Genomic DNA, 54,589 nt, shown 5'->3' with positions numbered 1-54,589 from the left:
TACTGGAAAAAATGGTAGAAACGGGTAAACCCAATCATGAAAATTACACTGCATCGGGGTAAACACATTTTGTAGAACCTGATACTGATGATCTTGACCTGCAGATTTCTACTTCCAGCCATTGTGTTCCTTCCGAAAGGGGACTCTGTGTTTGAAATAGACTTAACCAAGGGCCTATACGTTGGGCTTCAGTCTATGCTTGCTTGTGGTGTTCACAGAAAACATTCTCCACATTGCTAAGGGACCAACCTCAAGTCTACATATTCTCAAAAACTACAGGCAAGTGTCGGTCTTTTCACTTATTTTGCCAATTAATTTTAGCCACTCTAATAGCTGTATACTACTTCATCGTGGGTTTGATTTACACTTCCCTAGTGACTTAATGGACTGGGAAACAGACTGTTGGAGGGCACAAACAGAACCTTGTGCGCTCCAGGACCCAGGAGAAAGGAGCAGTGACCCCACAAGAGACTGACCCAGACTTGCCCGTGAGTGTCCAGGAGTCTCAGGTGGAGGCGTGGGTCGGCAGTGGCCTGATGCAGGGTTGGGGGCACAGAGTGTAGCAGTGCGTGCATGGAACCTTTGAATGAGGTTGCCATTATCCTCACTACCTCCACCATAGTTTGAAAAGTGAAAGTGAAGTCGCTCAATCGTGTCTGACTCTTTGCGATCCCATGGACTGTAGTCTACCAGGCTTCTCTGTCCATTGGATTTTCCAGGCAAGAGTACTGGAGTGGGTTGCCATTTCCTTCTCCAGGGGATCTTCCTGACCCAGGGATCAAACCCAGGTCTCCTGCATTGCTGCTGCTGCTGCTGCTGCTGCTGCTGCTGCTGCTGCTAAGTCACTTCAGTCGTGTCCAACTCTGTGCGACCCAATAGACGGCAGCCCACCAGGCTCCCCCGTCCCTGGGATTCTTTTTTTTTTTTTCCCTGGGATTCTCCAGGCAAGAACACTGGAGTAGGTTGCCATTTCCTTCTCCAATGCATGAAAGTGAAAACTGAAAGTGAAGTCACTCAGTCGTGTCTGACTCCTAGCGACCCCATGGACTGCAGCCCACCAGGCTCCTCCGTCCATGGGAGTTTCCAGGCAAGACTACTGGAGTGGGGTGCCATTGCCCTCTCCAGCTCCTGCATTCCAGGCACATGCTTTACCTCATAGTATGGCCCCAGGTAAATAACACAGAAGGAACACAGCCCCACCATCAACAGAAAATGGGATTAAAGATTTACTGAGCATGGCCTTGCCCATCAGAACAAGACCCAGTTTCCCCCTCAGTCTCTCCCATCAGGAAGCTTCCATATGCCTCTTATCCTTCTCCACCAGAGGGCAGATAGAGTGAAAACCACAATCACAGAAAACCAACCAAACTGATCACATGAACCACAGCCTTGTCTAATTCAATGAAACTATGAGCCATACTGTGTGGGGCCACCCAAGGCAGAGTTCTGACAAAATGTGGTCTACTAGAGAAGGGAATGGCAAACCACTTCAGCATCCTTGCCTTGAGAACCCCATGAACAATATGAAAAGGCAAAAAGATAGGACACTGAAAGATGAACTCCCCAGATCGGTAGGTGCCCAATATGCTACTGTGGAGAAATAACTCCAGAAACAATGAAGAGACAGAGCCAAAGCAAAAACAACACCCAGTTGTGGATGTGACTGTGATGGAAGTTGAGTCCGATGCTGTAAAGAGCAATATTGTGTAGGAACCTGGAATGTTACATCCATAAATCAAGGTAAATTGGAAGTGGTCAGATAGGAGATGGCAAGAGTGAACATCAACATTTTAGGAATCAGTGAACTAAAATGGACTGGGATGGGTGAATTTAACTCAGATGACCATTATATCTACTACTGTGGGCAAGAATCCCTTAGAAGAAATGGAGTAGCGATCATAATCAACAAAAGAGTCCAAAATATAGTACTTGGATGCAATCTCAAAAACGACAGAATGATCTCTGTTCATTTCCAAGGCAAACCATTCAGTATCACAGTAATCCAAGTCTATGCCCTGAGCAGTAATGCTGAAAAAGCTGAAGTTGAATGGTTCTATGAAGAACTACAAGTCCTTCTAGAACTAACACCCAAAAAAGATGTCCTTTTCATTATAAGGGACTGGAATGCAAAAGTAGGAAGTCAAGAAATACCTGGAATAACAGGCAAATTTGGCCTTGGAGTACAAAATGAAGCAGGGCAAAGGCTAATAGAGTTTTGCCAAGAGAACGCACTGGTCATAGCAAACACCCTCTTCCAACAACACAAGAGAAGACTCTACACATGGACATCACCAGATGGTCAACACTGAAATCAGATTGATTATATTCTTTGCAGCCAAAGATGGAGAAACTCTATACAGACAGCAAAAACAAGACCAGGAGCTGACTGTGGCTCAGATCATGAACTCCTTATTGCCAAATTCAGACTTAAATGGAAGAAAGTAGGGGAAACCACTAGACCATTCAAGTGTGATCTAAATCAAATCCCTTATGATTATACAGTGGAAATGACAAATAGATTCAAGGGATTAGATCTCATAGACAGAGTGCCTGAAGAACTTTGGACAGAGGTTTGTGACATTGTACAGGAGGCAGAGATCAAGACCATCCCCAAGAAAAAGCAATGCAAAGGGGCAAAATGGTTGTCTGAAGAGGCCTTAGAAATAGCTGAGAAAAGAAGAGAAGTGAAAGGCAAAGGAGAAAAGGAAAGATATACCCATTTTAATGCAGAGTTCCAAAGAATAGCAAGGAGAGATGAGAAAGCCTTCTTCAGTGATCAATGCAAAGAAATAGAGGAAAACAACAGAATGGGAAAGACTAGAGATCTCTTCAAGAAAATTAGAGACACTAAGGGAACATTTCATGCAAAGATGGGCTCAATAAAGGAGAGAAATGGAATGAACCTAACAGAAGCAGAAGATATTAAGAAGAGATGGCAAGAATATACAGAAGAACTATATGAAAAATATCTTCGTGACCCAGATAATCATGATGGTGTGATCACTCACCTAGAGCCAGACATCCTGGATTGCGAAGTCAAGTGGGCCTTATGAAGCATCACTAGAAACAAAGCTAGTGGAGGTGATGGAATTCCAGTTGAGCTATTTCAAATCCTAAAATATGATGCTATGAAAGTGCTGCACTCAATATGCCAGCAAATTTGGAAAACTTAGCAGTGGCCACAAGACTGGAAAAGGTCAGTTTTCATTCCAATTCCAAAGAAAGGCAATGCCAAAGAATGCTCAAACTACCACACAATTGCACTCATTTCACACGCTAGCAAAGTAATGCTCAAAATTCTCCAAACCAGGCTTCAGTAGTATGTGAACCATGAACTTCCAGATGTTCAAGCTGGTTTTAGAAAAGCCAGAGGAACAAGAAATCAAATTGCCAACATCCATTGGATCATTGAAAAAGCAAAAGAGTTCCAGAAAAACATCTATTTCTGCTTTATTGACTATGCCAAAGCTTTTGACTGTGGATCACAACAGACTGTAGAAAATTCTTAAAGTGATGGGAATACCAGACCACCTGACCTACCTCTTGAGAAATCTGTATGCAGGTCAAGAAGCAACAGTTAGAACTGGACATGGAACAACAGACTGGTTCCAAATCAGGGAAGGACTACGTCAAGGCTGTATATTGTCACCCTGCTTATTTAACTTACCTGCAGAGTACATCATGAGAAACGCTGGGCTGGATGAAGCACAAGATGGAATCAGGATTGCCAGGAGAAATATCAATAACCTCAAATATGCAGATGACACCACCCTTATGGCAGAAAGCAAAGAAGAACTAAAGAGCCTCTTGAGGAAAGTGAAAGAGGAGAGTGAAAAAGTTGGCTTAAACCTCAACATTCAGAACACTAAGATCATGACATCTGGTCCCATCACTTCAGGGCAAATAGATGGGGAAACAGTGGAAAAGACTTATTTTTTTAAGCTCCAAAATCACTATGGATGGTGAATGCAGCCATGAAATTAAAAGATGCTTGCTCCTTGGAAGAAAAGTTATGACCATATTAAAAAGCAGAGACATTACTGTGCCAACAAAGGTCCGTCTAGTCAAAGCTATGGTTTTCCAGTGGTCATGTATGGATGTGAGAGTTGGACTGTGAGGAAAGCTGAATGCCGAAGATTTGATGCTTTTGAACTGTGGTGTTGGAGAAGACTCTTGAGAGCCCCTTGGAATGCAAAGAGATCCAACCAGTCCATCCTAAAGGAAATCAGTCCTGAATATTCATTGGAAGCTGAAACTGAAGCTGAAGCTGAAACTCCAATACTTTGGCACCTGATGCAAAGAACTGACTCATTGGAAAAGACCCTGATGCTGGGAAAGAGTGAAGACAGGAGGAAAAGGGGACGACAGAGGATGAGATGGCTCGATGGCATCACCGACTCAATGGACATAAGTTTGAGTTAACTCTGGGGTTGGTGATGGACAGGGAGGCCTGGCGTGCTGCAGTCCATGGGGTCGCAAAGAGTTGTACACAACTGAGCAACTGAACTCACTGACTGAGTGACTTAATAATGGAGCTACTACTTATAGCATGTAGAAGACTAAACCTGCTCAGGAGACTCAAAGGAGTAAATAGAGATATAGAAAGAAAACCAGGAAAACGCATCACTTATGGAAGCCAAGTGGAAAAATGACTCAAACAGAGAGTGGTCAATAGGATCAAATGATGCCGTATGAGGTCTGAATATTCTCCTCTGGATTTAGTGCCTCTGGGTGACTTTACCAAAAGATCTTCCAGTGGAAATTGGTTCCAGCTTCCAGTCTCTTTCCACATTTCTAGAGTGAGTCCCACTGTGCTGCCTGCTTGGCAGTGCCCTTTCCCTAGGTGTCTGGGTCCCAGCTCCAGGGGGCCCCTCCTCAGAGCTCCTGAAGTCAAAGCACCAGCTGGTACCAATTTGCAGTCATTCTAAGTTCCTAGGGCATGTCCCAGGCTCTGTTCCCTGGGAAGCCAACTCCGAGATGGAGATTAGAGTGCTGAAGCTTCACTGGGGAGTGATCTGAGGACCATCAACCTCTGGAAGAGAAGGGAAAGCATCAGAACAAGATGAGGGAGAATTGGGCTGTGATGCAGGCTCCACCAAGGCTCAGCCACCCCCACGGGCAGCTGTGAAAGGGCCTGGCCCTTCACTGTTGTCTGCTCGAGCCCTAAATGGAGGCATCATTGGATGCAGCCCACTCCTGGGAGAGGGGTGTGATCCCGCGAGAGGGATGTGATCCCATGTGAGGGGACTCCTCCCAGGTAAAGGCAATTCCCATTCATAGCTGAGGGCTGTCCGCCAGCACCACCCTGCAGCTTATTACCTTCAGTCTTGAGTGGGGATCTAGGTGGCACAATCAGAATTCACTGCAAGGGTTTCTCCTCCAAGCCTCTACATTCAATCACCCCAACCTCTTCCCTTGGCGTCTCACCTAGGTGTTAACATCTCTCGATTACCTCCTGCCTGCTTTCTGCATTCTCCACCACCTGTCTCAGCAATTCCTCATGCTAGAGCCTCCTTGCGCTGTTCCTGTTTGCTGATGGATGCACTTCTTCCACCAAAATGACACCTACACCGTCAGGAAGGAACAGGCAGGGTGAGAAACCCACACTTTTGGACTGAATTTTCGCCCTTTCGACCAGGTTGCATATAACCCTGAAAGGTCAAGTTGGGAAACATCAGGATGATGTTTCACTTTCAGCTCATTGGTACTCCCAGAAGCATCTACTGGTACAGAAATCTGGAGTGAAATAACCAGTGACTGTCCTGCGCCCTCTGAGGGTGTGCCCCGCAGGTAGGAACGTGTCTGAACCCTCGGAGCCCCTTCCAGTGTAACCCAGTAACTGCATTTCCAACCTACTAGTGCACTAAATGGCTCCCTCCTGATCTGAAAACATTAGCACAGTCGCAACCTGAGCAGAAGCCTAACTTCACGTAGAAAGGACTCAGGCCTGGGGCTCAGTGACTGAAGCATGGTCTAAATGGGTCCTAAAGGGATAGGAGTGAATCGAAGATTTCTTCTTTCCATTTCAGGCTGCACCAAATCTGGTTTTCAGCAGAACTAAAATACAAGAGACCCAGACCAGCATATCCTAAACAAACAGCCCCGGTCAGTTCATCAAGGGTCCGTCAGCACATTTACGTGTAGACACGGGTTTCAGGAGACATGTCTGAACTATAATTCGCTGGTTTTCATCACCAGCATTAAGAAGCAGTCAGAATACAGTTCGCTTCAGTTATCCATTATTTTATTAACGAGGAAGGACTATGATTCAGATGATTAATTTCACAGGGGGATTTTAAACCCTGGTAAGCACCACTCCTGTAATATGTACTAGGAACTTGATTACAAGGAAGAAGCAAAACACAAATCATTAATACCAAAACATCCCTCACTGAGAATAAGTCTCCCCACCCCACCTCCCACGACGTATTAAAGACTTCAAATCTAAAAACCTAAACATATGTTACAAGATTTAACATTAAGACTCAAGTTTATCTTGTTAAACACGCTTTAAAATACACTGAGTGTCTTCTCGCCTTCCCTTGATTCTCCAGTTATGTGAAGAAGCCTTTTTCATCATTTTTCTCCTCCGTGTCTGTCATCTTCTCTGTCCCCAAGCAGGACAAAGGAGGACTGAGTAGATGCCGAGGTTGCGACTACGACGTCTGCTCTGCAGCCCATGTGTGCTAGCTCCGGAAGTGGTCCTCGCTGCTGGGGGGCACCTCCTTTTGTAGGTTTGCCCTGCTGGTCTTTCCGGCAGCTTCAAGCCAGGGATGCTGAAGGACCTGGTGAGCTGTGTAGCGCTTTTTGGGGTTTACCACCAGCAACCGGCTCACCAGATCTTTGGCAGCTGTTGGAATGATAGAAGGATGGAAAAATGAGATGGATGCAGATGGTTCAGAGTTTTCCTTTTCCATACAGGAAATAAGGACACAAACATCTGTGTTAGCAACAAGTGCTGGACCAGAACACCACTGGCCCTCAGAACTGTCTGCCATGATGGAAGCTTTCCACATCTGCGCTACCCGCTTGGGACTGATGAGCATTTGAAATTCATCTGGTGCAACTGACAAGCTGAATTCTTCTTGCATTTCCTTTTAATTCATTGACACTTAAATTCAAATAGCCCCATGCAGCTGCAGGGCTACCGTGTTAGACGTGGAATCGTGAGGTCAGGCCCACCACTACCACCCATAGCGCCATCCAGCCCAAGAGGACACACAGAGGGCATGAACCATACCTATACATATTTTAAATGTGTAAATCAAGGGAAAGATTTCACCTGAAAGGGCCAAAAGGGAGGAGGACCACACAAGCTTCTGCTCCACTACAAGTATCTCTGACTTTCACCCTCTGACCTTCCAGAGCCTCTGTGCCCCAAGGATGCCCCTAGAGACCTGACTATTCACAAGTGAAATAAGCATCTCTAGTCTGTCCGATTCTGTATGTGAGATGGCTTTGATCTTTCCAAATGAGGATTCCATGTTTCTGATATTTTTCCAGTGGTTCTTCAACTGGCTTCAAGAAAAGTATCTGGTGACTCCAACTGGTGGTAAGACTTACATATCAAAGCAAGTCATGTGTTTGGGACGCTATGGAGATCTACACAAAGCTAGCAGGAAATAAAGGAAAGCAGAGGATGCAGACGGCCCAGGTACTGTAGCAAGTTCTCTGGGTGTCGTTTCACACATCTGACCTAAAAACAGGCTCTGCAGTCAGATCCCAGAAGGGGCCCAGTTCCCCACCCCCAAACCCCCTCCTGCCTGGGAAGCCCAAAGTCTCACCATCAGAGATATTGTCCCAGTAAGGAGCCAGGAATTCAAAGCGGCCAAGCTGGATGATGTTAAAGAGCTCCTCCTGGTCCCTCTCTGGGCTGCGGAACGGGGGGAAGCCGCACAGGAGGATGTAGAGGATCACGCCTGCGGCCCACATGTCCACCTCCAGCCCGTAACCTGTGCAGTGGAGGCAGAAACACATCATCTCTTGGCTGCCATCTTGGTACGGAGGGGGTCTCAAAACCACACATTCAGCCAAACAGACAACTCTGTGTGTATCCACTCCTGATGTCTCTATAGACTCAGTGAGTTCAAAATTTAACTCACCCTGTTCCCATCTGCCAAAGAGCTTTCTTTTCCAACACCCTGTGTTAGCTGGCGTGAGCCCTACTGTCCTGGCTTCCCAGAGTTCACGTAGTCTTTCTTTTTTTTTTTTTCAAATATTTATTTACTTATATATTTACCTGGCTGTGCCAGGTCTTAGCTCCAGCATATGGGATTTTTAGTCTTCACTGTGGCATGGGAACCCTCTGTTGCAGCATGCAGGATCTAGTTCCCCGACCAGGGATCGAACCTAAGTCCCCTGCATGGAGAGTCCACCAGGGAAGTCCGCAGCTTATTTGCTTTCTTTCCTCTCTGACCCAAGAGAGTAATGCCTCCATTAAAATGTCTGTAGTCACTCACTACTCTCCTGTCACACTGTCACATTACCACGGCAACTCTGCTGGCCACACTGAGTCCAGACTCATTCGTGGGGAATCCAGGCTAACCCTCCCCGTCCAACTGCACTTCCCTCTGCTCTACTGAGGCTGGTTTTTCAAAGTCTCTGCCACCCAACTTCCATGCATAGGCTAATCTCTGCATCTTGGCTTCCCTGATGCATTTGCTGCTGGGATAAAACTCTCCCTTCTCCCTACCCCCAAGCTTATAACCCATCTAGAGCTTTCCCATCTTGAGCCATCATAGGTAGTTTAACTGATTTCTCCTGGAGTACAAGGATGGCTAAATAATTATTCACATACTTGGAGCCATATAATGATGATGAAGATGATTTCCTCGTATATCCTTTACAGAGTCTATCACTAAACTAGCCCATTGGACCCTTATACAATATGCAATATACATATATTATTCATGAGGTTTGAATTGGGACCTCGTTTTCCTTTAATTGCGAGGTTAAAAAGGAGTTTTAAAGCCAATTACCATAAGAACTGCTCCATATCTGTCCCTTAGAGGCAGCTTTGGGTGAGTGGCTAAATGACCTTGCTTGCTTGAGTTTCCCATTCAATTCTCCACCGTCTTTCATCTCACTGTCCCACCAACACACACACACTCACAATCTCCTCTCTGTAATAAGAGCAGCCCTTATGAGGAACAAGTTCTTATGCTTTGGTCAAGGAGACCTACTTCAAATAGTTAATATACAAGTGCAAATGCAGAACCAATCTCTGAGATTTTTTAACTGCTTCATGTTGAAAAATGTGAAATTTAAATATGAAAAAGTAAACACTGGTTAGTAAGCGAGCTAGAGTCCCACAGAACCACGTGTAACTGTTACCTTTCTCAGAGAGGATTTCAGGAGCTACATAAGTTGGAGTCCCACACACAGTAAATATAGGCCTCACCACATGCTTTGCAAGACCAAAATCAGCCAGTTTCAAGGTGGTAGATTTGTCCTCATTTCGCTGAACCTGCAAGAAGCCAAAATCCCCAAATCACCAAAATTGTGATGAGAACAAAGACGAAATAGAACAATGAACATAAAAATTCAGGACAAGCAAACAATAAAACACAGGCGCTTATAAATTAACCTGACACTGACAAATTCAACTTGACCTCAGTGACACTTGCTTACTAAAAAGCCAATGAGTTAGATTTTCTCTGCTGTCCAATGTGGTAGTACCATATTGTCACAGATGGCTATTTATTTTAAATTAAATTCATTTAACTCGAGTTAAATTAAAAATTCAGTTTCTCAGATGCACTAGCCACGTTTCAAGTGTTCAAATGCCATCTGTGGCTGAGGGCTACCATATTGGACCAGGAAAATCTACATTACCATCATGACAGAAAGCTCCATTGAGCAGCACTGAGTTAGAACAAGGATCAGTGATCAGCGATGTTTCTGAGCAAGTGTGTGCGTGCCTGCTAAGCTGCTTCAGTCGTGTCCAACTCTGTGACCCCATGGACTGTAGCCGGCCAGGCTCCTCTGTCCATGGGATTCTCCACGCAAGAATACTGGAGAGGGTTGCCATGCCCTCCTCCAGGGGATCTTCCCAACCAAGGGATTGAACCCAAAAACTGCAGGTAGATTCTTTACCAACTGAGCCACCTGGGAACCCCATTTTTTGAACACAGACTAGCTTTAACGAGAGCTAAAAAATGCTGTGGGTAACGCAAAATCTGACCAGAGGGAAAAAAAAGAAGGAAGAGAAGTAGGAGCTGGAATGAAAGAGTAGACAAATAAGCAGTGGAGGCTAAAATTGTATGGTTTACCTAATAAGCCACCTCTGTCACACTTCTTCGGGGCCAGGCATTGTGTATAACATATTACAGAATACTAATTCATGTAATCCTCACTGTAGTCTTGTGAGGCCGCTCACATCCCCATTTTACAGATGAGCATATGGAGGCACAGTGACACAGTAAATGGTGAGCTGCAGTTTGAACCCCGAACACTTGGGCTTTACAGTCTGTGCTTATAACTAGTGTATGACCCCAAATCTTCCAGCAAAGGGTTATTTCTGTTGCAGGAGGCAGCACCTGGGGGGGCTGGAGGGCATTAGGCAGGGCTCTGGTTCTCCCTGAGCCCCATCAGTCCCACGGCACAGCGACACCCAAAAATGCAGGGCGGGCAGCCCCGCCCTACCCCCCTACCCCCACCCCCGATCTCCCCAGACAAGGGTAAGTGCTCCAAATATGCTTTGGTTCCTGCCAGAGAGCTTACATCTCTGTAAGCAGACTGTGTCTTAATCACTGAGCCTGAGCCACCGTTGCACAGGCTAATCGATGTCTTCATAATTAACCTGACCTAATGGAATCAAGATTGCCAGGAGAAATATCAATAACCTCAGATAGGCAGATGACACCACCCTTATGGCAGAAAGTGAAGAGGAACTAAAAAGCCTCTTGATGACAGTGAAAGAAGAGAGCGAAGAAAATGAAGATCATGGCATCTGGTCCCATCCTTTCATGGGAAATAGATGGGGAAACAGTGGAAACTGTCAGACTTTATTTTTTTGGGCTCTAAAATCACTGCAGATGGTGACTGCAGCCATGAAATTAAAAGACGCTTACTCCTTGGAAGGAAAGTTATGACAAACCTAGATAGCATATTCAAAAGCAGAGACATTACTTTGCCAACAATGGTCCGTCTAGTCAAGGCTATAAACGGTTTTTCCAGTGATCATGTATGGATGTGAGAGTTGGACCGTGAAGAAAGCTGAGTGCCGAAGAATTGATGCTTTTGAACTGTGGTATTGGAGAAGACTCTTGAGAGTCCTTTGGACTGCAAGGAGATCCAACCAGTCCATTCTGAAGGAGATCAGCCCTGGGTGTTCTTTGGAAGGAATGATGCTAAAGCTGAAACTCCAGTACTTTGGCCACCTCATGCAAAGAGTTGACTCATTGGAAAAGACCCTGATGCGGGGAGGGATTGGGGGCAGGAGGAGAAGGGGACGATAGAGGATGAGATGGCTGGATGGCATCACCGACTCGATGGACGTGAGTCTGAGTGAATTGTGGGAGTTGGTGATGGACAGGGAGGCCTGGCGTGCTGCGATTCATGGGGTCGCAAGGAGTCAGACACGACTGAGCGACTGAACTGAACTGAACTGAATGGAATCACAGATGTAGAGCCAAACACTCTTCTGCTTCGGTCTGTGTGTGGAGACAGACAACAGCCCTAAAGGGGACTGGGGAGGTAACTCTGAGAATAATCTACACTAGAAAATCTAGTTTGGAAGGGAGGGACAAAAAACCATGTGCTGACTTAAGTTTCCAGACGGGCCATCTTCATGAATCCCATTTGCTGGGTGACTAATGAAAAAAATCTGTGCCTTGCAAACATATGGAAATATTCCCAACCAAATGATCAGCAGTAAAAGCGTGTGGCTGATTGAATACACCCAAACAAACCATGTACATCTTTGCAATATAACAAAGACACCCTTCCCTTCCTCAAAGAAACCCCCTGATTCTAAAACCTGGCTGCATAACAGGGGGAGCAGATGAAACAGGAAGGAGACTCAGTCGTTCATTTTGAAATTTTTCATGAGATTTATTCTGAAAATGCATTATGTTAAATGTCCATGGGCTGATAGACATATTTTTCAAATACCAATCTGTTTTCTTTTTTTTTTCAATCTGTTTTCTTAAAGAAAATATTTTATGGCTTTTCTAAAATAATATATTGCTTCTTATCTCCATTGCTTTTCTCTTCAAGCCTCCAAATGATGAGACCCACAGCAGAAGCTGAGGGGTGGTTAAGATCTGCAGGGCTGTTTGCTCCTTCCAGAAAGTGAGATGCATCGTGTTTTTAATTCTTCTGTCTCCAGCCTCTGCTGTCATGAATTATGTAACATTTCTCAGAGCTGACAGTGTGACTTTAGACTTCTTGTTTACTTCACCTACAAGACCAGCCTAACTACATTTACGCTCACACACTGACAGTGTGAATTTTGTTTTGGGTTTTTTGTTTTCCAACAGGCACTTCACAATCTTGCCCTTGGAACAGTTCTTATCTTAATCCTTAAATTCAAATGAGTGACATCCTTCTGGAATAACTCTTCCTCCTAGAATTTGTGGAACTTTTTTTTTTTTAATTGAAAAGTGAAGTCACTCAGTCGTGTCTGACTCTTTGTGACCCCGTGGACTATAGCCCACCAGGCTCCTCAGTCCATGGGATTCTCCAGACAAGAATACTGGAGTGGGTTGCTATTTCCTTCTCCAGGGGATCTTCCCAACCCAGGGATCGAACCCAGGTCTCCCACATTGCAGGCAGACGCTTTAACCTCTGAGCTACCAAGGAAGCCCTTTCAATTTTTTAATTGAAGTATAGTTGATTAACTGCCCTGACTGGCTCAGCAGAAGAATCTGCCTGCCAATGCAGGAGACAGAGATTCGATCCTTGGGTCAGGCAGATCCCCTAGAGGAGGAAATGGCAGCCCACTCCAGTATTTTTGCCTAAAAGCAAAAATCCTGTGGACAGAGTCCAAAGGGTCGCAGAGTCGGACATGACTGAGCACACACACATAGTTGACTGACAATGTTGTGTTAGATTCTGGTATACAGCAAACTGATTCAGTTATGTATCTATATTTTTTTTCATATTCTTTTCCAATATAGTTACTGACAAGATACTGAACACAGTCCCTTGTGCTATACAGTAGGACCTTCTTGGTTAGCTATTTTATACATAACAGTGTGTACCTGCTAATCTCAAACTCCTAGTTTATCCCTCCTCTACCCTTTCCCCTTTGGTGACCATGTTTGTTTTCTATGTCTGAGTGTGTTTCTGTTTTGTAAATAAATCCATTTGCATCATATTTCCAACTCCACGTATAAGTGATATTGTATTTGTCTTCCTTTGACTTCCTTCATTTAGTATGATAATCTCTAGATGCATCTTTTAGAAAAAGTATTTTTAATTTTTTAATTAAGAGTATAATTGCTTTATAATGTTGTGTTAGTCTCTGCTGCACAACAACGTGCATCAGCTGTATGTATACATATATCCCCTCCTTGAACCTCCCTGTCATCTCCACCATTCCACCCCTCTAGGTCATCCCAGCGCCCAGCCAAGCTTCCTGTGCTACACAGCAACTTTCTTCTAGCTATCTATATTACGCGTGATAGAGTATCTATGTCCATGCTGCTCTCTCATTCATCCCACTCTTTCCTTCTCCCTTCTTCTGTGTCCACAAGTTCACTCTCTATGTCTGAGTCTCTCTTCCTGCCCTGCAAACAGGTTCATTAGTACCATTTTTCTAGATCCATACATATGGGTTAATATACCATATTTATTTTCCCCTTTTTGACTCACTTCATTCTGCATGACAGACTCTAGGTTCATCCACATCTCGATAAATGACCCAATTTCGTTCCTTTTTATGGCTGAGTAATATTCCATTGTGTATACATCGTACCACACCTTATTTATCCATTCCTCTGTCTGTGGACATTTAGGCAGCTTCTTGTCTATTGTAAACAGTGTCGCTATGAACATTGGGGTGCATGCATCTTTTCATATTAGAGCTTTCGCCTTTCCCAGATCCTTTGTGCATGAATGGGATTGCTGGATCATAGGTAACTCTATTCTTAATTTTTAAGGAACCTTTATACTATTTTCCATGGTGGCCGCAGACAATTTACATTGTGCAGAACTTCTGAAACCATCAAATTCTCCACCCAAACGGGCAACTCATCTAAAACATCCTCCCACCAGACTATCATTCACTTTGACTGAAATCTCAAGATGAAAAGATCCCACAGCTTCACGTGGCAGACCATACTGATTATAATCAGCTTAACATGTGAGGAGGTTCACCCCATACTGATTCAGAATTTCATCCCCACCCCATTTTCTAAAACCTGCCCGCCCTCCCCCCAGGTCACCTCTGGCTTCTCTAACAGGCTCCCAGGCAGTACCTTCCTGGGCCATGCTTGGCTGAGGGCCCGCCCACAGCCCCTGTGCCCACATCTGACCTTGTCCTCAGCCCAAATCTCCATTTCTCTGCCTACAGGTCTATCTAAACTCACTTCTCTAGGTCACATTCCTTCCGGGGCTTGTTTTCAGTTGCCCTCTAAGATAGAGTGTTAGAGATTATTTTATATGTTACTTCAACGACTGTTGATCCATCTAGGTCCAACATCCCTTTTCCCAGCCACACCAAAGTCCCCTTCTTTGAATGCAGGCAATCTATATTAGTTACATTAGCAGCCCAGTCACATCTAGACTGTCTCAAAGATTCAAGAGGAATCATTCTTTTTCTGAGCCATTAACAACTTCCTCTCCTTCAAGGCACAGCAGTCTGTTTTTTTAAAGTTAATTTTTGGCTGTGAAGGCACAATTTAAATATGATCTTGCAATGATTATCGCTGAACAGCAGGTGGCAGCACAGTACAGACCACACAGCAAGTGGCTGCCCTAAGAAAAGGGATAAAAAGCTTATTTATCTTCAACTTCTTACTTGATCCTTCATGCTTCCTCTGGCCTTCTCCCTCCAAGTTTCCATTTCTAACTGGCCATGAGGACTGGAATGACCTTAAAAACCAATTCACATGGAAACGCCAGTGTCTAAAATCAACTTACATGTCAACAGCAAAAAAAAAAGAATGAAACAATCAATGGGGATGAAATTTTCCCTGGGACCTGTCACATGACCAGCCTATGACACGCCTTTGGTGCCTACACATCATCACTTCTCCGGCTCCTGTTTGCTTCTCCCAGGGCTCAGTCAACCCCACACAGCGCATTCCAACCCCACCAAGGGAACACAGGCTGACAGAAGCAGCAATTAACACTGATATTTCTGCGAGCTGGAACTTCTCATAATTAAAACTTCTTTTGCAGCTCTCAGGAGTCTAAATAGCCCTAAAGGAAGAAGGAAATTAGCATCTTATCAGGAAATATGATCACTAGAAATAAAGTATGTTCAGTAACACAGGCCTAAAATTTTACTCTAGGGCCCAATTACCAGATATAAATATTTCTGCTGGTGAAAACAACATGATAAGCTTGTTGGATCCATTAAGAGTTCTTGGCACATTCTGGAAGTCTCTAAAGGCAGCCACAATCAGCCATGTAATCAAAAGTTAGTTCTGACATCATCACTCTCCCATTTGGCAGAGACAGGTATTGATACAGACAGTAGCCATCTATTAAAGGAAGAAACAATCACTTTGATAACACAAAGCAGAATACAAAATTAAAGATGACCCAAGAGCATTAATTGATGGACAGCAGTCACCATGGTGATATTTACTAATATTAACTCTCAAAAGACCAGCCAAATTTGCGACATAATTATATCAGGAAATTTAGAGATGACACCTTTCTAAACCCAGATAATGAGCTTATTGTCAAATCCACCACTCCCCAGATCTCTTTCTGAAAAACCACAATGCACCGATGCTAAGTAGCGTTGAAATTCTGACATAGTATGAACTTCGAGTGCATGTATGCTTAGTCATGTCTGACTGTTTGCAACCCCATGACTATAGCCACCAGGCTCCTCTGTCCATGGGATTCTCCAGGCAAAAATACTGGAGTTGGTGGCCATGCCCTCCTCCTTCCTGACTCAGAGATCGAACCCATGTCTCCTGCATCTCCCACATTGGCAAGCAGTTTCTTTACCACTGAGCCACCTGGGAAGCTCATGTTGAACTTTACTCACCCAGGAAAGGATAAACACAGTTTAGAAATGTGATAGGCCCATTCATTCAGAAAAATGCCAGCTGACAGATTATCCACAGGATACAAGAGATATTCCCCTATGCCACTAAATTTGGCTCAGATCTGTGGCTTTGTACAACTTTTGAAGGGGCCACATCACCATGAAAAAAACCTTTTTATTTAAAAACAAAAAAAGTGGGCTTTCTTAAAAATCAGAAATAGGGTCTAAATATTAAATTAATAGCAGTTAAAAGACGCTTACTCCTTGGAAGGAAAGTTATGACAAACCTAGATAGCATATTCAAAAGCTGAGACATTACTTTGCCAACAAAGGTCCGTCTAGTCAAGGCTATGGTTTTTCCAGTAGTCATGTATGGATGTGAGAGTTGGACTGTGAAGAAGGCAGAGCACCAAAAAATTGATGCTTTTGAACTGTGGTGTTGGGGAAGACTCTTGAGAGTCCGTTGGACTGCAAGGAGATCCAACCAGTCCATTCTGAAGGAGATCAGTCCTGGGATTTCTTTGGAAGGAATGATGCTAAAGCTGAAACTCCAGTACTTTGGCCACCTCATGTGAAGAGTTGACTCATTGGAAAAGACTTTGATGCTGGGAGGGATTGGGGGCAGGAGGAGAAGGGGATGACCGAGGATGAGATGGCTGGATGGCATCACCGACTCAGTGGGTGTGAGTCTGAGTGAACTCCCGGAGTTGGTGATGGACAGGGAGGCCCGGCGTGCTGCGATTCATGGGTTCGCAAAGAGTTGGACACGACTGAGCGACTGAATTGAACTGAACTGAACTGAACAACTCATGTACTAGATTGAAAACATAGCTATGCTGCAGTTTTCATCTCTCTCTCTCTCTCAAGATACACACAGACACACACACACACACACTTCACTGCCTTTAAGGGCACTAAAACATGTATGAACTGAGATATAAATCCATGAAGAGTTGCTGAATGACTTCTTTCAGGCAGTTAGCTTGTCCACACTCAATGTACTCCCTGCAGCTTTTCTATTTCCTGAAGCAAACCTCTTCATGCCATCTGCAACTGCTGACTGTCTTCATTTCAAAGATTGTTGACAAGTCAGTCCCTTAACACAAATGAGAGTCTCTCCTGCCCAAGAGATGAACCAGCTTGACAACCTGGTTCCGGGACCTTGCAGAGAAAATGCAAGCTCAGATGACTGTCCCCTAAAGAAAACGATCCTACAGGGTAAACAATCTTACTCCACATCCTCAAGAACATGTATCACCGTTGTAGTGATTTTTTAAGCACAGGCCCAAAGTGTCCCACACCCAGGCCTCTAATCTGAATCCTTCCTGCTTACACAACTCAGTGAAAACAACAGAGGAGCTATACAGAACACTGCTCTATCATGATTCCAAAGTGGCCACTTAAACAGAGTGCCACACTTCACACACAGGGAAGAACTGGGCTCAGACCTCAAACTGAAAAATGGTTGAGGACACTCAACTCATGCAAACACGGAATTCTTCAAGATTTCCTTGGTGGTTCACTGGTTAGGACTTGGTGCTTTCACTGCTTGGGGCCCAGGTTTGATCCCTGGTCGGGGAACTAAGATCCTGCAAGCCTCTTAGTGTGGTCAAAAAAAAAAGCAAAAATGAAATTTTTCAAAGGGAGATTTACTCACAATGCTAATTCCGATCACTCAGGCAGTCAGTCAGTGTTCTGCAATTCTATGAATTTGGGCCAAAACAAAGTTGTTTGATTGAAGGGTCAACTAGACCTCACTTCACCAGATAATTAGCTTGACTCACTCAGAGTTTCATTCTGCTTGTGGGAGCAATTTAGGCAGATGAATGTACCGGGATGATGTTTCCAGGCTGGCTCTACAACCATGAAATGAAAGGAAACAGGCTAACTCCCTGCCCCCTCCTCCAAAAAAAAAGTATGGTTTACAGAGACCACTGCGTCCATCTTCTCCAGCTTCATATGCAGCAATCTGGCTTTGGAGTCTTCCTCAGGATGTCCACCTTATCATCAGACATGTTCTTAACATCATAATAATGACATCAGCTGCTGCTGATGGAAGGCTTGCTGTTCACCAGGCAGCATGCTGGGGTCTATACTCATCCACTCATCCAACTGATATTTATTGGCTATCCACTATGTGACAGAACTAGTCCAGGTTCCACGGTACAGTCTGAATAAAACAACGTTCCTGCTGTCCTAGGACTTTCCAAGAGGAGCAAAGAGAGAACAGACAAATAAATATGAAACAGATCAGGTGGTGATCGAGGTTACAAATAAGAAAGTGGAATAAAGGGCCAGAGAGTGACCATGTGAAGCTTGCTGTTCTAATGAAGCCCACTAGGAACACAGCTGAAGCTCAGAAACATGTTCAGTTGATTGCCTCATTGCAACAAGCGAGAAGGTGCACCTTGGGGATCCAAGCACCTTGGGGATCTAAGCAAGAGGGTGTTCAATGAACTAGTAAGATCTGGGCTGTGCCAGCTAATTTGGAAGAGGGTTCAAGAAAGTAGGATTTTGCTATGAATTGGAAACTGTCAGGATATGAGGACAATTCTGTGACTGGGCATCTTGGTAATTCTTATCTAAAAGGTGAGAAGAAGATGGGGCAGTGAGTCAGTCCCCAGGAAGGGAATACGTAGCCACACTTGTGGTCTGGACTATCCTGTTCTTATCTGGATTTGGACATCATGATGAAGAGGTCTTGATTCTGTTTGGATCCATCAGATGGCTATCCACTCCAGTACTCTTGCCTGGGAAATCCCATAGGCAGAGGAGCCTGGTGGGCTACAGTTAGTGGGGTCGAAAGAGCTGGACACGACTAAGCACGCATCATGGTTCTAGAGTGACCTTATTTCACATGGGTGTTTGGGGAGATGGTTTGCATCCAAAACCTGAACAGCTCAGCTGTGAGTGGCAGGCCACCTCCTGGTGGTCTCGGGCTAATGTTCCTTTCCCTTGAGCAATCCACCCTCAACCGTACAAGATAGGTACCATTACTATTTATTTTTCATAAATTAAGAAACAAAGCCCCAGAGAGACAAAAGGGCTGATGCTAGAGGCTTGTGGAATCTTAGTTTCCTGACCAGGGAGGGAACCCTGACCCTCGGCAGTGAGAACCCTGAGTCCTAACCACTGGACCAAGCCTTTTTAATTCCTGTGGCAAGACCTTTTCTTCAAAAGGCCCAGGGGGCTTTCAATGGGAGCATGGGCTCAAAGCCTACAGGGTGTCTGTTACCAGCAGACACCCTTAACACCTAGGCCACAAGATGTGCAAATGCCCAAGAAATGAAGTCCATGTGATCACTGTCCAAATGAAAATACTCTTCTCCCAGGGATGAGGAAACATATTCCATTCTGTTTAAATTGGAAGGCTACTTTCTCAATAATTTAATCAAAACCCATTTATTTCCACAATTTTTGAACTTTAAGCAAGTTTTACATACTGGAACAAGTATGTTAAAAAAAAAAAAAAAGACCATAAAGCTAATGTTCCAGGGATTTCCCTGGCTGTCCAGTGGTTAAGACATCCTGTTTTTACTGCAAGGGGTACAAATTCAATCCCTGATTGGGAAACTAAGATTATGCATGCCACACTCTATGGCCAAAAAAAGGAAAGAAAATTTCTTAGTCTGAACAAAAATGAAAATACAACATGTCAACATAAAAAATTATATACATATATATATTACATATATGTTACATTCTACAGGCTTCCCTGCTGGCTCAGATGGTAAAGAACCTGCCTGCAATGCGGGAGCCCTGGGTTTGATTCCTGGGTTGGGAAGATACCCTGGAGGAGGGCATGGCAGCCCACTCCAGTATTCTTGCCTGGAGAATCCCCATGGACAGAGGAGCCTGGTGGGCTACAGTCCATAAAGTCACAAAGAGTCAGACAGGACTGAATGACTTAAGTTGGGCAAGCACCTCGATCTTCTACAGTGCAAGGGTAACAGAATAGGTGACCATTCCTATGTTTTGTATCTCTTTCTTTTTTTAATTAAAAAATCATTTTTGTCTGCACCTTGGGGAATGTGGGATCTTAATGCCCAGACCAGGGATAGCACCTGGCACCCCCTGCATTGGAAACGCGGAGTCTTAACCCCTGGACCACGTGGACGGCCCCTGTGCCCCGGTTTATCTTTCCCAACTGCCGCCTCCCACCAGGGCAGGGCTCACCAGCAGATTCTCCGGCTTGAGGTCCCGGTGGACGATCCTCTTGCCGTGCAAGTGCACCAGCGCCTGGCACAAGTCCATGAGCATGAGGGCAGCCTCGCGCTCGGGGAACTTCACACTCTCGATGATGGCGTCGAACAGGTCCCCTCCCTGCACGTACTCCATGATCAGGTAGATCTCGGCGTCCGTTTCGTACACTTCGTGCAGCTTCACGATGTTGGGGTGAGACAGGCTCTGGATGATGAGGATCTCGCTGTCCACCATGTCCTCCTTCCCCTTGAGCTTGGACTTGTCGATGATCTTCATGGCGTAGGCCTGCCGGGTGCCGCGGTGCCTGCACTCCTTCACCACCGCAAAGTTCCCGTCGCCGATCACCCGGCCCGGCTCGTACTGCTTCCGCACGTCGGCCGCCAGGATGCCCGCGGGCCGCCGCCTCCGGCCCGGCCGCTCCGCCTTGCTCTCCTCCGGCCTCGTCTTGGGCTCCTTTTCGATTCTGGCTGGCGGCTCATCGCGGGGAGCCATCATCCTCCTCGCTCCGGACACCACGGGCTTCTTCTCCTTCTCCGCCTCCTGCTCGTCCCCTCGGGTCCCGGGGAGCTTCTCCGGATCCAGGTCAGCGTGATGCTCCCTCCGGAGCCAGCCTCCCGGCTTGCTCCTGCCTGCGTTCCTGCTGTCCTTCTCTCGGCGGGGCTGTGCTTCCCCAACGAAAACGTCCCTCTTGGCCTTGGCTGCAGCAGGGGGATGACCTTCCTGGCCTCCAGGATCTCTGTCCTCTTTCCTGTCGACGCTTTTGCTGGGTCTCCTCGGTTCCTGTGAGGGGTGCCCAGGACTGCTCCGGGGACCCTCCTTCCAGCCTTCCTCCCCACCCTGGAGCTTCTCCTCCGGGGATCTCCGGCAACTCCTGGTCCTCACCAGCCTCTCCACGTCGTAGCGGGGACACCTGCCCAGGTCCAGCTCGCTGGTACCCAGGGACAGTCGCTCCCTCTGCAGGCCCTGCTGGAGCTCTCGCTCCCGCTTACACTTTTCACACCTGATCAATTCCCCCGACGTCTTTTCGATCTCCACCGCCAGGTGCTTCTCTCCACTGGCACGCCTCTCCAGGGCGGCATCCTTGGGCGCCTTGCTGCCAGATTCGGGCTCCCGCTTCCCCTTCCCCCACTTCTTCGGGGTCCTCACCCTGTCCTCCCCTGGGGTCTGCCCCTGGGGTCTGATGGCTGCCGGGGACCTAGCAGCCTCCCCACTGCTCTTGGTGGTCTCGGTCTCCCCACAGGGGCGACCCCCTTTCACAGCTTTGCTATAAAGTCTGCTTCTCAGCCTTGGAGAGGGGATCTGGCTGTGCTGCTGGGTCAAAGTCAGAGCCCCGGCTTTGCTGGGGTACAGTTCCTCTACAGCCACCTGGATGTTCTTCAGTGTCAGCGGCTCTTTGCCCACCGCTATGAAGGCCTCTCCTTCCCTGAAGAAATCAGACACACTCCTGATTTCCCGGCCTTTGAGGCTGAACAGCTTCCTCACACGGTCACTCTTCCACCTGGGAAAGCCCAGGGCCTCTGAGACATCGGCCAAGAGCTGCTCAAAGGTTTGCACCGATCGCCTGTTGAGGAGCAGGGTGATCTTGCGGAGGGGGTGGCCGCCCACCTTGACCACGGTCACGACCCTGGGCTTCAGCGGGCTGTTCTCAGCGTGGACAGGGTGAAGGCCACTCTGGGGGCTGAATGGAGGCACCACAGAGCTGCGTGATCCCAGGAATGGTTTCTCCAGGCTCCCTCGGCCAGCAGGCAACCAGGTGCCCTGCAGCTTCTGCTCCGTGATTCTCGAGCTTAAACATTTTAGAGAATGTTCACAGAGACCTTGATGTCCTGTGGGGGGAAAAGGACAACACAGTATTAGTCTGCATGGTTCAAAGACTCCTTTGACCAGCTCAGTCGGTAAAGAATCTGCCAGCAATGCAGGAGACCTGGGTTTGATTCCTGGGTCAGGAAGATCCCTTGGAGAAGGAAATGGCAACCCACTCCAGTATTCTTGCCTGGAGAATCCCATGGACAGAGGAGTCTGACGGGCTACAGTCCATGGGGCTGCAAGAGTCGGACACGACTTAGCGACTAAACCACCGCCAAACCTTTACTAAGATTGTTTCCTGGTGGCTCAGGTGTAAACAATCTGCCTGCAATAGCAGGAGACACATGCAGGAAATGCGAGTTTGATCCCTGGGTCAGGAAGATCCCCTGGAGGAGGAAATGGCAACCCACTCCAGTATTCCTGCCAAGGAAATCCCATGGACAGAGGAGCTGGGAGAATTACAGTCCAATGTGGTTGCAAAAGGGCCGGCCACAACTTAGCGACTGAACAAACGAACAAACAAAAAAAGTCTTTACTAAAGATGACTGATACTGTCACAGGTTAGACGTGTGCTTGTTGAGGGTCTGCTTGAAACAATGGAGCCATTACATGTGAGGCCTCCTGCCCAGTCTCCTCCAAGAGCGGCCAGGAATGCAGTATGGAGTCTGCACTGGGCCTGAGGTGTCCCCCCCAAGTCCCCTGGGTACCAGGATGGACCACACCTTGGGAGCCCCTTCTAGGCAAGGCCTGACCCTGAAGGCATCTCCCACTATCCTAAACTTTCAAAAACCTACAACTGAGATAAAAGGTCCAAAATTTGCTGCTCAGGAAATACCAACAAGAGGTCGGAACTTTCTGGAACCTTAAAAATTCCAAATCTTTTTTTTTTTTTTTTCCTGCTAAGTCACAAAAGATTTTCCTTTCCATTTAAAAAATAATTGAAGTACATTTAATCCACAATGTTGTGTTAGTTTCAGGTGTACAGCAGAGTGACCCAGCCACACACACATATATATGTATCTATTCCCTTCTAGATTTCCCCTTACCCCTAAAGAATCCAAATCTTACCTACCTCTTCACCAAGAACAGTTTTCTCAGCTTGACTTTCAGGGTGAGGCAAGGTGCGAAGAGGTTATAAGCACAGATCTGGATTTGAATCCTGGAGCAGCCACTGACCCTATTTGTGAATTTGGACAAATACTCACAATCTGTTTTTTATTTTTATTTTTTCATGTATTAAGTGAGAATGATAACACCTTCCTCCCAGGATTTTGGGAGAGAGTAAATGAGAAAATGATTATGACTCACTTGAGCTTGACACATAGTAAGGGCACAGTGATTGTCAGTTATTAATACTATCCTTGTGACCTTAATATCTCTCTTGTATGATCATTTCATTCTGGTAGCCGAAATGACATGGTAGTCTTCTCCAAATGTGTTTTTCTCTCATTATCAAAAAAAGGAAAGAAGGAAATCAAAGTCATTTTATTCTTCAGAGCTTTAATAATGAGAATGTGCTCATTCTCATGATGTTTCCTGATAAACTGAATAAATGAATAAAACAAGACTCTGTATTTCCTGGTCAGACATACCCAGCTTTACCTCATTTTATTGTGCTCCACTTTCTTACGCTTTGAAGATATTACATTTTTTATTGATTGAAGGTTTGTGGCAACCCTAGGTCAAGCAAGTCTATGGACACCATTTTACCAAATGGCATTCGCTCACTTCATGTCTCTGTGCCATATTTTGGTAACTTGCGCAATATTTCAAGTTTGGTGATAATTGTTATATTTGTGATGGTGATCTGTGACCAGGGACCTTAGATGTTACTCCTATGGCTCACTGAAGGCTCAGATGATAGTTAGCTTTTTTTTTAATAACCAGTAAGGTATTTTTAAATTAGGGTATGTACCTGTTTTTTTGGCTGCTCCAGGTCTTTTTTTTTCTTTCTTTCCTTGAACTGAACACATTTTTTTTAAATTAATCAATTTAATTGTAGGATAATAACTTTACAATATTGCGGTGGTTTTTGCCATACATCAACATGAATCAGCCACGGGTGCACACGTGTCTCCCCATCCTGACCCCTCCTCCCCGCTCCCTCCCCACCCCCTCCCTCTGCGTTATCCCAGAGCACGGGCTTTGAGTGCCCTGCTTCATGCATCGAGCTTGCACTGGTCATCTATCTTACGTATGGTAATACATATGTTTCAATGCTATTCTCCCAAATCATCCCACCCTCCCCTTCTCCCATGTAGTCCAAAAGTCTGTTCGTTGCATCTGTGTTTCTTTTGCTGTCTTGCATATAGGATTGTTGTTACTGTCTTCCTAAATTCCATATATATGTGTTAATATACTGTATTGGTGTTTCTCTTTCTGGCTTACTTCACTCTGTATAATAGGCTCCTGCTCCAGGTCTTAGTTGTGACATGTGGGATCTGGCTCCCTGACCCGGGATCAAACCTGGGCCCCTGCATTGGGAACACGGAGTCATAACCACTGGCCAACAGGGAACTCCCTGTACATTGTTTTTTTTTAAGACATAATGCCATGGGCAACTTAATAGGCAACTGTGGAGTATAAACATAACTTTTATATGTACTGCAAAATCAAAAACATTGGGATAGCCACTTTATTGCAGTGCTCAGGAATTGAACTTGCAACAGCTCCAAGGTATAACTGTACTTGAGACAAAAGTGGTTTAATTTTCATTTCTGCCCAGGGTAGAAAAGGAAACAGGAAAGTGATAGAATATGGAACTCAGTTAAAACCCAAGGATGGGCAGCAAATTATTAAAGTTGACCCCACAGGACCCCTATGTCACATCCTACATGCAGGAACCTGCCATTTAGGCTTCCTTTAAGAATTTTTAAATGATTATTTTTAAGCACATCTGAGTTGTAGCAGACACTCCAGTTTTGCCAGGATGGGCAATTTGGCCCAGCATATTGACAGAATGTTGTGGTTTTTTTTTTTTTTTTTTGGTTTTTAATTATAACATACAATCTGTTCTGAGATGATTGCCATCCAGACACAGGTGTCTGATTAGATGACAAGTGTGGCCCTACTGATTCTTCCCACATGCCATGACTTTATAAGCTCACCAGTCACGTTTGCAGTTAAACTATTTATTTACAGAGATCTGTCATTCCTTTCTTCTCATAATCCCCCTGATTTGCCTCCATTTTCGGCTGAGAAGGTTGATGCTGAGAGAGCAAGAGGAGAGGTCTCCAGGAGTTGCACTCGTTCCCGTTTCCTCAGGAAACAGGAAGGATGGCAAGAAAGGTGACCCTCAAATGCCCGTACACAGAAGGACTGTTGCTGCTGCTGCTGCTAAGTTGTCTCAGTCGTGTCCGACTCTTTGTGACCCCATAGACCGTAGTCCACCAGGCTTCCCCATCCCTGGGATTCTCCAGGCAAGAACGCTGGAGTGGGTTGTCATTTCCTTCTCCATTGCATGAAAGTGAAAAGTGAAAGTGAAGTCACTCAGTTGTGTCCGACTCCTAGCGACCCCATAGACTGCAGCCTACCAGGCTCCTCCGTCCATGGGGTTCTCCAGGCAAGAGTACTGGAATGGGGTGCCATTGCCTTCTCCGACACAGAGGGACTGTCTTTTCATTTGTTTTCCTTAGGGTGCTTCTTACAGAGTGGGACTCTCAATCTATTTATCAGGCTAAGGAAAGGGAAAACATGCTGTGGCTCAGGTGGTAAAGAATCTGCCTGCCAAGCAGGAGATACAGATTTGATCCCTGGGTCAGAAAGATCCCCTGGAGAAGGAAATGGCTACCCACTCCAGTATTCTTGCCTGGAGAATCCCATGGATGGAGGAGCCTGGCAGGCTAGAGTCCATGAGATCCAAAAGAGCTGGATGGGACTGAGTGAGCAAACAATTCCAGGAAAGGTTCAGGGCAGAACCAGGACAGGGAGCATTCCGTGAATACATGAGAGTTTAGCATGGAAGGGGGTTCAGGAGGGGCCCAGCGGAAGTCCAGGAAGGTCCCATCCCAGGAGACATACAATAGTACTCTTGGAGCAAGACAATCACTGTGGGTCACATATTCAGTGGTGACTCTGAGGATGACAGAGGCAAGTCATGATGAGAACTCAAGGTCCGAGATAGTGAGATTTCAGAGTCCGGGTGTAGTGGTAGGTGACTTGGCCTGTGGTACCCAGAGTTGGGATGGGGGCGAGTTGGCCATGCCCTGGGATGGCTGTGCCCCAGCTGGTTCCAGCAGACCCTAACTCAGAATACATCCTTGGTGGTTGGGAGAGCACTCTGGGCTCACTCCATCCCTGAATCCAGGAAAGGCTCCACGGGCATGGCCCCCAACCCAGGGCGCAGGCACAAAAGATGTGGAGACAGCACAGCACAGTCTCTGCCACACCACCATCACACATTCGTAGCCCACTGCCCAGGTGTTCTCAAACTCCCTTAAAACCTCTGTGACTTAGAGCCAGGGTGAGAACTTGGTACCCCTCCCCCGCAACATAACTCGGAGCTACAAAGGTAGCACTTCTGGTTTTATCTGTATCATGCTACTGGGGCATCCTAGGAAACGCAACCTCAAGATGCGATTATTTTTATCTTCTCTTCCACAAGCCCTCCTTCCTTCTTTAAATTTCTTAGTCCAGGGCAGATTTTTCTTCTTTAAAGGGAAGAGAAAAAATCAGGAGATTCTGAATGCCTGGCCCATGGGCAAGAAGAGCAAACAGCCTGGAGAGGAACAGCCTAGCACATCCCTGGGACCCTGAGTTCAATCTCCAGGATCAGCTCCATTGCCCAAGGAAAATAGTGCCCTGAGGACTTTGGGGCTGACGATAAGCAGCACTATCCAGGACCTACCCAGATAATCTGACCATGTCCACGCATCTCCAACAACTGACAAAATCAATTAAGTAGAACCGTACAAAATTGCTAGCAGTTCTACCAATTACATCTCAGAGGATGATTGGATGGCATCACTGACTCAATGGACATGAGTTCAAGCAAACTCTGGGAGATAGTGAAGGACAGGGAAGCCTGGCACGCTGCCAGTCCATGAGGCCACAAAGAGTCGGACATGACTTAGCGACTGAACCACAACTTACCTTAAAGGGGAAGTTCAACAATTACCTTAAAAGGGAAATTTCATATGGCTCAACCTAGCACTATCTTGGATAATAACCCCTACTCTGTTTCTACACTAACAATAGTTAATCAAAGTAGGCATAGTAAAAATTAAGCGTCCTCATTCCCAGTCCTCAGCCACCAGTTGGCAGTTTCCAGGAAGGGCACAGGAAAGGATTCCCTTGTGGCATCATTTTCCTGTTAATTTCCTACAGCAACATAAACTGACCTCAGCTTGACAATACCACTGCTTTTGCCTCAGACAAATGTTTATAGGGCTTTCCCCAGCATCCATCAAGCCCATGCAGGAGCAGAACTTTCTCAAAGCCACTTGTCTCCTTAAGAGCCTTCGGGAGCTCCTTATTATCATCTCTGAGGGTCAAACCCAAACTCTTCAGCTTGACATGGAAGGTGCTCCCTCTTCCAGCAGCACCTCACCCATCCCAACCCCACTCTACCTGGGTAGGGGATAGATGGGCCCCTGGGCAGAGCAGCTGGAGTTTGTCAAATGGAGTAAAATTGAAGCTTTGTTTTCCGCAGACTCTCCAAGCACAAAGTTAATGGCAGGAGCTGAGCTCTGCTGGAGTAAAGAGAAAAGAGGTCTGCTCATGAGGTCAGAGAAAACTCCCCAACTGCACATGCACAGGAAGGCTCCTCAGGGGTCAAAAACAAGGGTGTGCCATCTCGTAATAAGTGTCATCAAACCTCCCACTGGCCTCTGCGCTGGAATCCATCTTGGCAAAAAAGCTGCTCATACATCAGGCGGGGGGTGGGGGGTGGGGGGCGCTGCAAGGGTAGGAAAAGAAATGAAATAACTGGCCAAAGGTAAACAAAGATCCAGAAGGACTGCCTGATATATGTGATTTAACTGCCTCTTTACTGCATTCTTCCTCATTGGGGAGGGCGCCCATACCCCTTCTCTCCCGGTTGTATTTCTGCCTTGCTTCAGTCTTAAATAAACACAATGTTTCTCTGTGTGCTCTCCCACATGCTATACTGTATCTCTGATAATAAGCTTTGTACCTGTTTTTACAGTTTTTGCACTTTGAGAAATTCCTGTTTCAAACATGGCAAGAGTGAGGGGAACTTTGTTTCTAGCCTTTTGCCCCCGATGGACTAGCAGCTAAGGTTCCGGCTGTTCATCCAGGCTACCCAGGTTCAGGTCTTGGGCAGGGAACAAAGATCTCTCTTCAGGATGGTTCACTGCTGTCTCTCTGAGGTGGCATCCTCACTCCTCCCACCCATCCAAACCTCACCATCACGTGAGACCTAAGACCCGCATCCACCACCACACCCTCCCTGACCTCACAAGTTCACAGTCACCGCTTCCGCTTCTGAAGCTCTGTTCATTCATTAAAACAACGTTTCACATGAATGCTTGAGGCCCTTCCTTCTGCACACCTCAGCTCACTGTTACTTCATCTTCAAAGGTGTAAATACTCCCCCTCTCAACTAAACTCAGCCTCATCAAAAGCAGAGACCATGGATTATGCAAACTCCCTTCCTCTGTCCCAGAATATATAATAAGCATGTTAGATTGGGGAAACCCGTTTCCAGTACTAACTTTAGCATGCATATCAGGCCTCAGGCTTCCGGCTCTCCTTGCAAATAATTGAGCGTTTCTAGTTTCCGCACTGGTAGACATCCCACAACAGACCTTAACTAGATGAAACAAGTGAGATGAAAGAAAACACGGTCACAGACATCCACTGACTACCAGGAAATGTGACAAGGTAGCGTTTGCCAAGGACAGATGATACAGGGAGGGAAGAGGAGTGTATTTCTTCGGAGTTTTGTGAAGCTTCCTTTCCGAGTTGCACAAAGAATGTGAACACGGGGCCAGAAGCTCTCATTTAAATCCTGGTCCTACCAGGCTCAGAGTAGCTGTGTGACCTTGGGAACACTATGTGACCTCTCTGAGCGCTCTTCCACGTGGGCTAACTCTGGCACCTCACCTCTGCATGCTGTTTGGCATAGAGTGGGCTTTCCTCTCCAACAGAACAGGTCTCATAACCTTTGGTTTCCTCCCAATCCACATACATGTCAAGGGCGAAGAGGACATGATGCTAAATGTGACTTGGCAGGGTGAATTTGTCATTTAAGTAGCGACTGAAACAGAAAACCAGTAGGAAAAGGATATTAAGAGAAACACCCGGGCAGATCTAAGTATCCGGCTCCTGTGGGTAGATAAACTTCCTGCTCACTGATCCTAGGAGTCTCTGACTGGTCTGAGCCAATAAACTCAGTAACTGCAAAAGCATTTTGCTGTTATTACCTCTGATGGGTTTGGCTCCAAGCAACTGTGCCTCCTCGCTACTGCCACAACTCAGATGAAATAATGCAGCCTCGTTCCGCAAAGGTCAGCGCTACACTTTTTTACACTGAAAAGGCTACCAAAATGACTGGAATTCACACGAACCCAGTTTCTTATCCAATCATTTATCATTATTTTGTCCAGGCTGCTAATCATCAAGTTTAGGGTCAAGGAAAAAAAAAAAAAACACACACACAATGAAAATATACTGCTAACATGAATCTTTTACTTATATCCTTTCATGAGAAGAAAAGGAGTGTACCATTTCCTAGTCATTTTTTAAAAATTCGGTACATTTGTCTTTATTTATTTACTTTTGGCTCTGCTTCTGAGGCACATGGGATCTTAGTTCCCCAGCCAAGGATCGAACCCAAGCCCCCTGCCTTGGAAGCACTGAGTCTTAACCACTGGATCACCAAGGAAGTCCCTTCCTAATCATTTTTAACCATAACCCATAGGTCTAAATTACACCACAAAGAAAAACTATGCCTAAGGTCAGCATCCACTTTGGAATTCTCGCCTTGGCTCCTATGCTGCTAAGTCACTTCAGTCATGTCTGACTCTGTGTGACCCCATAGATGGCAGCCCACCAGGCTCCCCCATCCCTGGGACTCTCCAGCCAAGAACACTGGAGTGTGTTGCCATTTCCTTCTCCAATGCATGAAAGTGAAAAGTGAAAGGGAAGTCGCTCGGTCGTGTGCGACTCTTAGCGGCCCTATGGACTGCAGCCTACCAGGCTCCTCCATCCATGGGATTTTCCAGGCAAGAGTACTGGAGTGGGGTAACATACTAGAAAAAGAAATAGGAGAATCATACCTAAGTTGCTATAGGACATAAATAATACATGATCACTCTTTAACCATTTACAAATTCTGAGTATTAAAAGAAATGGAAATTGGTGTTTTAAAACATCTGGTTAATAAGCAATGCAACAAAAAAGTCCATGCAATGCATCGAATGACATGGAATCTTCCTTCCTAACAGGGAAGCTCCACTTGAAATTCTTTCCCTTTATCAACCTCTTATTCCTTGATGGTGTCAACAGACTGATTACTGGTGGCCTCAGTAGGCAGTGCTAAGAGACGATTCACTTCCATTCGTCTATGGGAGAGGGAGCAGAATTGGCTGAAATCATTTTCCTTTTCACTGAGTAATCATTTGTCCTGGGAGTTTTCCAGGGGCTGTTTGGGAACAAACTCATTTTGCTCATATGCAAATCTGAGGCAGGAGAAACATTTGCGAACTTACATTTGATTATGCAAACATCCCAAGGAGGGTTTTCCTAAACGAATAAAAAATTGGAACGCAGCCTTTTACTAAGCCTAGTTACTGTTTCGTAACTAGGAAGCCTGGGCAATGTCTGTATTGATCAAAGCCGGGAAAATTAACAAGGGTAAGGTAATAAAATGCTGCTATTTACTGTCTGTCATCACCGATGACACTCTAATGTCGTCGCTAATTAATCTTTATTACCGACAGGACATCAGGAACAGAGTAATTAGAAAGACTTTCTCCTGCTCTCATCTCAGAAAAGTCCCAGGTTTGGGGTTCTCTCTTATCTGCTAACCTTCTTGTGCCAGTTCCAAGTGCCTCCCAGCATGTTGGCACCAAAGCTCTCTAGGGACTCTGGGTGAGGGATGTTTGCCAGTCCTTGTTAGAACAGATGTCTGATATATTTTTCCCAAGGTACTCGTTGATTTAATGATGACTTTACTGTCCCAGCTACCTTGAAATTGTGATGCATATTATGTGGTGCCTCTGATGTTTACAAGGGGATTCTAAAGTGAACCAGCGTACGTGCCTTTCTTCACTTTAAATCTCATCTCTGACCCCCTCAATATCTCTCATTCTCACCCCCTGTTTTCTGGCTCACCCTGATCTGGTCCCATTTCATCAGCACCTCACAGTTCCCGCTTTCTTCTCTGCTAGCTTCATTTTGTCTGAAGAATCCTCCTGCTTTTGCAAGCCAGAAGGTATTTTCCTCTCTCCCCAGACGTCCCAGGTCATCCCAAGACCAAAAGGATCCAGGACTGAAGTGTGAACTTTTCCCTGTTGTCACTGACCTGCTTCATTTGAGCATCCTGCTAAAGTGGTAAAACCAGCGGCTCCCATTTGGCAGGGCTTCTCAAATGCTAATTGTGACACCCCCAGGGACCATGTTAAAACGCAGATCCTAATACAGTCAGTCCAGGTGGAGGGTGGGGCGAGATTCTGCAGCTCTAACAAGGTCCCCAGGTGAGACAATGCTGCTGGCCCCTGGACCACACTTTGAGAAGCACAGCTATAGGCCTAAGCTATAGAGAGAAGCTACAGGAAGGGGGCGCAGCAGAAGGGGGCAAGGTAGGGCCCTGGGAACACCCTGGCAGCCAGGGGACAGCAAAGCAGAGGGAAGTGAGGAGTGAATCACAAATGGAGGAAGAACCAGAGCCCTGGTGCACCTGAGTATCCTGAGGATGCTCATCCTGGTGCACCTGAGGATGAGGTGACATCCTCCCCAGGGGGGACCCTGAGGATGCTGGCTGACGTCCTGTGAGAACAGGAGGGGCCGCTGGGACCCCATGCTGGGCATTAATATTAATGCGACCTTGTTTGCTCCCAGGCTGGTGAGCTTCAGATATCTCAGAAACCATGACAAATAACCTTCCCTCCACCCGCGGTTTGTCCAGATGAACCAGTCTCCCGCCTTCTGCTCATTCCGTCACACGAAGCCTTCACGGTACTCTTTTAGTCCGCTGCTCTGTGTCCCACCGTGTCCCTCCGTCGGTCCTTCTCTGTGACATCCAATGCCAGTTGGCTTTGACTGACGCTTCCGCTGGGGATAGCTTCTCTTTCAGGCTGACCCCTGGGTTTAATGTTTCTTCCAACACTCCCCAGCTCACCCACGTCTGGGGTTTCACCTCTCACTCAGTAAAATTACAAGAGGGCACAGCTCCCAGGGAGGGCTGTGGTTTCCTATGACCTGGATTTTTAATCCCGATTTGTTGCAGCTCAGAGATTCACAATAACCTTGACTGGGCTGGGGTTTTGCTTCTCTCAGGACTGTTCAAGGAGACTCAAGGGGGTGCGTTTATTTGGAAAGGGAGAGCTAAACTACATCCCACCTTGGGACCCGTCTCCAGCTGACTTGATCCTGCCAGACTTTGTATTTTCCTTCTTCTGTCTTATGATCACACCACAAAGCATTCACCGGCCCACTGGTCTCTACCCACCTGCATCAGAACAATATTCAAACACTGGGCTAGACAGAGCTTTACCATACTCTGTCCCTATAGGTGAGGAGCAGTAACCGTTCTTTATTTTTGCCACACTCCATGGCATATAGGACCTTAGTTCTGACCGGGGATAGGACCTGCACCCCTGCCTTGGAAGCACAGAGTCGTAACTACTGGACCACCGGGGAAGTCCCTGTGGCAATCACTCTAAAAGCAAGGCCTCCATTGTCTTTTTTCTAGAGAGATGAGCATACCTTACTCATTTCTGCATCTCTGTGCTCTGGTTAGACGGATCTCAGAGTGATGTAAAGACACTTGGTATATCTGTACCAAGCACCTCCCTGTAGACTCTCATCCCTCATTATCAGACGCATATCTGAGGGGCAGGCACAGACCTCTACTATCCATTATTGGGAATTCTCTGGTGGTCTACTGGTTAGAATTCTGTGCTTTCACTGCCAAGGGCGATGGTGCAATCCCTGGTAGGGGAACTAAGGCCCCACAAGCTGCATGGCACAGCCCAAAACACAAAAACCAAAGACCTGCTATTACTGTAAGCACAGAGGATGCAAAGAGTTTGTGGATTCTTAGAAAGTGGTTTTTAAACGATTTTGATTTCTCTGTAAGACAACCTCCATGTGCAACGTATAATTAAATAGCAAGCAAGTAAAATGATTCAAGAGTAAATGTTCAGCTCTTTTTTTTGCCGCATCTACTGCGAGAATGAAGACCATTCTCAGCAATCAGACTGTCGACATCCCAGAAAATGTCGACATTAACTTGAAGGGACGGACAGTTATTGTGAAGGGCCCCAGAGGCACCCTGCGGAGGGACTTCAATCACATCAATGTAGAACTCAGTCTCCTTGGAAAGAAAAAGAAGAGGCTCCGTGTTGACAAATGGTGGGGAAACAGAAAGGAACTGGCCACTGTTCGCACAATCTGTAGTCACGTACAGAACATGATCAAGGGTGTTACACTGGGCTTCCGTTACAAGATGAGGTCAGTGTATGCCCACTTCCCCATCAACGTTGTTATTCAGGAGAATGGTTCTCTTGTGGAAATCCGAAATTTTTTGGGTGAAAAATACATACGCAGGGTTCGAATGAGGCCAGGGGTTGCCTGTTCAGTATCTCAAGCCCAGAAAGATGAGTTGATTCTTGAAGGAAATGACATTGAACTTGTGTCAAATTCAGCTGCTTTAATTCAGCAAGCCACCACAGTTAAAAACAAGGATATCAGAAAATTTTTGGATGGTATCTATGTATCTGAAAAAGGAACAGTTCAGCAGGCTGATGAATAAGATCTCAGTGGTCCTGCTGCAGAAACAACAAGATGGTTGTTTGGACTCAGATGGTTCTATGGACTCAGTTGTGATCCTTTAAAGAGACAATAAAAACTCTTGATTTGAAAAAAAAAAAAAAAGAGTAAATGTTCCAAAAATATATATAGTTTTCATTCATATATAGGAGAAATGACACATTTGAAAAACACTGGGGCTGCTTATGTAAAATAATAATAAAGGAATATGATGAATAATTTTGAGCCGATAAATAAGGCAACTTAATGAAATGGGTGGATTCCCTGAAAGAGACATGTTACCAAAGTTCACTCAAGAAGAAATAAATACCCTAAGTAGCTCCACTGTGCTATTTACCTGAGGTTTATTTAATTTTTCTTGGCTGTGCTGCACTGCATTCGGGATCTTAGTTCCTTGAGTAAAGATCAAATCCACGTCCCCTGCATTGGATTCTTGGAGTCTGAAGCACTGGACTGCCAGGGAAGTCCCTACCTGAGGTTTAGATACACCAGACTGAGGAAGAACTTTATATAAATATTTAAGGTGTGGTCATTACATGATTGGTTGGATTTACTGGTAAAAATTCTCAGAAATTGCTTATATGGAAATAGTCATCTTTTGTAAACAAAAGCAATGTCATGGATCAATCTAAGAAAGATACAAGGAAGGTTCTTAAGAAGGACCATGTGTTGAAGGGAAAGGCCATGTAGGTGAAAAATCTGTGGGTATCAGAATTAAAAGAACCAATAGTCCAACACCCTCAGTTTTTAGATATGACTGTAGACCAGAGAGGTTAAGCAATTAGCCCAAGCCCCACAGACAGCTAGTAAGAACTGAAACACTGTTCTTCCACAGACCCTGAATCTTTCTGAGCAACAGTTCAGACAGGTTTGGGGGAGTCATTTGTAACCATGGAATAAAGCAAAACTCATGGGGTCAGCCAGAGGAAACAAAGCCGGACTCAGACTCATCAACAGGCAACAATGCCTAGGCAGAGCAGCCTCCGTTTAACTCTGCTCCAATTATTAAGTCAGCCAACATCCCAACTGGGCAAAATAATGTCACCCAGTGTTCCTGCAACTGGCAATAAACAAGTGAGCCCTGATCCCTGTAGACAGGATGAGCTTAAAAAAAAAAACCAAAAACCTCCCCAAAGTGAATTAAGATTCCAAACAAAGAAGAGTGATGCTGAGGGAAAGCAGATTAAGGTACAACCTCTTCTTCCTTTAGGGAATTAACACTGGACTTGGTTTTCCTCTCATTGGAAGGTAGGGAAGTCACATTGCAGGGACTCTGACTGCATCCAATAGGAATTTAATACTATAAAGCTCCAGCCCAATGCCCATCCTGAGTATCAGAGCCACAAGGGTCCTCAACTGCACCTCTGATGGCAGAGTACCTGGTGCTTCTCACTGCCGAGGGAGCCTGCACGGCCAGCACCAGCCCCACCTCCCAGGAGACGGGAGGTAAAGACGGTAACAAGATGACAGGCAGAAGGTCACCTACACAGAGTAAGCACTCAATACCTCGTAGTTAAATCAGATTGACAACAGCGGCACCAAGGCAACAGCTCTCCTTCTAAGAAGACGATCTCGGGACTTCCCTGCTGGTCCAGTGGCTAAGACTCTGGGCTCCCAATGCAGGCGGCCCATATTCACTCCCTGAATGGGGAACGAGAGCCCACAGACTGCAACCAAGAGTTGGCTTGTTGCAAAGAAAGATCCCGCATGCCACAACCAGACTGAAGATTCTGCAGGTCACAACTTAGATCCAGTGCAGCCAGATAAACAAATATAGATGTAAAAATGCCAGTCTCAGTGAGCAGAAGTTTACATGGTTCCCTCAAACAGCCCCACGGCCACATCTAGGCCTTATGAGAGCATCATTTACAAATACTTTTCACAAAGGCTGCTTCCTTCCAACCCTTAATAGAGGTAAACCTTGGCGGCTCTGGCTTCTCCATTTGGGGTTAAGCTTCTTCAGGCTCCCTTGTAATGCCGTCTCTTGACACTTGCCAAAAATACGTGATTTGCAGGGATGAAGCCTATTAAGTAAATGGGCCTTGCCTGGCAAGATTCCAAACCCCCAGCCCTGATGGCAAGCTTGTGGCAGACTGTCTGTAAACAGGTATTGCAGGAATGAACCTAACAAATCCATAGCCGTTTTTGGGAAAACAGCCTCGCAGTCAAGTTCACAGTTCTCAGAATGGGCCAGGTGATCAAGGCAATCCTGTACTCAGGATTTTTTTATCTGTTTCTGCCCCCGAATCTACTGATAGCTCCTCAGTCATGGATGCTGCAAGTGCCCACTCAGACGCCCTTACCAGGCGGCAGCTGCCACCTGCCAGCTCTTCTGATTGATGGGGACGGGAAGGGTACAAAGACAGGGCCCTTACCCCACAGGGAGACCAGCTCCTTGAGGCAGTGCAAGCCCCATCACTCCCAGCTGAGACCACATCCTTGCTTAGCTGCATTCCTTGCTCACCTTATTCCCCCACCTCCTTCTCCTGTCAGCCCTCCTGCCAAAGTCACCTGCACAGAAATCCCTACCTCAGGGTCTGCTTCCAGGAAACACAGGTCCCCACCACTGCCTCAAACTATGAGAGATCTTTATATTTTGTTATTTTATTTTGAGGGTAGAGCCACACTGCAAGGCATGTGGGATCTTAGCTCCCCGACCTGGATTGAACCCTCACCCTCTGCAGTGGAAGTGTGGAGTCCTCACCACTGGACCACCAGGGAAATCCTGAGAAGTCTTTGAATTTTAAAATAAGAATGAGCACTAAGCGCTTTGTGTTCGGTGGCATTTTTCCAAATTCCTACGTAGAAGGCATTCCTTCTCTCGCGTTTCATTAAAAACAAAAGGCAGTTAGGATAAAAATCCACCATGCGTGTTTTTTTCCTCGGTGAACATCCTCACTTAAGAACACTTGACACCCACACATGGTGTGTATGACCATAGGGAACAAGCTGAGACAAAAGAGGCCCAGTCTGCCTCCGAACCCACCCCTCCCCACCTTGACACAAACGCTCCACTTGCCTTTCTAGAAAAACCCCTTAGCAAGGACACCTACTCTGTCCTCTGATGAAGAAAGCACAGGAAACTTACAGCACCAGGCAGCCGCTGATGTCTTTGCTCCGTACTAGAGACAAAGCAACTGGAAAAAAAGCCAGTAACTGACAAACCTTCCTGAGGACATGGAACCCACAGGGGTCTTTCCACTGAGTCTCAGACTTTTTACTTATCCCCCGTTTCTCCTTAATGCAGGTGTGGATTCCTGTTTTTCTTTCACGCTACAGGACTGCTTTGGCAAAGACAGTCTTCGAAACCAGCAAACCATAATAGAAACAAACAAACAAACAAAACCCCCAGCAAACCTCCTCAGTTATACTGTTCTTGTAGAAAATGAGCAACACCTGGGAATTCTAAATTTAATATTAGTGGCATTAAAGAGAAAGCACTCGAGGTTCTAAAAGCAGCTGCACAGCACACATAACCTTGCACTTGGGCACTTCCTCATAATTAGTTTGCTGGGGAGGTCTGCCACCCCTGGGCATCGCTTGACTCCAAGTCCTACAAAGGAAAAGGAGCTTCCATCTAGCTCCTTTTTCTTTTTAAATTAACATTTCCATGATTTTGGTTTTCTTAATTCAAACACAGTAAATAAAATAAAAGGACTCCTTCTATTTTGATTTACTTTAACCAGTCTGACCTGTCAGTTCTGTCTTGACTGTCACTGCCAGTGGCCTCTGATGGTATCTTTTATTATCCAGACTCAAAATAAAAACATATTATTACCAACAAGGGTCAGTCATCAAAGGGAGGACTGTGATGTTGGAGCTACTGATGTCTAGGACCAGTTAGAGACACCTACAAGCGACTTTCAAATTCTTGAGAGACGATGTCTCAAAGAGAAAACACAGTGACCCCAAGCTATTTGTCTCACAGCATCTGTAACTCTGCGCTTAGACTGTGGGTGGGCTCCGATGATTCCTACCAAATGCCCAGTTCCTTTGTATACCTTTTCTCTCTATCCCTCCTTCGCTCCCTGAATTTTTTCCTTTTTTTTTTTTTTTTGACCACACCTCGCAGTATGCGGGATCTTAGTCCCCCAGCCAGGGATCCAACCCGTGCCCCTTGCAATAGAAATGTGGAGTCCTAACCACTGGCCTGCTCAAGGGAAGTTCCTCGAGTTCATTTCAACTCTAGCATATATCCATTTGTTTATTCAGAGCCACTTAAGGCAATTAGGGCACAGGGAATCTAATGAAAGTTTTCTGCTTTTCACGTCAGAATACAATTAGCTAGTGGTCAACTATAAGGCCAACATTTTTAACTTACATATATTTATATTAGAGAGTTCCAGAAAAACATCTATTTCTGCTTTATTGACTATGCCAAAGCCTTTGTGTGGATCACAATAAACTCTTCAAAATTCTGAAAGAGATGGGATACCAGACCACCTGACCTGCCTCTTGAGAAACCTATATGCAGGTCAGGAAGCAACAGTTAGACCTGGACATGGAACAACAGACTTCCAAATAGGAAAAGGAGTACATCAAGGCTGTATATTGCCACCCTGCTTGTTTAACTTCTATGCAGAGTACATCATGAGAAGCGCTGGGCTGGAAGAAGCATCAGCTGGAATCAAGACTGCCGGGAGGAATATCAATAACCTCAGATATGCAGATGACACCACCCTTATGGCAGAAAGTGAAGAGGAACTAAAAAGCCTCTTGATGAAAGTGAAAGTGGAGAGTGAAAAAGTTGGCTTAAAGCTCAACATTCAGAAAACGAAGATCATGGCATCTGGTCCCATCACTTCATGGGAAATAGATGGTAAAACAGTGGAAACAGTGTCAGACTTTATTTTTGGGGGCTCCAAAATCACTGCAGATGGTGACTGCAGCCATGAAATTAAAAGACGCTTACTCCTTGGAAGGAAAGCTATGACAAACCTAGATAGCATATTCAAAAACAGAGCTATTACTTTGCCAACAAAGTTCCATCTAGTCAAGGCTATGGTTTTTCCAGTGGTCATGTGTGGATGTGAGAGTTGGACTGTGAAGAAAGCTGAGCACCGAAGAATTGATGCTTTTGAACTGTGGTGTTGGAGAAGACGCTTGAGAGTCCCTTGGACTGCAAGGAGATCCAACCAGTCCATTCTGAAGGAGATCAGTCCTGGGTGTTCTTTGGAAGGACTAATATTAAAGCTGAAACTCCAATACTTTGGCTACCTCATGCAAGGAGTTGACTCATCAGAAAAGACTCTGATGCTGGGAGGAATTGGAGGCAGGAGGAGAAGGGGACAATAGAGGATGAGATGGCTGGATGGTATCACTGATGGACATGAGTCTGGGTGATCTACGGGAGTTGGTGATGGACAGGGAGGCCTGGCGTGTTGCAGTTCATGGAGTCACAGAGTCGGACACGACTGAGCGACTGAACTGAACTGATATTAAGTTTTCCTATATAACAACGACAATCAGTTGGAAAATAACAATTTTAAAGTAAGAACATACATAATGTTAACATACATATAATTCCTAGGAATGAGGTTAACAAGAAATACATATGATCAACAATAAGTGTTAGTCGCTTGGTCATGTCCGACTCTTTGGGACCCCATGGACTGTAGCCTACCAGGCTCTTTGGTCCATGGGATTTTCCAGGAAAGCATACTGGAGTGGGTTACCATTTCTTTCTCCAGGGGATCTTCCCAACCCAGGGATCAAACCCAGGTCTCCTGCATTGTAGGCAGATGCTTTACCGTCTGAGTCACCAAAGAAGCCCAGAAATACTGGAGTGGGTGGCCTATCCCTTCTCCAGGGGATCTTCCCAACCCAAGAATCAAACCAGAGTTGTCTCCTGCATTGCAGGCAGATTCTTTACCAACTTAGCTATCAGGGAAGCCCATAAGAAAAATCACAAAACTGAGACAGGAAATAGGATATCCATTTAAATAATGGTTTTAGAATGTGAAGTCCTAATATCTTAAACATATCAGTTCTTTTCAGTTAGGATTTGTAGGTTTGATGCCATTTATGCACTAATGCAATTTTTAAAGACAGACAAGAGGGAAATGAGTAATAAGGATAGTAAAATATATTATAGAGCTATAATTACAATGCCTTGGTACTTACACAAAAAAAGCTGAATTTCACAAAAAAGAAAACTGTAGTCCCAAAATAGATACTACCTCACATAAGAATTTAATGTATAATAAAGGATCATTACAAAGTAATTGAGAAGGGAAGGATTTTTATTCAATACTGGAACAATTGGAAAATAATCTGGAAATGCAATGCACTTGGATTTTTATTTGACAAGCATGTACCAAAATAAATTCAAGGTGAATTAATTATAGGTCATAGAAAAACAAATAAATGATACTTTAATATTAAGTACCATATTAATATTTAAGTACTTAAATATTAAGTACCATCTCTTCAAGCCACTGAAGAGAGAACATGTTTGGAAATCAGAATCATTAAAGATGATCACAGGTGAAAGATCCCAAGAGTACTTATGTATCGGAAAGGATGGACTGACTTTAGTGATGCCACCCTACCTACAGGGACAGGGCCAATGCTGGGAGTCAGGTAGCGAGGTGCCTCAACCAGTCAATGCCAAGAAGCTCAGTGGCTACCATGATAGAAGCTTCTTGCTCCTGTGCAGTCCCACTGGACTGAGCACGCTCCTCCACCTCAGGTCCTCAGGTTGCTGCAGTGGTGGGAGAGACACAATGGTAGTGCCCCAGCCCTTACTCACTCTCATGAGAAGTGACACACAGCACTTCCACCCACCCAACCAACCCAAAGGGTCTTGGGGTGGACTGCCCCCAAAGCAGACTTCAACTTGGGTTGGACTCTACCTAAAGCAGAGCCTGGGGGAAGGCTTTGGGTTGACCGGGGGAGGGGAGCCTGGGACATACTGGAGGAGGCGGGAGAAACGAGACGGTAAATGAGCAGGTCGCTGCTCTGGGCAACCTGGCCTCAGCCCTGCTGGGCACCTCTGGGGAGAACAGGCAGAGGATGTCCATGGGTTGGCCCACCAGGGGGACAGGGAACTGTAGTATGTATCTACCCATCGCCCCCATCAGTGGTTCAGGGCTGCTCCCAGGAGCACTAACCTCCCAGCACTTCCGGGCCAACCATGCCCCTTGCAGCCAGGGAAAGCCCTCCAACGGGGCTGCAGTGCATTGCAGGAAAAGCATCAGGACAGGGGCTGAGGCAGGGCCATGCAACCATCTCATCCTCTGTGGGGCCTCACAGCATCTGCTAAAGAAGGGAAGATGTGGGTACCTGGAGAACACCAACTGTCTCTGCCACAGATGTAAAGACCCAAGCTCCAGAGAATTCTTCAGCCAATCTGACACCTACAGAGCATCTAAATGAAACTGAAAGACCAGCTTCATCCAGTCCACTCCTGGAAAGACACTTCTAAAACCAAGGCTATTATTGTTGGGAGATCTGCTCCCCCAATCAGCCCTGAGGTGCAAAGATGCTCCCTGAAGATGCCCTGGACTAGCTTGTGGGTGTGGAGATGGCTGTTAGGAAAAATGCCCCACCAGTTCCTGGGCATTCTAAGCCTGTTTGCATGTAGTATGTGGTCTCTGAGGGTGACCAGTAGGACTAGCTTACAAACCACTGAACACAGGTTCCAAAGAAAACCAGCAAGGGAAGCCTGCATGTCTCTCTGGAGGCCCTGGGAGGTGCTACCATGAAGGTGACGCCTATGTAGAGACCAAGAGACAAGTGGAAACCTGTCAGGCGTGAGGACAGACAGGGTGGACGCCACTTACAGCAGCTTTTTGCTCTTGGTGGTGCATTAGGTTAATAATTCATACAAAAGGGAAATACCAAGTTCCCTTCCAAATTACTTAATGTGAGACTTCCCTGGTGGTCTAGTGATTAAGAATCGGCCTGCCAATGCAGGAGACAGGGGTTTGATCCCTGGTCTGGGAAGATCCCACATGCCGTGGGACAAGTGAGCCCACGTGCCATGACAACTGAGCCCGAGCTCTCGAGCCCTCGAGCCGCAGCTACCGAGTCCACGTGTCCCAGAGCCCGTGCCGCGCACAAGAGAAGCCGCCGCAGTGAGAGGCCCTTGCTCCACAGCTAGAGTAGCCTGGCTCACTGCAACGAGAGCAGGCCCCCGCTCAGCGAAGACCCAGCGCAGCCACCATAATAAATTTAAAAATACATAAAGCCAACTTCTAAAATAAATAAATTAATTAGTGCCCCAAACTTTCATTAATACAAGATTTCACTCTAGCCACCAGAGGTTTGTTTTTGTGACTTTTTTCACGTGTATGTTTGGGTGGCCTCATGTTCTCTGCCCTCCTCTGCTGCAAAGTGCAGTTTCCATACTTCTCGATGCAAAATTACCTAGAGACCATTTAACCAGCACCACGCCTGCTCTCTCCTCAGAGAATTTTTTGAGCTTCCCTGTCCAAAACCACAGAGCGGAAAGTGAATCGTTGGTGCTCTTCGAAACTGAAGGCAGATCAGCAAGCTCATGTGATATGGGATGACAGCTTCAATCTCAAAACCATCCCCAGTTTTCTCAAACAATTATCACTTTCCTCCAACATACAGAAGACCAAAAAACGTGTGTTTAATTAGGCAAAGTGTTGCCAGATCCTGGCAGATTCTGGCCTTCTCCAGTGGGTCAGAAGTGGCAGGCACAAGAGACGGGTTAACTCAGAACCTCCGAATAAACACTAGTGAAATGCCCTGAAGAGGGAAAAATGGACACCGCAAGATGCGAGAGCTTCTCAGAAATTGGTTCAGGAGGGCTTTGGTTAGTTAGAATAAGTGGGGTGATGGATGTGGCTGGACACAGTCTGCCCTAAAGCTCTTCTGCTCCTCCCATGGATGCATATGGTCCTCTCCTGGGACAGCGGCACCCTCAACTTCCTCCATTCTCCAGCCCCCACAACCAAGAGTCAGCTCCTTCTCCCAATCCTTTTCTTTCACCGTCCACATTTGGTCAATCTCCAAGTCCTAGGGACTCCACTTCCTAAATGTCTCAAATCTGATGCCTCTGCTCCACTCCCTTAACTCCTTGCTACCTACATGTACCTTCTCCCCCGCCCCATTACATGGGACCTGAGCCATCTGTCTCTCACCTTTCTTCCTTCCCATCCCCTCCCACACCCTTGGACAAAGTGATGTCTCTGAATCATAAAGTGGGTCGTCCCTCTCCTGCCTCAACTGAACAACTCCCGTGGGTTTCCACCTGTTTCTCGAATTCTGGGGAATCCACAGATATACTCGAGGGGGTTCACAATTTTCCAAAAGTATTTTTTATTTAACTTTGTGCTTTCACTTGAATGATTCTCTTTTTAAAGATTATTACTAGAAAATCAACAGAAACATATTCTGGGTCATCTGAATGAGGATATTATGACCAAGTGCTATCACATAATTCCACTCTGTGTATTCTTGCATTTATGACATAGCTGGTCACAAGAAATAGAATTATTATTTTAATATTATTTTAATTGTCACAGGCTAGTGAGAAAACAACCAATCAGACTTAAATCAGACAAAGGAAACTGAGAAGTGAGCCATCACATGCCCTGTGTGGCACGGCACAGAGCATCCCCAACTCATAAGAACCTGAAAAATCACCCAGAAACAGTGATTTAGTTTTAGCAAAAATGACTTCATCCATCACATTAAATTCATGGAGTTAATCTGAATTTATTCGATTTGTAGCTGTGTTGATATTTTATTCATACATTTGTTTTGGTTTTATGGTCAAAAGGAAGCTCTAAATATGAAAAGTTTAGACATATTTAAGGCTACCACATATTTGAATTGCACTGTAATAAAAATAATTTTAGCCACCACTAGACACTCTAACATTTTTCTCCTTTAAATAAATTCACATATTACTCGCATTTGAGAAACTCAGGCCCTCAGAATGAGGCTTTAAGTTACAAAACACAGCATGTGTGGGAGAGACAGTGACATACTCTGACCTTCCCATCCACACACCCCTCATCATTTCCCACCCCTCTCACCACTGGTTCTGGCCAATGGGCCGCAACACAAGCAGCGAAGCATCAGCTCCAGGCTGAAGCACGGGAGAGCCTGGGAGCAAGCCTCCCGTGATCTCATCCAGCACTGGTGACCACACAGGGGACAATGTTTCCAAATGGCGGGGCAGCAAGAGGGGACGCTCTGCCAACTCGGCCTTCTAGTGGCCTACGAAGAACACACAGTGCAAGTGAGAAGTAACCGTTGCTGGGTGAAGCTACTAGGGCATGAATTTGATTTGTTACTGCAGCCGAGCTTAGCTTACCCTGACTTCACGAATGGCCATCTACCTCCCTGAACAAGCCCTTCCCATCATGCTCCAGGCTGCAAACAACTTTTAGTTCAATGACCTGAACACACCAAACTGCTTCTTGGCACCTTACCTTTGCTCATGCTGTTACTGAATCCTAGAATGCCATTCCCCACACTCCTCATCCTGCCATTGTGATTCATCCTTCAAAAGCTAGTTCAGATATAATTACCACCAGGACATTTTCCTCCCTTTTCCAACCTTCTTTCCCCCGTCACCATTACCCATGAAGTCTACAGAATGCTTTCTTGCCATGTGATAATTACATGTTTACATGCCTGTCCCCACCCTACACCCAAACACACTGTTGCAAGGTCAGCGGCTTATTCATCTCCACACTGTCAAGACCACCACGCAGGAGAAGTAGGCAGCATTTGGCAATTCGGCCAGGAAAAGCTTCCTCCAGAGGACTTGTCCTAAGATACTGCACGGAAGCTGAGTTGAGATCCATCACCCCCCAGAGAAAACACTTTACCAAAGAGCAAAAGCTCCAGGAAGTCCCAGCTGTCTCTGCCCCAGTTCCAGACCAGACACGCAGGGTTCTGAGAAGCCCGAACCATCCTCATCATCTCCCCAACCTCAGTGCTCTTAAGCCCCCACTAAGGACTCAGACTTTACCTGGCAGGCCTTAGCCTAGAGTTTGGTACTCAAAGTGTGGTCCACACTTAAGAACTAAGGAATGGGATTTCCCTGGTGGTCCAGTGGCTAAGACTCTGAGCTCCCAGTGCAGGGGCCCGGGTTCAATTCCTGGTCAGGGAACTAGATCCCACAAGCCACAGTGAAGATCAAAGATCCTGTGTGCCATAACCCAGGGAAGCCAAATAAATAAATAAATAAATATTTTAAATAAGAAGAACTGAGTAGCTAGTGAGAAAAGTGGAACCAGACCCCAGACACCTGGGTCAAAACCCACATTTTAGCAAGATTCCACGTGATTCATATACTTTCAACATTTGAGAGGCACTTACCCAAGGCAATGCCAAAGAATGCTCAAACTACCGCACAATTGCACCCATCTCACATGCTAGTAAAGTAATGCTCAACATTCTCCAAGCCGTGAACCGTGAACTTCCTGATGTCCAAGCTGGTTTTAGAAAAGGCAGAGGAACCAGATATCAAATTGCCAACATCCGCTGGATCATGGAAAAAGCAAGAGAGTTCCAGAAAAACATCTATTTCTGCTTTATTGACTATGCCAAAGCCTTTGACTGTGTGGATCACAATAAACTGTGGAAAATTCTGAGAGAGATGGGAATACCAGACCACCTGACCTGCCTCTTGAGAAATCTGTATGCAGGTCAAGAAGCAACAGTTAGAACTGGACATGGAACAACAGACTGGTTCCAAATAGCAAAAGGAGTATGTCAAGGCTGTATATTGTCACCCTGCTTATTTAACTTATATGCAGAGTACATCATGAGAAACGCTGGACTGGAAGAAGCACAAGCTGGAATCAAGATTGCCGGGAGAAATATCAATAACCTCAGATATGCAGATGACACCACCCTTATGGCAGAAAGTGAAGAGGAACTAACAAGCCTCTTGATGAAAGTGAAAGAGGAGAGTGAAAAGGTTGGCTTAAAGCTCACCATTCAGAAAACTAAAATCATGGCATCTGGTGTCATCACTTCATGGCAAATAGATGGGGAAACAGCAGAAACAGTGTCAGACTTTATTTTGGGGGGCTCCAAAATCACTGCAGATGGTGACTGCAGCCATGAAATTAAAAGACGCTTACTCCTTGGAAGAAGAGTTATGACCAACCTAGATAGCATATTCAAAAGCAGAGACATTACTTTGCCGACTAAGGTCCGTCTAGTCAAGGCTATGGTTTTTCCAGTAGTCATGTATGGATGTGAGAGTTGGACTGTGAGGAAGGCTGAGCGCTGAAGAACTGATGCTTTTGAACTGTGGTGTTGGAGAAGACTCTTGAGAGTCCCTTGGACTGCAAGGAGATCCAACCAGTCCATTCTGAAGGAGATCAGCCCTGGGATTTCTTTGGAAGGAATGATGCTAAAGCTGAAACTCCAGTACTTTGGCCACCTCATGTGAAGAGTTGATTCATTGGAAAAGACTGTGATGCTGGGAGGGATTGGGGGCAGGAGGAGAAGGAGACGACAGAGGATGAGATGGCTGGATGGCATCACTGACTCGATGGACGTGAGTCTGGGTGAATTCTGGGAGTTGGTGATGGACAGGGTGGCCTGGTGTGCTGCAATTCATGGGGTCGCAAAGAGTCAGACACGATTGAGCAACTGAACTGAACTGAACTGACCCAAGGTACCCAAACAGAATCTCTCCATCCTGACAGGTAACTTTAATAACTACTTTTATGCACTGATGTATGCAATTATATTGCAATAAAACTGAAAGATGAAAAAGAATTCATAAAAAACACAACACTTTCTCATCATAATAATATATGTGAAGTATTTTATTTCATTGAATTCTCAGAACAATTCACTCACATCCATTTTACTGATGAGGAAACTGAGGTTCAGAGTGGTTGAGTACTTTGCCCATCATCACACAGCTCTGAAGAGTCAGAGTCAGGGTTTGAAGGCAATTCTCCTGGACTCAAGAATTGTAATCCCCATCACCACACACTCGATGGCACCCTGCCATTCAGGAACAGCCTTCCAGATCTTCCAGCCTTCCAGAGATCTCATTTCCCTTCACCCAGTCATACCCATTACTTCCAACACCACTATGCCTCTACATATACCACTCTCCCCAAGACGCTGCCAGCTCTCCCTGGGCAATGATTTTATGGGCTTGGCCAATAATTGTTGATGAATCAATAAAAATATTTCCTCCTTGATCATCAGACAATCCTCTGAGGATGGCTGGACAATTCTTATTAAGCTAAGAAGGGTGAAGACACCGAGGTTCCCAGAGAAGTCCAGTGCCTTGCACCAGGTCACCAGGAAGTCTCAGACCTCTGGGAATGGACCTGAACTCCCTGACTCCCAGGACAGATGTCTGCTGCCCCATATTTCCACTCTCCCTGTATTTCCCTCTTCTGACCTACATTACCAGGAAGTTAAAAACATCCTTCCCAAAGAACTCCCCCACATATGCATCTTCAAAAGGGGCTCTGTGTTACCGCCAGATGGGCCAGATTTAGACATTCACAGGAGGCCACCACAGAAAAGCCTGGGAAACTCTGGGTACCAGATACAACAGCCCCCTGGATGCAAGGAAAGGAAATATCATCAGGCAAGAGCCTTCAACTAGTGAAGCCTATCCAAGCCCCTCACAAGGAACCCAAATCCAGGCAGAGGCCTCTGGAAAGCCAGGCTGTGGAGATCCATCACCCTCCCTGGTCAGGCACCAGCCGGTCCCTGGAGTCTGTGGTATTGTGATTCCACTGGTCAAGACAGCCCTTCCTTTCCCATTATTGTCTTCAGAATGAAGCTAAGGGGACTTCCCTGGTGGTCCAGTGGTTGAGATTTTGCCTTCCAATGCACGGAGTGTGGGTTCGATCCCTGTTGGGGAAGCTAAGAGCCTATAAGCCTCACAGCCCAAAAACCAAAACATAAAATAGAAGCGATATTGCAATAAATTCAATAAAAACGTTAAAAAGCGTGCACATCACAAAATTTTTTTAAAAAGAAAGAAGCTAAGACATTTACCCAGCTCCACATGTAACCAGAGAAAAGCAGCACACCTGCCTGAAATATTCAGATATTTAGGAAAACATGGGAGGGACATTTCCCTCGAATTAGTTAAAAGAGGGTTGAGGGAAGACAAGAGTGAGATCTTGTGGACAATGAATCAATGCTCCATTTTGTTTTGCATTATGCCAAAGCACCATGCCACCCTTTGGGCACCCACCAAAGGCACCCAGATGAGGTGATTAATGGGCTCTGACTCCCTGTGGGTTAAACTAGTGCTTGGGCACAGAGCTCCATCCGTCAGGAGGCATTTTGTGAAAATTCTCCCCAAGGCACTCTGCAGGCTAGCACAGCCTGCCCAGAGCTCATGATACAGTCGTACTCAAGAAATGTTTGGCTCGGTTCCCTAGCATCAGATCCTGAGACAGGAATTTCTTAGGAAAGTGTTTCATTAGCAAGTATTCCTAGGAAAAATACTGGTAGGGGAGTGAAGACGTGAGGCCAGAAAGAGAAGCAAGAGCAACAGTGATGCCTGGAGGTCAAAGCGATGCCACTCTACAGTGGATTTCTACAGATTCCAGAAGCCCCAGCAAAGAGGGTCTTCCTCCAACAAAGAGGAGGAGTAGGCAACTGGAAATGAAAACACCTGGGACCCCAGTGTGCAGAAAGGGCTCTGAGGTCGCACTGAGTGACAGTGGAGAGTCCTTGACAGTCCAGGGTTCAGTATCCCTTTCTCCAAGGCTCGCCCAAAGCATGGCCATGATACCGCTGATTCAGTTATTCTGCAGCCTCACGGGGTTCTCATATTTCTTTTGGCTCACCCAAAAAGGACCTGGCTCAAAGACCTTTCAAACCTTCATGGAATGAGCTACAGAGCCTCTTTCAGAATTGTTTCCTGACTCTCTTCTTTCTCCCATGAAGCATTTTCTATCATTACCCAAAGCAATCCAAATATTAAGCTGAAATGTTTTCCTGAAACCCAACAGCCTTTTTTTTTTTTTTTTTTTTGGTTTTTTGATTGCTAGTGCCCCTGTTTCTTGCCACCTTGCCCCTTAAGGATAAGCACAACGCTTGGCTACTGTTCTAAATGCCTCATTCGTTGTGTTAGTGACTATTAGCTCAACACTAGCTTGCAGATCACCACACAAGCAGTAAATGGACTAAGTTCACAGCTCCTAACCCAACCATCAAGGCACAGGATCACCTAATGCCAAGACGATCGACAAGGAAGGACCCAGCTTCAACTTGACAGCTGTCATCTTGGACAAGACAGAAAGTAAAGGAGATGGAGTCCACAGTGGGGGGCAGTGGTGGGGGATGGAAAGATGACTAACTGTTGACAATGAATAACAACTGAGTTCTCGCCACAACTTCTCCTCACCCTCCCCTCTCCCAGCAGGCAGATACCCCGAAAAGGTGTCTCCAGACACCTCTGTCCAGCCCTGTACAGCCTTCTCCCATCTCACAACACCTTGCCCCCAGAGTCAGACAAGGGAAGGCTGTGGAAACGCGGTCCTACATTTGAAATTATTGGTGGGATATTTCACGAATTCATTTTCCACCCCTTTTTTTTTCTGTTCATGCCCCCAAACGCTTTGCCTGGAGCCCTTTCTCCTATGGTCTTTAGTTCTTCTGTGTGTTTCTTTACTTCTAAGGAAAACTGCCTTTCCTTTAACCAGGTCACAGAGCTGCAGGAAACCTGGGTTCAAATACCAGCTTGGCTGCTATCAAGCCATATGACCTTGGGAACCTCCGTTTGCTCGTCCGACAAATGGGAATAAATCCACCTTCCTTATAGGTCTGTGGAGACGATGAAATGAGGTCAACTCTAGGTAAAGCACCTGCTATGTCGAGATGCTCAATACAGGCCTGATTGCTCCCTCGCGGCTCCCCTCTCCTGCAGCCCCACCGCACCTCGCAGGATGTCCCGGCGTTTCCCAGGCCGGCCCCTCTGGACAGCGAGGGACAGGAACCCAGCTCGGGACAGCGTTAACCCCGAGGAGGTGAGTTTCAGCTGGTGTGGACACACACAAGCACACACGCGCGCGCATATACACGCGCGTACAAGCACTGCGCGCTTGCTCCGGGCACCCCCGCGGGACCCGCACTGAGGCCCCGCCGCGCGCGGAGCGGGGTCTCCAGTCCCGGAGACAGAAGGGCTCCCCCTATCCCGGCGGCGGCCCCGACCCGGTGGGCGCCCGAGAGCACGGCACTTACCCGGGGCGGGCCGAGTGGGGCAGCCGGGGGCGGGCCGGGCGGGGGGCGGCGGCGGGCGCGGGGCGGGCGCGGCGGCGGGCATGGCTCGGAGGCCCGGACACGGGGCCGCGGCTCGACGGCAGGGCGGGCGCGGCGCGAGCGGCGAGGAGCCTGCGCCGCCTCCTCTGCCCGTTCCCTCCCGCCGCCCGCCTTGTGCTGCGCCGGGCGACAGCCACGGGGAACGTCTCCGGGGGCGCCGGCTTAGCAACCGCGCGCCCGCCCCGCCTCCCTCCCCGCGCCCGCCCCGCCCCGCCCCGCTCCTCGCCCGGCCCTGCAGGCAGGCGGGGCCGCTTTGAACTTGCTCGAGCACCCCTTTCTTCTCCAGAGAGCGCCCGAGGTGGCCCTCGGGGACCCCTCTGGAGCCCCGCCTCTCCCCGCTCACCGGGCGCGCCCTGAGCTAGGAGCGGTCGGGCTTTGAACCTGAGCCTCGCCCACGTCCTCTGTGGGTGGCGGACCAAAGGCGTTCCCAGGACCCCGGCAGTCCCCGCTCCTCCTGGAGGTTCAGAGACCAGGCTTCCCTCGCCGATCCCTTCCCCCTACCCTCTCCCCACTATGCTCACAGACGGACCCCGCAGTCGCCCTCTGCGTGTCCCCCAGACTCAGAGGCCTGCTTCCGCTCTGTTCACCCCAGTGACCTCAAAGATACAGCTTGCAAACTGCCCTCCAGCCCCATGTCTTCCTGGTACCATCCAACGGCTGCTCAGTGCCCCCTGCATTGTTCTACCCCTTGCAAGCCCACCTGACACATAATTCCCCCCGCCCCCCACTTGCAGAGATTTCCCCATGTCTGCAGTCAAATCCCATCCCCTCAAAGACGGCTCCCAGGCCCCTCCCGGGAGAGATGATTAACGCAGGGAAGACCATGCCGGTGTTGGGGAACAGGATTTGCCACTCCAAATGGTCTCTCTTTGGAATATTATTTTAAGCTGGTTATTTTTTGAGAAACAGCAGACAGGGGAAAAACTCTGAAAACCAAGTAGGAGTTATCCTTGTGTAAGAAACATTTATATTTGTATAGGAAATCTCCGTTTATTAGATGTCTCTTTTACCTGGGAGAGAAGGACCAAATCTCTAAAAATTGCCTTTTCCCCTCCTTTCATTTCTAATTCTTTACTGAGTCTTGTCACATCATTTCTGAGTTTTTCTTTTTTTATTATTATATGAAACATATATCGTTATTCCCCACATTTTTAAAAGGAACTAACTGAAGAAGGCTGAGCGCTGAAGAATTGATGCGTTTGAACTGTGGTGTTGGAGAAGACTCTTGAGAGTCCCTTGGACTGCAAGGAGATCCAACTAGTCCATTCTGAAGGAGATCAACCCTGGGATTTCTTTGGAAGGAATGATGCTAAAGCTGAAACTCCAGTACTTTGGCCACCTCATGCGAAGAGTTGACTCATTGGAAAAGACTCTGATGCTGGGAGGGACTGGGGGCAGGAGGAGAAGGGGACAACAGAGGATGAGATGGCTGGATGGCATCACTGACTCAATAGACATGAATCTGAGTGAACTCCGGGAGTTGGTGATGGACAGGGAGGCCTGGCATGCTGAGATTCATGGGGTCGCAAAGAGTCAGACACGATTGAGCAACTGAACTGAACTGAACATAGAGCAAGCATTATTTTCCAAACGTATTTGAGCACATAGTTATATTAGTATATCACGAACAAATGGTTCTATACAAAGAATAAATGACAGCTCATGTGCAAGACCTAGAGAAAGATATTTAAAGAGAGATGATTTTCTCTTTTTTTGGCTATTTTGTGAGGTTTGTGGGATTTTAGCTAAACCTAGGAACTTGACGTGAATGTACAGAGTCCTAACCACTAGGTCACCAGGGAATTCCCTAAAAATTCTAATCATTGGAGAAAGCAATGACAAATCTGCATCACAACCTTCCCCCTTTATACTGTGCTTTTCCTGGTAACCTCTACACCCTCAAGATCCTCTTTTGTCTTCAGTTGAGGATGGTATTTAAGGCGAGGGCTTTAGCCATTTAGCTCCAGTTTTTCTTGGGCTTTCCCATGTATGTGTGTGTTTTCTCAGTCACATCCAACTCTTTGTGACCCCATGGACTGTAGCCTGTTAGGCTCCTCTGTCCGTGGAATTTTCCAGGCAAGAATACTGGAGTGGGTTGACATTTCCAACTCCAGAGGACGTTCCGGACCCAGGGATCAAATCACCATCTCCTGCGGCTAATGCATTGGCAGGCGGATTCTCTACCACTGCGCCACCTGGGAAGCCCTCTCATGTATACCTGTTGTTAAACTTGATTTTTCTCCTATTAGTCTGTCTCATGTCAATTCTGAGACCAGCCAGAGGACCCTAGAAGGTAAAGGAAAATTTCTTCCTTAACCATCACCTACTTCTCCACATGGCCACTGACATGATTAGAGCAATGGTCTTGATTTTCCTTGATGCATCAGGTCACCGAATAGCCTTGTCTGGTGTTGGTGTTCTGTGAGCTTGTTCATGTTGACAACACCAAGGCTGAGGACCAAGCCTGTTCCCAGATGTCAGGGTCTGTCTTTCTCTTCCTCACACATAATAAAAACTCTAGGAGAAGGCTCTAGTACATTGGTTCGGCAGCTCAGAGGTGATCTCAGGACTAAATCTCTTTCCGTGGCATCCTTTAACATATTGCCTTCTCTCCTTAGACTCAGACTGTTGCCTCAGGGTTGTAGAACGGCTGCAACAGCCTCTGGAAGCCACTGTGTGCAAAAGAGCTTTGGCTTCCAGCTCGTTTGATGGCCACAAAATGGTCATCAGGGACCACTTGCTGCAATAGTGAAGAAAATGACAAATGACCTGCCTCCCAGTCACTCCTGTCTTAGTAAGGAGAGGCAGATAATGAAATAGCAAGTATGGTGATAAATGGCAAGGAGTAAACAAACAAGGAGAAGGGAATGGGGGTTGGGGACTGTTGTTATTTTAGGCTGGGCAGACAGGAAGGGCCTCACTGGCAAGATGACATTTGAGCAAAAGCCTGAAGGAAGAAGCTATCTTGAAATTTCTCTTGGCGGTAGGTAGCCCCTTGGCTACTTAAATATTTCCTTTTTAGAAGCCACTGCAGCCACTGTTCTTGACTCTATGATTTAGGAGGAAACAAAAGTTTCAAAACCAAAGTTTTAGGGAATTCCCTGGAGGTCCAGTGGTTAGGATTCATGGTCTCATTGCCAAGGTCCCAGGTTCAATCTCTGTTCAGGGAAATAAAATCCCATAAGCCTTGGGCAAAAAAACCCACAAAAACTGAGTTTAGAAAAAGGTTTAACTTTTGTGAAAGAGGATTCAGATGACTTGTGTTTTCTTTCTTGTAAAAGCAACAGCCCAGCAAGGTTTAATTACTGTCTATATAATCATTTATAAATTAATTAGATAAACTCATTAAACACATACAAAGAACAGCTTAGCTCAAGTTATCAGATTACCTCCCAACAGTGAGGGATAAACATGATACATCTCATTGAATACTGGGAGAAACTGTTACCTGCTTGCTGAACACCTATTCTATTCTCTTTCTGACTTAGTAACAGATCCCAAGTTTTAGCTGAACACACTGCAGCCTGGAATAAAAACTAGATTTCCTAGCCTCCCTTCGTTACTGTATCAAACTGTGATCGGCTTGCCCACTATGCAGCTAAGTCAGTCTACTGATAACAGGTTGTGATAAAGGAAAGTACAATGTTTATTGTAGGACACCACGCAAGGAGAACGGGCCTCTCATTATCCAGTGGCTGAACTTGCTAATGTCTTTCAGACAAGTGTTTTTAAAGGCAACATCTGGGGTGAGGGTTGCAGCTCATGGGCTTTCTTCAGATTGGTTGGTGGTGAGGTAACAGGATATTTCAGGGATCTTAATCATCAACATTCTGGTTTTAGCCAATCTGAGATCTGTGTACTTGTGGTCAACATATAGTCACCACCTTCCATTTGGGTGGGGAGGGGGGCCTTAGTTTCTGCAGAACAATGCAAAGATATGCATCAGATTGTTATGTGTGTTCCTTGGGGAGGAATGAGGACTGCTTTGTCACTGAACTACTGCTTAACATATCCTTACTGTTGTTGCTTGACTGCCTTTGCGTCTGCAATGCCTCACTTCCCTAATTAGTAACTGCAAGAGTCTGCTCTTTGGAACTCAGGAAACTCCTAGGAGACTAATGCCTTTTTCAAGGAACAGGGGGCACAGAGGGGCTTTTGTACCCCCACAAGGCCCTGCAAGGGCCTGCTCAGTGTTACCTTCCC

General features: G+C 46.3%; 2 protein-coding genes across 2 annotated transcripts; one reads left to right on the top strand and one right to left on the bottom strand.

Annotated features, from left to right (window-relative positions):
- Positions 1-6,227: 6,227 nt before the first annotated feature.
- On the bottom strand, positions 6,228-50,501 carry DCLK3 (doublecortin like kinase 3). Its single transcript, XM_069560440.1, has 5 exons — positions 50,309-50,501; positions 20,348-22,200; positions 9,334-9,466; positions 7,785-7,952; positions 6,228-6,850 (listed from the first exon to the last, which is right to left on the bottom strand). Exons 1-5 carry the CDS (start codon positions 50,388-50,390, stop codon positions 6,687-6,689), a joined length of 2,400 nt encoding a protein of 799 aa, XP_069416541.1. The 5' UTR covers positions 50,391-50,501; the 3' UTR covers positions 6,228-6,686.
- LOC138424814 (large ribosomal subunit protein uL6) lies at positions 33,516-34,240 on the top strand. Its single transcript, XM_069562220.1, has one exon. It carries the CDS (start codon positions 33,540-33,542, stop codon positions 34,116-34,118), a length of 579 nt encoding a protein of 192 aa, XP_069418321.1. The 5' UTR covers positions 33,516-33,539; the 3' UTR covers positions 34,119-34,240.
- Positions 50,502-54,589: the final 4,088 nt, after the last annotated feature.

Source organism: Ovis canadensis, chromosome 19 (genome assembly GCF_042477335.2).
Source record: "Ovis canadensis isolate MfBH-ARS-UI-01 breed Bighorn chromosome 19, ARS-UI_OviCan_v2, whole genome shotgun sequence".
Classification (NCBI taxonomy): domain Eukaryota; kingdom Metazoa; phylum Chordata; class Mammalia; order Artiodactyla; family Bovidae; genus Ovis; species Ovis canadensis.
The sequence above is the reverse complement of the archived record's forward strand: the minus strand, read 5'-3'. Positions and strand labels throughout refer to the sequence as shown.

Bases quoted from the DNA above. Each gene is read 5' to 3' on its own strand.
- LOC138424814 (XM_069562220.1), top strand. From the start codon at position 33,540: ATGAAGACCATTCTCAGCAATCAGACTGTCGACATCCCAGAAAATGTC.
- DCLK3 (XM_069560440.1), bottom strand. From the start codon at position 50,390: ATGCCCGCCGCCGCGCCCGCCCCGCGCCCGCCGCCGCCCCCCGCCCGG. The intron at 7,953-9,333 runs GTAACAGTTACA...TCCACTGCACAG, and splicing joins TGAAATCCTCTCTGAGAAAG to GTTACGGGCTGGAGGTGGAC. The intron at 6,851-7,784 runs GTGAGACTTTGG...TCATTCCAACAG, and splicing joins CTGGGACAATATCTCTGATG to CTGCCAAAGATCTGGTGAGC.